This window comes from Micrasema longulum, unplaced genomic scaffold (assembly GCF_059751315.1).
Source record: "Micrasema longulum isolate JH-2025_06_02 unplaced genomic scaffold, ASM5975131v1 h1tg000824l, whole genome shotgun sequence".
Taxonomy (NCBI): Eukaryota; Metazoa; Arthropoda; class Insecta; order Trichoptera; family Brachycentridae; genus Micrasema; species Micrasema longulum.
The window spans coordinates 848,191-920,279 of NW_028278016.1; the positions used below are offsets into that span (position 1 = coordinate 848,191).

Here is a 72,089-nt window from a genome sequence, read left to right on the forward strand (position 1 = left end):
AATAAATTCGACTTAATGTTTTGTCCATGTTTTCATATCTGTACTTAAGATAACCATCCATTCATATGCCAACACCTTAGATAAGAATAAAAACCCCCTGCTCTAAGTTTCACTGATTAATCTGTTTATTTTTTGTTTAGATTCGATGACATTGTGAACAATATTCTGTGTTTATTATATTAGTTTTATATCACCCGTCGATGGGAGGAGTGATCTCCCGAAACTATAGTTGTGTTCTTGTAAAAGAATAAAATTGTGTAACACTGATAACAAAGTTTTATTTTCATAATAATTTATAATTTTAAGTCGAGATTTATTCATATCATATAATGATGATTTGAATCCATGGCTTTTCTGTTTGTAACATCGTCCATTTAAAGAATTTATATTGTTTTAATATTACTATAAAAGAAGAGTTTAAAATATTTAAAGAAAAAAAAAGCATTGACAAACATAAGGGACATCAAGATAAGATCTGGACTTTATATTTAGTGCTCGTTTAAATCGCTGTAAACTTTAACCAAAAAACTCCAGATCTTGTGTTAAGTTTTTAAAAAAAATAAATATGTTTGCTGTTTACATTTTTTTGTTTTTTTTTACAATTTACATAAAAGTTAAAACGGAGTTTTAAAAATATTAAAGATAATTACAAAATAAAATACATATTACCAGTAAAAATAGTAAACAAAAAAATCCCACAAAGACATGGCCTGTTCGTGGGTATACAAAAAATGTTTATGAATGTTTAAATAGGCAGTTATAATATTTTTGTGTTACATAAGAAAGAGAAAAGAAAATATTATGTAAAAGATTGTAAGGTATTTTTTGTTTTAGTAATGAAAATTAAAAAAGGAAATGAATAATATTTTTAAAAAACATATTTTTTTTCCTATTCTTAAAGGGCAACAAATTATATCATAGAAAAAAATAGTTATTTCATTTAGTTTGAATCCAGGATAGTGCGTGTTTTTTTTAAAAGAAGGAAAATTTTGAATGTTTGGGATCAATGAAATATAATCAGTAAAAAAGGAAATACAGTTTTTTGGGCCTATAAAATATGCATGTCTCTGTGCTAGCCTCGTTTTACAATGTGGTATTTCTAACACACGATTCCTTCTTTGACTTGATCTATTTGAATTACTTGTAAATAAATTTTGGTTATAAAATTTAAACATTAAAAACAATATATTTGTCGTTTACCTAAAAGTTTAGCCTCTTGGAACAATTGGAAAGAGGGAAAAGTGCGTTAAAAGTTATTATGTTACCCCGCTTTATTATGAAACATAATGAAAAATGGAAAATTGGCATTCTGTTACAGATAAACGAGTGATAATGAATAATTTAGAAATAAAAAATATACAAATTCAGACAAAATTAAAATTCATATTTTTTCTTATTTATTATTATTATAAAATCAACAGTTCTACATACATATTTTTAGTAAACAAACAGATATAGTGTATAAACTCAGAACTAATAACAGATTTCCACATAGTATACAAAGTTAGTAAAGAAAATATTTTACATATCAAATAAATACATTTATAAAAAATATTTTTATTTGATCTTAAAATAGTTAAAAAATTAAAGTATATGAATGTCTTAATATTAACTTGTATCTAATAATCATTAACCTGTCTATTAATTACCAAAATGTGCAAACTATATATTAGGGCGGATCGATTTTGTATGGATAAATAAAACTGAATTTATCAAAATGGCCATATGCGGAAAATATGTTCCATAGTATGGAGAATAAGGAAATAATTAAATTAAATAAAAAAATATGAGTAAGGTTTGCCGCGAGGGAGTTGAACTTTTTTGAAAAAGACATGTTTTGGTGAGATGTATTTAGATGCCAAATGACTGTTTTTCTTCAATTTAAATATGTACCTTCTAATCTTTTGCAGATTATTTTCTTTTCTCTTTTTTATATTACACAAAAATGTTATACCTGTCAATTTATTGTAGGAGCAAAAAATTCATAATTATTTCTTGTATACCCAGGAACAGGCCATGTCTTTGTGGGATTTTTTCGTTTACTATTTTCACCATTAATATATATTTAATTGCTTTTTAATTATTATTTATTTTTTGAATACTTTGTTTTACCTCTTATATATATTTAAAAAAAAATATAGCAATAAAAAAATGTATAAAAAAAGGGTTGGCAAAACTGCTCCAAACTAAGAATATATTGATCAGCTTTACTTGATCGACCACACTAACACTGTTCCGTGTTATTATCTACTATCGTAATTGGGCTTTTTTCCTGTAGTGGTGAAAATGATTAAATGAATATAATTTTTGCCGATTTTTTTTGTTAAGTTTTTTTGTAACGTAATGTTTTCCGCCTCGTGATTGAAACATAGTTGTGGTCAGCACGTTTGTCTACAATGCAAGAGGTCTCGAGTTCGATTAAAGTCATAGTTTATATGAAATATTGATTAAAAAGGTGTTCTTACACTAAAATCTTTCATAGTATCTGGGCTTGTATCTGAAGCAGTAGAATGATCATGACCTTCATGTTATAAAAAATATCAGAATACACTCCGTTTTGTGTACCAATGATAGTGATGATGATTTTTCATTTATTTTGATAAATTGTAATTTAATCAAACACATTCTGATTTGACATTTGTAAAGTCGGCACTCTGAATCAGACATTTATTTCCAGCTATCGCTCATTAGATTTATTTATTGCTTAGTTTTTATTTTAAATAGCTTAAAAATGAATAAAAGCATTAAAGAAAGGGAATTAAAAAAAACGAAACACTTACAAGATAAAAATATGTTGCAATCAGTGAAACTTGTATACAAAAACACTAGTTTCAAGTTTTTAATACAGAAATTTCATAAATTTTCAAGTAATTTTAATTGTGAATTGGACAAATGAATATTTTCCAAATTATACTACATAAATAAGGGAATTAATCGTTGCTTGATGTGCATTTAAATGCATGTGCGTATTCGAAACTTTCCTTTTTTATTTATTCATGCAAATACGTATATATTACAAAAAAATAATAATAACGTATCCCAAACTCCATGAGACCAAGAGCCCTGTGTTGAGTTGGGATACGACAAAACTAAACATGCAATAAGTTTCTGATCATCTATAGCCTAAATATCAACTATTGCGGTTTTCAAATAAGGCCACAATTCCTTTATTTTTTGGTGAATTGTAGTTGAAATTAAGCAAATTTACAAAAAAATACTTCGTGTCTATAACCACAAAATGATAGATAATAGATCCGAGTGAATTTGCACAAAGCACGACAACTATTATCACTAGCGAAATAAGTATAAAAGTCAAATATTTTTTCTGAATAAGTAGTATCAAATCGGTGTTCTTGTATCATTTTTAATAATTAATTACTAATCTAAAAGAAATGGATTCCGATACGGAATGCTCTTACTCTAACAAAGGGATATTACAACTAATGTTTGAACGGCCGACAGAGCCAATGATCACACCGAGAGGTGATGATGCAAGGGCGATATTCGACGTTCCTGATTTGTACTTGGAGGATCGGATCCGAGGGATTCGCGAAGACATTGCGAAGAGATTCGACAATAAAAACAGAGAAAAAATTCCGATTAAGAACATCAGTCTTCCTGATATTTCTATTCCCCAAAAGTTGGGTTTGAAGGCTCCATTCAGTTTGTTTAATGCTAAGCATATTGAAATGGCCGAGAAACTAATCAAAATATTTATGGACCAAAAAGATGTTTCTGATTTGATATGTGTGGCAGCCTACTGTCACGACAGAGTCAATCCTTACTTGTTCAACTATGCGCTATCTGTTGCCATTCTCCATAGAAAGGATACCCGAGATGTGACAATTCCTAATTTTCTTCAAGTCTTCCCTGGAAAATTTGTTGATAATTCAATATTTGGTGCTGCGCGTGCGGAGGCAGCAGTTATTCCTGTTCCTGTTCGTGAACCGATTGTTCTTCCCAGAGAATATACTGCTAATTCCAAAGAACCTGAACAGAAAGTCGCTTACTTCCGAGAAGACATTGGTATAAATCTTCATCATTGGCATTGGCATTTGGTGTATCCGGGAGGTGCGGAAAATCGTACCCTTGTTGCCAAAGATAGACGAGGAGAACTGTTCTATTACATGCACCAACAAATAATCGCAAGATACAATGCCGAACGTTTTGCTAACGATCTTCCCCGTGTCGTCAGTTTTGATAACTTGAGAGTGGCTATTAAGGAAGGATACTTTCCTAAATTGAATGTTTTGGTATCTAGTCAGAATTGGCCGGGTAGACAAATGAATACAGCTCCGAGTGATGTTAACCGTGAACTTGTTGTTACAATTTCAAGCCTAGAGACGTGGGCAAAGAATATAAAAGATGCTATTGTAAAGGGCTCTGTTGTAAATGCAGCTGGAACTGCAATACCGTTGATCGAAACAACTGGTATTGATATTCTCGGTGATATAGTGGAGGCGTCAATGTTATCACCGAACCAAACTCTTTATGGAACTCTTCACAATTTGGGACACATGGTGATTGCAAGTTGCCATGATCCTGATGGTAGATACTTAGAACCATTTGGAGTGATGTCGGATACATCAACCGCTATGAGAGATCCAATTTTCTATCGTTGGCATAATTACATCAATGATATATTTGTGTCTCACAAAGACAAACAGCCAAAATATACTGTGCCGCAATTGGAGTTTACTAATGTCAGTGTAACAAGTGTACAAGTCACAATACCTAACAAGGCTGCTAATACTCTTATTACTCACTTGCAACAAAGTGACGTTGATCTTTCTCGTGGGTTGGACTTTACTCCTCGCAGTGCTGTGTTAGTTCGATTTACTCACCTGCAACACGAGGCATTTAATATTGTTGCCGTGGTTAGAAATGCTTCGACAACCCAATTGGTTGGATACGCGAGAGTTTTTATCGCTCCTAAATTTAAGGAGGGTGGAGTAACTATGCCTTTTAACGAACAAAGAAAATTCATGATCGAAATCGACAAGTTTAGAGTGACACTTGTACCAGGAAACAATACCATTAGGAAAAGCTCAAATGATTCTTCTGTAACAATTCCATTCGAGAGGACTTTCCGCAGTGTAGATGCAAACCGTCCAGCCGACGACGACCCGGCAGTTTACGGATTTAACTTCTGCGGCTGCGGTTGGCCCCAACACATGTTGATACCTAAGGGAACCGCTGCTGGGATGAAGTTCGACCTGTTCTTTATGGTTTCGAACTACGAAAATGACAAAATTGTGCAGGACGTTACTGGAATATGTAATGACGCTGACAGTTACTGCGGTATTCAGGATAAGAAGTATCCCGATAAAAAGTCTATGGGCTATCCATTCGACCGCGTTGGAAGAGATGGAGTTGATACTCTCGCAAAGTTCCTTACTCCGAACATGAAGACCCAAGAGATCACCATCAAGTTCGAGGATCGCGTGGTTATTAGGGCTGCTGATCCTGTTCCAACTGTTGTTCCCGCTGCACCTTCTACAACTGCTCCCTAATTCTGGATAATATGAATATTGATTTTTGCCTCGTTTTATATACATGATTGGATTTGAATAATGTACTAATTATAATTCTTAATAAATAACTTCTGCTTTATAATAATTATGTTCGTTTAAATTTTTATTTTCATTTTGATGGATTGCAAAAATAGTAAAACTTCTAAAAAATGAAATCAAAAAGAGACAGCCCGTCTCGTTATATTGTAGTTGAATTATATGTCTATCAAAATTTAAGTTGCGGGTTCGATTCCTGGCAGGGTCAATCTAAAATATTCGTTTTATATACTGTTTAAGACTACAATACTTCACAGTCCCTGGACTGGCCTAAGATCGGGCATCTCAGTTTCAGTGCTGCAGCGCAGCGTTTATTTAATAATTTAAAATACATATAACTATCTGTTACCTTCTTAATCTAAAGAATTTTCGGTGGAACACATTTTTTTATGACAGGTTTGTTTTACTTTTATTGTATTTATATTATACACATTTATTCTTTAACTGGCACTATAAAGTATCCAGAAAAAATCCCTTCCGAAAGAAAATAGGGCTTGTCTGAAGGTTAGTCTAAAAGTCAATAAGATATTGTTTTTAATTGAATATTACAACCAGAATTATCTCCTTTTTTCAAAAAAAGAGAATACAATCCTATGAAAAAATGTTTCAACTATAGTATTTCAATTTTTTTTTTGAAAGTTTTACCGAAGGCAAAATTTTAAGTAGAAATAAAGGAAAATGTCACAAAAATGTATGTAATTTAAAATGCTTGTATTGTTTTTCAGAAACAAAAAAATTAAAATTTGGTCGTAGCCACTTTTATGTCAAATGTATTATCTTCAAACTATTACGACAAATTTTTGTTCAATCCTTAGTCTTTATTGAAATCCCAAATACGAGTATCTAAGTTGAGTCTAAATTTAAAATGGCGTAATCTGCCGGTCTAAAAATAATTATATTTTAGTTAAATAAAACTTTATAGTATATTTTTTAACAGAAACACCTTTGAAAAATATTGTTTTTATCTGATTTTTGTTTTTTTATTTGTTTATTATTGCGCGATTAAAAAAAAACATTCGTTTTAAAATGGCAAAATCATATGATTTCCTAATTTTGCGTTCGTTTTACCCGACTACAGTCTTAGAGAACAACCTTGGAATATCACAATATATATGACACATTTGGAATATCCTAAATAAAAGAAAATAAAAATACAAAAAATAAAAAAATAAAATAATAATAATGTTCGCTCTCCGAAGTAATTTGTTATTCGGGGAACAATCAGGGAGCCCTTAGTTTTTAATCTTGTGTTGTGAGTGTGGAAACTCTTTTTTTATTTTCCGGATCAACAAAGTGATCTATAGTCAATTTGCAGTCACAAAGTTGTTTTACCGGCAGGACATTCATATTACACGCGATCGAGATGCGCTGCATTTGGTGTTTTAATTCGCATTAATTACATCCCTAGTTTAAGCCGCCCTTTAAATATTTTTTAATATATTATTTTTGCACCACAACACGCTAGAACACCTTGGCTTAAGAAAAAACACACGATTTTTTTGTGTTCTCACCGGGAATCGAATCCGGAACCTTCCGTGCGTGAGTCAAGCGTCTTGACCGGAGGCCACCTTATTATCGTTGGGTAGATGGCGTCTCTTTCTTGTGTTAAATGACACGTATACATAATAACTTTGATAAATTAGTGATAATCAACTTATTAGAAACAAACCCATGATGCTGATATAAGTCCTAGAGGTTTGAAACGGTTAAAAATTCATTTGTATATCGGGGATTCAAATATTTTTCCAAAATAAGAGATTTTACTTATTAGTCGATAGTTTTTACTTACGATTAGTCACCTGATATAATAGAAACTTCCCAATAGCTCAATTGTCCCCAATATGAACTACTTTCTAAAGAAAAATGAAATTTTTAATTAAAATAGTTACATATTTCGAAATGTACAGATAGGAAAACTATTACAATAATTTTGCACACTCTTGTAAATCAATAATGAAACCGTTTTTAAAAAAATTTATGCAAATATTTTTTTATACTAGTGCGTTGGTTTTTTCATCATCATCATCATTCCCTTTTCGCACTTCATGGTGCATAGGGCACTGCATTGGTACACCAATCGCAGCGTATACTGATCATTCTTGTCAAATGAATGTAAGATGGCCAGTCTTACGTTTCAGGAACCAGTCCAGGGACTTCGAAAAATTCCAGTGTGAAAAAAACTTACCCACCACATACCGCACATCGCATCTAAGGACATAAGTCTCCTTGGCGATGTCCACATACGCGAAAAAGTTGCTCGTTGCCGAACGAGAAAAGCTTCCCAAAGGAGTTCTCTGTAATCTGGTAGCCTTAGAGTCTTTGTGCTGAAAGAAAGTAATCCAGAAGTACATAATATGCACTTCATTGGATTGAAAAAAGAGGAAAGTAAACTTTTCGCTAACTAGGATTAAATTGATTGAACATGATTAATTCGACGAAATGATTTTAAATCTTTTTGAAAGCCTTGAAATTCTTTTTGGAAGCTACCAGATCTGTATATTTGACAGTATCTATAATAACAAGGCCACGGATAGTAGCGAGAATCTCCATTTGGTAATTATAGAGAGAAGGAAAGAGACAAAACTACATGATGTGTTTAGAAGACTGATTAGGATATCCGTGGCAGCACGGAGGAGAATAAAAAATATAGAAAAAATATCATTTGTCATTAAATTTACCATGACCTCATAAAAACAGCAAAGTCGTGATCGGGGATAATTCAAGAAGAATTTAAGCACTGACGAATTGGAGAAAAACATGAAAGGTAACCCTCACTGAAGGGGAAGATTCCCACCGCGATTGCCAAGCATCAGAATGAGCATTCAAATTTGTTTTTTTTATTCGATTTAATTATATCGAGTGTTAAAACACTATTTTAATAAATATTTCATATCAACCATGTCAGGAATCGAATCCGAGACCTCTGCATGGTATGCAAATGCGCTGAGCATCACACCACGAGGCCGGCCGTTGGTTTTTTTAGGTTATAACTATCTAAAACAAGTACTATTCTGAAACTGGCGCAACTTAAGAAGTACTAGCTCCAAAAAGTGTTACAATTTTCTTGTGGTTGCCTATTTTTAACCGCAAAATAGATGATTACTATTAATGTTGTTTTAAATATAAAAATAGACAATTTTGCACGAAGCACTACATGTCTATTTTGGAGTATAAATTAATGGTTCATTAGAAAAATCAAACATACGTCTCTCAGTTGAGTTTTTTTACATCCAACACAAGCGCAAAGTTAAGATGTCTTATTCAACAAAGGCGATTTTGCAGCTTTTGTTCGAGCGGCCAACAGAGCCGATCATTACGCCGAGAGGCAATGATGCGAAGGCTATATTCGAGGTTCCTGACTCATACTTGCAAGATCGGATCCGAATGATCCGCGACGACATTAAGAAAAGATTCGACAATTCAACTAGAAAACCTATTCCGATTAAAAACATCAGTCTTCCTGACATTTCTATTCCACTAAAGTTGGGTTTAAAATCTGCATTCAGTCTCTTCCGCAAAGATCATATTAAGTTTGCTGAAAAGCTTATTGAAATATTTATGGAACCAAAAAATGTTTCAGATTTAATATCTGTTGCAGCCTACTGTCATGACCGGATCAACCCTTACCTGTTTAACTATGCACTGTCTGTTGCTTTACTGCACAGAACAGACACACGTGACGTATTGATTCCTAACTTTCTTCAGTGTTTCCCGGGGAAATTTGTTGAAAATACTACGTTTACTGCCGCACGCCAAGAAGTATCGGTTATCCCCATTGCAGTCCGAGAACCGATCATTCTTGATAAGGAATTTTCTGCCAGTTCCAAGGAACCTGAACAGAAGATAGCGTATTTTCGTGAAGATATTGGTATCAACCTTCACCATTGGCATTGGCATTTGGTTTATCCCGCAGGAGCTAACAATCGTAGTCTCGTTGCCAAGGATAGACGAGGAGAACTATTTTATTACATGCATCAACAAATAGTTACGCGATATAATGTTGAACGTTTTGCAAATGATTTACCCCGCGTAGTAAGTTTTAGCAATTTGCGAGTGGCTATGAAGGAAGGATATTTTCCTAAATTAAGTGTTTTAATTTCAAGTCAGTCATGGCCTGGCAGACAAGCCAACACTCTGCCTAGCAATGTTAACCGTGGCTCTGATCTCGTCGCTAAAATTGACGATCTCGAATTATGGGCAAAGAATATCAAAGAAGCTATTGCAAAAGGAGTTATCGTTAATTCTTCTGGAACCGAGATTCCTTTATCAGAAACTACTGGTATTGATATTCTCGGTGATATAATAGAAGCGTCAATGCTAACACCAAACTCCACTCTTTATGGAGATCTGCATAACCTAGGGCATGTTGTGATTTCTAGTTGTCATGATCCTGATGGTAGGTTTTTGGAACCTTTATCAGTGATGGGAGATACTGCAACTGCTATGCGAGATCCGATATTTTATCGCTGGCACAATTATATTAATGAAATATTTGTGTCTCACAAAAACAAACAACCGAAATATTCCGTTCCCCAATTGGAGTTCACAAATGTTAGTGTGACAAGTGTACAAGTAACAATACCTAACAGGCCCGCTAATACTCTTGTTACTCACTGGCAACAAAGTGATGTAGATCTGTCACGTGGACTAGATTTCTCTCCTCGAAGTGCAGTATTGGTACGATTTACTCATTTGCAACAAGAGGCGTTTAACATAATTGCCGTTGTCAAAAACGCTTCAAAGGCACAATTGGTCGGTTACGCCCGTGTGTTTATAGCTCCTAAGTTTAAAGAGGGAGGAGTAGCGATGAATTTCAATGAACAAAGATTATTCATGATTGAAATTGATAAATTCAGGATAACTCTCAAACCAGGAGATAATAATATAAGACGAAACTGCAATGATTCTTCGGTAACAATTCCATTCGAGAGGACTTTCCGCAGTGTAGATGCAAACCGTCCAGCTGACACTGATCCGGCAATTTACGGATTTAACTTCTGCGGTTGCGGTTGGCCTCAACACATGTTGATACCAAGAGGAACTACTGCTGGGATGAAGTTCGACCTGTTTCTTATGGTTTCAAACTACGAAAATGACAAAATTGTGCAGGACATTTCTGGAATATGTAACGACGCTGATAGTTACTGCGGCATTCAGGATAAGAAGTACCCCGATAAGAAATCTATGGGCTATCCATTCGACCGCGTGGGAAGGGATGGAGTTGATACTCTCGCGAACTTCCTTACTCCGAACATGAAGACCCAAGAGATCATCATCAAGCACGAGGATCGCGTAGTTATCAGAAAGGCCGAGCCTGCTGTTTCGGTTGTTCCTGTTGTAAAACCTACTACATCAACTCCTTAATGACTCATTATGAAACGTGAATACTCTACGGTATAGAATTTAGATTGGATTTCAGAGCGAATCAAACGTTATTTTGTGAACGACGTGCAACGTTAGAGATGAATTAACTGTTTTTTTCCACATATATTCATGGAAAAATGTTTTTTTTGTTATAGTAATAAAATAGTCATTTTTTTTTAATTTCAAGGATTTCTTTTATTTCTTAAGACCAATTAGAAAAGTTTCAATTCCTTGTACCACGAGTTTCGAGACTCTGTAATTCTCCATATTGGTAAAAAAATATCTCTTGTTTCGTATGTATGACATTGTTAGTTAAATTTGATAAAATTTATATTTTATTTACCCCCTTTATTCATTTTTAAAAAAAAATTGCCCCATTACATTTTATTTGCTACTTTACTATGATAAGGCCATATATTTGCAGTATTTCTTCATTAGAATGTATATATTTTTTTAGTAAAATTCACATCACCTTATTTTAAAGAATTTGTAAGTTTTTTATTATTACATAAAAATATTATAGAAGAACAGTCATTTACATGTGGATTTATGGTTGTTTAATAGAAAAGAACATTAATTTTTATAAACATAATAATTCTTAATCTTCCCTTAATTTTGAAATTTTTTTTTACTGATTATATTTCATAGATCCGAAGCATTCAAAATTTGCCTTCTTTTAAAAAACAACACTATCCTGGATTCAAACCAAAGATATGAACGTTAAATGTTTTTTTATATTTTTTATTTCCTTTTTTAATTACTATAAAATAAAAAAGTATCTTTCGATCTTTCACAGAATATTTTCTTTTCTCTTTCTTATATAACACAAAAATATTACACTCGTCTATTTAATATAGGACCAAAAATTCATAATCTTTTTTGTATAGGTACCCACGAACCGGCCATGCCTTTGTGGGATTTTCTTGTTTACTATTTTTACTATCAATCACTGGCGGCTCCTGACCGAAAACATTGGCAATGCATTTTTTTACATGTTGTCAACTTGTATATTATTAATCTCAATAATATTATAATAATATGATAGGTCTAACGTGATAAACGAGCAGTAGTATGACAGCCCGCGCATCGGAACTAGAAACGCTAAATGCGCCCAACATAATACGCACGTTATAGTTAACTAAATTTGTACTAATACCATGTCATTACGCATGTTCAAAGTGACATTTCAAACGAACTTCAAATCTGCGCATGCGTCGGCAATGCCCGGAATATGTATATTATCTTCTCTCTCTAACGCACAATTCATCGGTATGAAGCATTGTCTGTCTCGCTCGAATGACGATTTTAGGAGATATAATATAGTTCTTTCAAATTCAGAGTAAAAACAAAATATGCACTGGGACGATTGCGCATGCGTAGACAAAATGAAAAAATCGTCCGCTAGAGTCGATTTCGCTAGATCTTTTGGCGCTAGTATTGAATATTATGGTGTTTACGTGTATAATATTGCAACGAATCCCTGTTTCTTTCTACCTACTTATAACATATTTTTACTTTCAACAAAAAAACTAATTTATTTACACAAATTTTTACTTGGAAGTGCACTGCACTTATGCACATACTAAGAAACCGCCTCTGCATCAATATGTATTTCATTCGTAATTATTTCATTGAAATGTTATTATCCTTTGTTTTTTGAATACTTTGTTTGACTTTTTATGTTTATTTATATTGTTATATTATATTTGTTTATTTAATTTAATAAATAAATAAAATAAAATATTTTAAAATTTATTTTTATCTATGTACAAATGTAAACTTCGTGAAACTTTTTAACTGAATTTATAGCCAGATAATCAATATAAATATTGTATTCTTGAGCTTATGTTTTTCTTCCAATATTCATGAATTTAATTTTAATTTATTCACTTCTTCTTAATTATAATTTAAATGTGAAAAAGAGGATTATCTGCTAAAAGCTGAATTCTGCAATGTTTTAGAGATGTCATTTATCTACAAATGATAAACAATATAGATCCCAGCACTGAGCCTTGGGGTACTCCTAAATTATGTTCTATTGGATCCGAAATAATATTACTAACTCGTTATTTGAAATATGTTATTTAAGTAGCTTTTAAACCAAAGTAACGAATTTCATCTTATTCCAGTGAATTAAAATTTATCTAATATTCTTGTTCCATCGAAATGATTTTTTCATTGTCTAAAATGTTTTTTTAAAATCTAAAAAATCCACAAAAAAAATATTCATTTTTGTCATTTTTTTATTTCCAGTCATCTATTACGGTATTAAGAGCTGTTTCACATGAATTATCGTTTTTGAATCCAGATTGTTCTTCTATAATTATTTTAATTTTGTCAAGACATACAACAAGTTTATTGTTTGTAATAAATCTCACTAGTTGTTGATATTTTGGACTCGTTTTGAGAGGTTAGAATTCTTTTCCTTTTTTATTATTCCTGATTTTTGGTATTTAACAATTTTGGTTAATAATAAACTATTAATAATAACTAATTATAACTATTGTGGCTTTCTATAACCGCGGAACTCTTCTGTTTTTAAAGATTGATTATTTGCACTAAGTATTTACCAAACCTGGCATAGCATCTTTTAGTATTTTAATGGTAATTCCATTAAAGCTGAGTTTCGATTGTATATTTTTAAGAAAAACTTTAAGATTATTATTAGTATTTTTTTTCAGTAAAAATTCTTTATTGTTTTCTCTGGTATGTGTCATTTCTTCATTTATTTTCTCTATACTGTTGTAAGTTTCGTTAATAGTCGACACAAAATATTCATTAAAGGAGTTGGCTTGAGTAGAACTTATGTTGGTTCCCGGAAATTGTAAGCGTCGTTTATACTCGTATTTAAAGGTTATTTTTTATCATTGTTTTAAGTGTCTTCCACATTCTTGTTGGATTTCACCTTTCTTCTTATATTTTGTGAAGAAAATATTGTCTTTTTGTATGTTTAAGTTTTGCTGAATATTTTCTTCTCATAATTTAAAATTGTTACAACTTTTCCTTATAATTTTGAAACATTGCAAAGTGTATCTTTTTTAACAATGTTTGAGTATGTCCAAATGCTTGCAGACTGGCTGGATTTTCTCCCTAGGGAGTTGTTCATATTAAAATTTATTTCAGCAGAGAGGGAAAACGTTTTTGGGAAGGGAATATGGAAGTCTTGGCATTATAAGCCCTGTGAATGTCTAGACTTCCATATTCCCTTCTCAAAAACGTTTTCCCTCTCTGTTGAAATAAATTTTAACATGTATCTTTTTTGTTTCGCAGGTCTCTTACTTCTCTGGAATACCATTTTTTTTTATTTAAAAAAGTTACACATTTATCTGAAATTGTTTTATTAATGGCATTTCTAGTTTCAAAAAAAATCTTTTCTCTTCGTATTGTTAATTGTTAATTGCATTATTTGTTCAAATTGTTTTGTTTAAAGATATTGTATAAATTATTAGCTATCGCATTATTCCATCTTTCTTATTGTTCTTTTTGTTTTTCTGTTTTTTTCTTCTCGATTGTGGTAGTACCGTGTGGTAGTACCTTATGTGTGTCTAATAATTTTACACCCAATTCATAATCATTTGATACAACCAAGTCGATTAGAGTACTTGTCGTTTTTGTTATTCTCGTCCCTTCTTTGAAAAGTTGCGTCATCTCATTTAAATGTATAATATTCACTTTTTTTTTTAATTACAATATTTCAATATATTTTTTTATTATTTGTTTATTTTTCCATACATATATTATTTAGATAGAAATATAACAACAAAAATACACTTTAAACAAACAAATCTTAAAATAAGCCATAACATAAATTGGAAAAAAATGCCTACAAAAAATTCAGCGTCTAAGCGTGGGCCAATCCTTTTTTAATAATTAAAAAGTTTATATTATATAAATACGGTATGATATGAAAACGAAAAGAAAAGAAAAATAAAAGAAAATTAACATATGCTGAATTTACGAAAACATGATTTTTATGCAGTATGCATTTATTCTTAATTTTAATTCTTTTTTTTAAAGAATGTGCTTGTCTGTTCCTTCCGTGCTTATCCAAGACCTCAAACCTACTTAAACTGTACTTGTTATTTAATGTTTTGTAGTTCCTCAGTTAGAAGATTAAAAGATTTTTGACCAACATGTGAGGAGCGTGCCTCTATGCGAACTTAGTTCTGCATCCTGGAACTGACAGTAAACTATCGGATCTATTACTAATACGATTTAAATTATTACTAAACAATTCCATATTTAAGTAAACATATTTCAGGCAGTGAAATAAATTTGATGTTCTAAAACTAAGGAGTCCACTCTCATCGTATAATTTATTACTTGGAAATTGTCTATGTTTTTTGTAAATTAAATTAATTATATTTTTCTGTGCAATTTCTATTGAACGACTATGCGCGTCTAAGACTCCTCCCTACCCTATTTTACCATATGTTATTGATGATTGAATTAAAGCGTAATATGCATTTTTTTTTATTTGGTTAAAATATTTTTCAGTCTTTGGAATACATAAGATAAATATCTGAGTTTATCTGTTAGTTTAGCTATATGTTTTTTCCTATTTTTACCTATAATCTATGTATTTACCCAAATATTTATAGCTTATAATATCAATTAATCGTTTTTTGATGTTGTGTTGCAACATTTTCCAAAATATTTAATAAATTTACTCCGTCTAGCATTTGGAGAGCGATAAAGAATAGTGTATATTGCTAAAAAACATTTTTATTTTAATGGACAGTATCCATACACTTATTTGCGAGGTATCTTTAGTAGATGTATATTTTTAAAAATATTATTTTGATCAACATGATGACTCCTAATGTGTGCTTTTTGAATTGCAACGAACTGTAGTGTCTCCAATTTAATTTTCTTCTCAATCTTCAATGTCTTTAGTGGCACGTATTTGGCTAAGAATTACTAGACTAGCTTTTTGTGCTTTGAACATTAAGGTATAAAATGTCTTCTTTTCCTTGTTTACTTATAAACAAATATTTTTTCTGTTTTCTATTTATAATTTTTACAAGGCAGTGAGGATCAATGTTTGTATATTTTTTATAACATTAAGACGGTTGTTGAATTTGACTTGTTCTTTAGTGATCTTGTAAGTACTAACTTTCTGAGCATCTGTACATTTAAGACATACAGGTTTTTCTGCACTAGAATCTTTCTCTTTGCGATTAAAACCATAACAATTGAAGCACTTCTTGACGGTTAATGCTTCAAAACCATAGAATCTCTCCCATATTTTATAGATTTATACATTTTTATGACTTAAGTTTATATTTTTAATCTGTTTTCAAATAATCATTATGTTTTTCCGAATTTTTCTTGAGGATTCATTAATTTGTTTTTTGTGAATGTCCGTCCATGTACGTATTTTGTTTAGTTATTTTATTCCTCGATTTTATTTTTTTGTGTAGCCTCAACTTTTTTTATACAATATCGTTTCCCAGGATCTTCTGTTCCATAGTTTATATACATTTATTTTCAATTTGATTTTGATCTTGTTTTTCGATTCCGGATATATTTTCCTGCTTTAGATGTTGTCACCCCTGTTATTCCAGTCAATACAGGATCAGTTTTTCACATGTTTGTGATTCCATAAGTTCAAATGTTCAAATATGCAAATGTTTAAATGTTTAAATGTTCTCCATTATTAGTATTGAAATTTGGTGTATCAACTCAATTGATTTATTTTAAAATATTATTCTTTCCTTTGATTTCTGCAATTCGCATTCCAACATGATTGATCCCTTCCATTATTTCCGTACTCTTTATAATCATTCTGTTTGTTTGGTCTATAGTGATTTTCTATAAATTTTCCAGAATACTTTCCTGTAGAAATCGCCTCAATTGATAAATAATTATGCTCCTGTTTGATATTTACTTGCACAGTTTAAATGTTGAACAAATTGCCTATTCACAGGCGTACGTTCAAACCTCATGTTTGTTGGTAAAACAAGTACCTTTTGCAGATTAATTTCATAACACTGTTCAGGATGTCAATATGAAAAAATATTTTTTTGTAAGTTGTAATAAATTATTTGCTGTTCAGATATTTTTGAAAAAATATTTTTACTTACAGTTAGTTGGTAAATAAATAGTAAATATTTATCTTTCAATAATTCATTGAAACATAAATAGTAAATATTTATCTTTCAGTAATTCATTGAAACCTTATTATTTCATAATCATCATCATTCCCTTTCCGCACCTTATGGTGCATAGGGCACTGCATTAGTAAATCAATCGCAGCGTATCTCTATGAAAGTAAGATGATCAGTCTTACGCTTAGGTGCCAGTCCAGGGACTATAAAATATTCTAGTGTAAAAACGCTTTTTTGAATTTATTTTTTATTTTTTTTATTATAGAAGGTAAAAACATGTACAGAATAATATAAAAGGAAAAATAATGAAACCCACTAAACCGCGAAACCGGCTTGTCAGCAGGTTTCTTATTTTTCCTTTACAAAGAGAAACGTTAGAGAAATTATATAAATTTAAAAAGTAATATAAACATTATTAAGAACTAAAATCATATCTAATTTTCACACAAAATTTATTTATAAAAATTAAAATAAATGACATTAAATGATAATCAATATAATGCTCTGTTACACATTAACCATTTAATTATTTTTTTCTTAAAATCTTTGTCAACATTTTCTTTTAAAATCATCTTAGGAATCTTATTAAAATTATTTAATTTATTATAAAATTATTATATAATTGTTAATTATTTTAGTAATTGTATAAATAAGTGTTCTTTGGCCATACTTGTTTACAAACCTCGGTACTGACAAGCTTTCGCGTTGTGCTAGCCTTGTATTATGTGAATGTAAATGTTACTATCAAATCGGTATCTAGTAACAAATGACTTTTCAATCGTTTATCAAATGAAAGTTATGGCGATATAAAACTGTTTGAGCCATAGAATAGCATTTACGGACGGGCACCCTTGCTTTTTAAAAAGTTCGGATACCTCTTCTTTATCAAGTCTAGGTGATGTGTTAATGAATATTTCATGTACACTATGTCGGAAATCAAACCCGACACCTATTGCGTAGAAGGCAAATGCGCTGACCACTACACCACGAGGCCGACAAACCTTATTTTAACATAAGGTATACTTTTTATTTGAATTGTGCACTTATTTCTCAGAACTTTGGTTTTACTTCGGAGTAGATTTTAAATAAACTATTTTTATTTATATCACTACAGAGATGGGTAGAATTTTTGTTTCAAGATTATGGATATTCGAGGGTTTACAGGGCTTATGACTTGTCATAGGTTGGGTTCAAGTGGCCACTTTTATGTAGGTACTACAACATTCCCCATTCCGCTTATTAGCGAATATCCATATCGGTGACATTTCGCTAGCGCGTTTGGAGCGCCATCTATGTATTTGATATTGAGGTTAAGTATTAAAGCAAATTACTTTATTTATAATAAATAAACTACTTTTTACAGTTGTATTATATGTTTGTCGGCCTTGTGGTATAATGGTCAGCGCGTTTGCCTACCATGCGAAAGGTCTTGGGTTCGATTTCCGACCTGGTTGATATGAAATATTTATTTAAACGGTGTTTTCACATATTGGAATATCGTGTCGCTGACAGTACAATTTTTTTTCAATTCAAGTATTTGTTATAACCATTTACTGACTTTTCCATGATTACCGGTTTCGCAACTTACCCGTCGCATCGTCAAGTCGCCAATTAAACTCAATATAACACTTACGCCTCTCCTCCCTATTTTATCAACTATTTCTCCCACAACGAAATTTTGTGATTTTTTACCACGTTTTAGTGCTGGATGCTATCTTTTACTGAAAAAAAAATCATGCTGCTCAGCTTAGCCTAAAAGTCGTAACAGAAAATAAATTGTCAGTAGGATCGCAGTGAGTCACATCTTGCTGGAGGGTGTGATTCTACAAAATGCTGTGAACGCCCAGTTGCATTCCACCGGCAACACCATTGACTAGTCCAACTCGTTAGCGTCCACGTCGCGAACCCTGGGCAATGGGATCACACTCATTTTTCAATTCAATTCAATTAATTTATTTCAAATATATCATATACATTTCAAATATATATTCAATACGTTCATATTATAAAAAGAGAAAAAAACATAAAGGAGACTCATGTCAAAGTAGTAGGAAAATCCTGCTCCAGAAAACCCCTTCAGGTACATGGAACAGATCAATATTCAGAACGATCTTGTTCAGCATAGCGGTAGCCCTTCCAACAGGCATGATCATGGGCAGGTTGGTCCTGTTTATCGGAATATGAAACAATATATGCTGACGCTGTCGCAGGTCAGGAACATACAAACCAATGCTCATCATAATCTCAGAATTATCGATCATACCGCGCAACTATCGATAAAAATGTGTAGTCAAATACACATTCCTTCTAGTCTCTAGTAGTTGTTGTCTCTACTGTTGTAGCCATGCATATCCTGGAGAAACTCAGTGCAGTAGAGCCAAGGATAATGCCCTCACTCTCTCATGTAGAGATATCTCAGAAACTTCTTTTGAATTTTCTCTATCGTAAGAGGGCACTTCAGTTCATCAACAGTGTGATCACAGCCGATAACGAGAGGATGAAAGGCAAGTTTCTGGCGTCTCCAAACCAAAACTATCCATTGAAGAGAAGATAACCTGTAAAAATCCACCAGAGAAGGCAACGGGAAACCACTCTGGTCATCTTTTCAGGAATCACTATGGCGAGTACATCCAACAAGCTGTTGTTCTCGTTGCGGAGTAGTGCAGGACCGAGATGCGACCGCCAACGTCGGGCGGACCTGACAACCCACCGCAAGAATAAAGCTGAAAAAAATGTTTCTGTTTTCTGAAAAGAGGTCACAAGACCTCTAAAACTGATCCGGGAGGGGTTTTCAATGTTGAATTTTGTGAAGTAAAAAAGTGAAAATCCTCATAGACGAGACTCATCTGGCTGAATTAATTCTTTCACTTTAATTTTAATTTTTAATTTCACCTAAACAAGTGGAATTATTTTTGTCTGTTTATTGCGTCAAACCCTTTTTTTAAGTCCATAAATGTTGTATTAGTTTTTAACTTATTCGTTTTCACGATTTTTAAGATTTTTTTATCATAAATGAATTTTTAATTATTTTTTACTTTTGCGCAGTATAGTATACTTATCTTCACTGTTTTTCTCTTACGATAAACATATTATCATAATTTCGATGAGTAGATACTATCAATATCCTTAGTTTATTCATAAAAAACAAATAATTTTGCAAGCGATTTTTGTAAAACCGCAATTTTCGCCAAAAGAGAAATGATAAAGATATGAAGACATGTTTTCTTCTAAAAACATGGTGTTTATTTTAAAATCTCGATAATTGTTATAAACTTTATTTTGTATTGAAGAAACATATTATAGGCATTAAAACTGTTATTTATACTCAATAAACAACGATAAATGACGATTCTTGAACTAACCAAAGTTAAACACACTTACACATACACCCTTAAATATACAAACACATTCACACTCCTCCCTTCCAATATATGTAATAATATCCTCAATTACGAACTGTGATGTCTTTGAAATAGCTTTGTTAACGTACAATGAAGTTTTTATTTTTATAAAGTATTATTTTACAAGCTGTGTGATGTCCCTCACCATGGCTTACAAACATATAACCCTTTGAGCGATTTATGCATAATGACATTTTAAAATCAATTTTTTAGATATATTAACACATTACAAGAGCGACGAAAAAGGAAATATGGAAGTCTATGCATTTACAATGCTTATGACCTGTCATTAGCTGGTTTGAATACTCACTGTGTAACATTCACCATTTTCCCTATGTTTGAACATTCATATTTCTTTGATTATCCCATCTGTTGATTTTAGAATAGTTTAAGAGCTGAAACCTTTATTGTTGTGAAGGGATTCATTTTGAACCAATTAATGACGGGTCAAAGGCCCTGTAAATGCCTAGACTTCCATATTCCCTTCTGTAAAATATTTTTTCCATCCCTGGTGTAATTTATTCATCTTCAAGACTTCCCAAGGGGTGAAATCCAGTCTTTTGTCTAGAAACATTTTTGATCCTCGTAACTTTTTTACTCTCTGTCCTTATTATATATTTTTTTTAATTTGTTTTGTTTACTATGTACATATAATTATTTTTTTATTACATCTTTGATTTTGTATTTTACTATGTTCTTTTTCTCTTTTTACTCGGTATTCAGTTATGTTTTTTTAAATACGCTTTTTGCTATACACATATATTTATTTTTTGCTATGACTTTAAATATGTTTCTTACTACCTATGTATTCTATTTTTACTACGAATTTTACTAGATTTTTAAATATTACTCTACTATCTTTTTCTCTACTATGGTTTTACTACATTTTTTACTTCCTTTTTAATTACGGTTTGACTACATTTTTCAAATGTTTTTAATGCATTTTTTACTATTTTTTAAATCCATTTTGTACTATGTTTTTCACATCGTCTATATATTACTGACTGTATTTTATTTATTTTTTTGTATATTTTAGAACGGGGTAAATAACTATAGTTAGATAGTCAAAGCAACTTTGTATAAATTGTAATTTTGTGTATGTAATGTTATATAAAAATATATGAAAAACTCAAAATATTGCTGGTTTTGTGATATATTTAAATACTTGTTCTCTTTTTTACACTAGTTCACATAAATTGATAATGTAGGACTTTATGTCTACCTGATTTTTCTCACATTACTATGCGAATACAAAGATCTTCTCCTTAAAGTACTTTTAAAACAATAACCAAATTCAACATATATTTGCTGTCTTCATTATTTGTTAATAAGGTCACCAATAATAAATGTTTCAAGTTTAATAGTGAAGTATGACTTTCAGAAGACCCGGTTCTATGGGACCCTTTGCTCTTTTTTATATGAGATGTTCAAACATGGTCGGCGCCATAATATATGGAGTGATGATATTTTAAATTTGAGACAAAACATAAAGTTTATGAGATGAAATCTTAACCCTTTCTTGCGTGGTGTATTTTATTTGATATATACCACAAAATAACCATCCTAATAACCATCAAAAATACCTAAAACAAATAATACAAACAATTTTGTGATATTGCAAATTAGAAATACTGCCAAAATAGTACAAAGGATGCATAAAGGTTCAGGTTTCTCCATCTGTAGTTCACAAAGATAAAATGAGTCATAGGATGGTACATGAATCAACAAGGTAACGCTGTAAATTGCCCAACTTCAGATGGCACTGTGCTGTACAATTACGTATTATAAAATATATTTTATTTTTTTTCGCTTTCCTCTTTTTTTTAAAAATTCTTTTTCATTCCTTTTTTAGAATTTAAAATATCGTTATTAATAAAAAATACTATAAAAAATAATCAAGCGATTAAGGATTAATTATATGTAATTAAGTAGCTTGGTGCTTAGTGCTTGATGAACATTTTAAAAATCATTATACAGGGAAGGATCGAAGGAAGACGCAGTGCAGGTAGAAGGCGCATCTCATGGCTAAAGAACTTGCGAGACTGGTTCCATTGCAGCACTCGGTCCTTGTTCAGGGCAGCTGCCAACAAAGCAAGAATTGCTACGATGACATCCAACCTCCATCGGGGAAAGAAACGATAAGAAGAAGAAGATGCTTTCGTCATGTATTTTAATTGAATATTTCTGTAATAGACATTAAATAAATTGAAATAATTAATTTGCATTTCATATTTTTTTGTAAAACAAACCGCACAACGCTTTGTATGCGGTAAGGATTGTGTAATTTACGAAATCAATTTGTTATCAATTTATTCAAAGTCAAATGAAAAATAGTTAAATTGCGCGTGGCACTACAAAGGCAATATCATTATAAATAGGTGGTTTTTAGTTTAATCTTTACATTTTATTTTGGAGTTGAATATTACAATAATGTCATCCAACGCTAAACCCGCCAAGCCAGCTGCTAAAGCTGTTCCTGCCAAAAGCGGAACGGCTGCTGCTACTGCTGGTGCTGCGGCGGCTGCCGGTGCTGGGGGAGGAAAAGCAGCTGCGGTCGCCGGTGCAGGAGGAGTGGCAGCGAGTGCAGTTGCTGGGACTAAGGGAGCTGCGGCAGTTGCTGGGGCTAAGGGAGCTGCGGGAGTTGCTGGGGCTAAGGGAGCTGCGGGAGTTGCTGGGGCTAAAGGGGCTGCGGCGGGGGCTGTAGCGGGAGCTGCGGCAGGGGCTGCAGCGGGCGCCAAAGGGGCTGGTACAGCAGGAGCCAAGACAGGTGCTCCAGCCGGAGGAGTCAAGACAGGCGTTCCAGCTGCAGGAGCTAAACCAGGTACTCCAGCGAGTGGTGGAACAACTACGACAGCATCGGCGTATTCTCAAGAAGAAATTCTCCGTTTTTTATTTGATCGCCCAACTGAGCCGATTATATTACCTAGAGGTAACGATGCTATGGCAGTATTCGATGTTCCAACAACATTTTTGAAAGAACGTTATCAGCCTATAAGTGAAGACGTAAAGAAAAGATTTGATACATCGGACAGAAAAGTTATTTCTGTCAATAATATTACTCTTCCAGACCTGACTATTCCGCTAAAGTTGGGTATAAAAGACAACTTCACCCTATTTCTACCCAAACACGTAGAAATGGCTGAAAAACTCATTGGTATTTTTATGGACCAAAGAACCGTGGATGATTTAATATCAGTGGCAGCATATGCTCACGAAAGGGTTAACCCATACCTGTTTAACTATGCACTGTCCGTTGCACTTCTTCATCGAACCGATACTAAAAATGTATTGCTACCAAATTTCCTTCAGTCCTTCCCAGGAAAATTTATCGATAGTAATGCATTTTCTGCAATACGTCAAGAAACGGCTGTGGTTCCCAAAGCGATAAGAGAACCAATTGAACTCCCACAAGAATTTACTGCAAACGCGAGGGAACCTGAACAAAAGGTTGCATACTTCCGTGAGGATATTGGAATCAATACTCATCACTGGCATTGGCATCTTGTTTACCCAACAGGAGCTGAAAACCGTGCTATTGTAGACAAAGATAGACGTGGTGAACTTTTCTATTACATGCATCACCAAGTGTTGGCAAGATATAATGCAGAACGATTCAGTAATAATTTGCCTCGCGTTAAAAGTTTTGACAACCTGAGACTAACGGTTAAAGAAGGGTATTTTCCAAAACTTGAAGTTGCCGTTGCAAGCAGAGCATGGCCACCTCGCTTTGTGAATGCTACGTTGTCTGATATTGATCGACCATTTGATGAATTTACTCTTAAAATCGAAGAACTTGAGCTTTGGGCAAAGAATATAAAGGAGGCTATTGAAAAAGGTGTAGCAAAAACAACAGATGGCAAAGATGTTGTTCTTACGGAACAAACTGGTATCGACGTTCTTGGAAATATGGTTGAAGCATCTATGTTAACACCAGGAAGTTATGGTAGTTTGCACAACTTGGGGCATATGATTTTTGCGTTTTGTCATGATCCCGATGGTCGGTTCCAGGAATCATTTGCAGTTATGGGAGATACTGCAACAGCCATGAGAGATCCAGTTTTTTATCGTTGGCATAATTACATAAACGATATATTCTTATCCCATAAAAATAAACAACCCAAATATACCGTGGCTCAACTCGAGTTCAAAAACGTGTGTGTAACTAGTGTACAGGTAACTATTGACAAAAAACCCGCTAATCAACTCATTACGCATTGGCAAAAAAGTGATGTAGATCTTTCTCGTGGAATGGACTATACTCCACGAAGTCCGGTTCTAGTAAGATTTACACATCTTCAAAATGAAGACTTTTGTTTTGTTATTAATGCCAAAAATTCTGGCACTCAACAATTACTGGGAACAGCTCGCATTTTCATGGCTCCCAGGTGCAAAGAAGATGGCGTTGTAATGCAATTCGATGAACAGAGGCTATTTATGATTGAAATGGACAGATTTAGAGTCACACTTAAACCTGGAGATAACGTAATCAAGCACAGTTCATTGGATTCTTCTGTGACTATTCCATTTGAGAGAACCTTCCGTGATCTTGATACTAATCGCCCGGCAGAGAACAGTCCAAATTTATATGCTTTCAACTTTTGTGGTTGCGGCTGGCCTCAGCACATGTTCGTTCCCAAAGGAACAACAAACGGAATGGTATTTGATTTGTTTGCTATGATTTCTAATTATGAGGATGACAAAGTTGAGCAAGATATTTCCGGATTGTGTAATGACGCTGATAGTTTCTGCGGTATTCAAGACAAAAAATATCCAGATAAAAGGACGATGGGATATCCATTCGACCGCGTTGGCCGAGATGGTTGTACGACTCTCGCTCAGTTCCTCACACCCAACATGAAGGTCCAAGAAATTACCGTTAAGTTTGAGGATCGCATTGTTATCAAAACTCAAGAACCAGCTAAAACAATATCTGTAGTTCCTGCCAATAAACCATAAAACCCTCCGTGTATTCTCGACCCCTACGAAAATGATTCGGCATTTACCAAATAATATTTTTGTCAGGTGTACTAAATGACAAAATACATTTTTATCTTATATTAAATCTTGTTTTATTTACATTATACACACATATTTTATTTATTTACATAAAAATAAAGTTTGCCTGTTTATTCAGTACTTTGATCCTTTTTTTTGTCAATTTCTCTCCCTAAATAATAATATTCAAAGTACATTTGTTTTATCAAAAATGAAAAATAGTTATATTTTATATGCATTAAAAAATTGACTTATGCTTTAGTATTTATATTTAACATCTTTATTAATCGAGTGCCCAAATATTTCATAAATAAAATACATAAATAAGAAAAAAAGACTTCCATGCATATAAATATCATAATATCGAAATAGTTTGGTGTTTAAATGAATTAAAACATATGATATGTTGCCTGAATATATCAAAAATAAAAAAAGTTTTAATGAAATATTAATAGGTTCCACGTTTACTTAATGAACTTTGATATTAAAAAAAGTTTTAGCTGTAGAGATAGTGTAAATTTATATCATTTGTTTGTATACTATGTCATATAAACTAACTAAAGAAATAACGTCCGCCTCGTGGTGCAACGGTCAGCGCGTTTGCCTACGACGCAAGAGGTCTCGGGTTCGATTCCCGACATGGTTGAAATTAAATTTTAATTTTAAAAGGTGTTTTTACACTAGAATATTTCATTGTAAGACTGATCATTTTACCTTCGGTAGAAAAAAATGGGCATATTTGAGAGATAAATACTTTTGTTTTCTGAACCACTTTTTACAGTCACAAACGACTAGTTTCGGCAACTGATAAAATATATAAAAGATGAACATGTAAAGATGAACAATATATGGTTAGAATACTATATGGCAATATAATATATGGTTAATAAAACAAAATTATTTAATTTATCTCTTAAAAATAAAACAATGATCCACAAAGTTAGTGCTTTAAATAAAAAAATGTAAAAATAAAAAAAATAAATCAAAGAAAAAAATTTTTTTTCACTGCTGTTGATGTACCAATGCAGCACCCTATGCACCATAAGGTATGGAAAGAGAACGATTATGAGAGAAATACACGCACTTAATATTATAAATGTGTATGTGTGTTTTTTGTGTTTCCTTCACGTCACAACGAAGCGACCGATCGTCTTAGTTGGATAGCTGAGATGTGAAATAAACTACTTTTCATCCCAAAAAGAATTACACTCCCCCGAGAATTTTTTTGTGAAAAAAAATATTCTTCTTCCGATGTGCAAAAGAGGAACCGATTTAGGTGTTTTGCATAGAAATAGTCAGAATGTTGATAAACGTCAGAAGCATTCTATTTTTCATTCCGAAAAAATATGACTTGAAAAATTCCTAGCGGAAAAAAGAATTAGTATTAAAGCATTAAAACAATGCTACGTCACCAAAGACTAACGAACCGTCGTTATTCTTACTTTTTTCAAAGACCAGCAATCAATACATGATAATTTTTATCACGAAAAAATGTGTCATTCTAAAATTCTCATTGTTAAACGATAAAACTAATTTATCTCTAATACCGCGAGGCGGGTGAAAGTTAGCATAATATATTGAATAAAATGTTAAAAAATTAGTTCGTTTAAGTGGTTTTTCTACAAATTCACGCCCTGTATACCTACTCAAAATATTGTTGATTTAACTTTCTGGTAGAAAAAGCAGTATAAAAGTTGAGTATTGAGCTAGATAGATCTTACCTTTAATAAAGGTTCAGCTCTTTTTTTTTAAAGTCAACAAATGGAAGAGTTGAGGAGATGTGGATGTTTAAATAACACAACTATGGCTTACGGCCGTTTTACATTGCGCATAAATGGTACAAGATCTTGTGCAAGTTCTTGCTCAGTTTTTTGAACAATAATTGAACCTAGTTATACAGAAAGCAGCCAGCCATAGAAAAGTGAGACTGAGATAATAGCCATTTTGTGAAATGAGTGAATTATAAAATCTACACAATAGTTTGAATGTTTTTGACTTAAACAAACGATAAACAATGAACACATATTTTTTTTATATTACAAACAAGAACCTTTTTGTGTATTTGACCAGTTTAAAAGATTTTTAAAGTACCATAAGATTTTTCTAGTTTTGTGCGTGTTTTCTGCAAATTGAGAAATGTCGTTTTTGTGATCGACACCCTTTTTTGGAGGTGATTAATACAGTTTTTTATATGAAAGCGGTCTGGCTGTTTTTAGCAGAACATAATATCAACCTTACTGCACACGATAACATCTATATCTTATTTTTCAGAAATTGTGGACTGGCTGCTTTCTGCATAACTACGTTCCATTATTGTGCCAAATCTTGGGCCATTTTATTAGCTGTTTTACATTGGGCAGTTTCCTGCGCGTAAGCTTGCGCAGTACGCAGTGTTCGACGCCATTCCAGTCTACGGGTTGTTTGACATTTGACAGTTCGCGATCTATTAAGTGACGACGCCGTTACTGACAACTAACAGCGTATTATTATTTTTGCGATCAACAACCGACATAAAGCTTCTAGATCAACATGGATTGTAAGCATTTGCTCCTAGCAGCTTTTGCAGTATCAGCAGTCATTATTATTCATGTTCCGTGCTTGATAAAGATTCAACAAAAATAAGAAGGTAGAACAAATAAAATCGGAGGATAAATAAATTGACGCAATCAACAATACATAAAAAAACAATATATAGATATGAGATATCTACATAGTTATTTTGTTTTTTCAAAAAAAATATTGTTGATTATATAACGACCATTCTTAGTTATTACTCAAATTAAATCAATAAAATTACACCAGCAATGCAAAATAATTTAAAACGCATTGAATATTGAAGTTGACAGATGACAGTTAACAATATAAAAGTGGAATGTGAGCGCAAATATTGGTTAAAAAAAGGACGTGTTCTATGTTTTTGGAATTAGACCACATATTTCATCCAATTTGTGTGTTTACGACACAATATTTATTGAACCAAATTCTGCACAAGATCTTGTACTGACCAATAAATAACGGGCTTTAGTATTTTTTTTTTTAAATTGTTCATTTATTGGATGTCAGCTTAGGTTGTGTCCGATTTTTCAAATTTCAAAATGAGTACCAAAACGAACGGGTGACGAAAATGATCAGTTTCGTCTTCTTGACATCCCATTTTGAAGGGTTGTAAAAAAAAAAAATTCAGATGACGTATGGAAAAAAACGGATACAACTCGTGTTATCACCTATTTTGACTAAACGTGAATTTAAAATTGAAATACAAGCTCATATCAGTTCTTTTCTTCATTCTTTCTGTCCTTTCGTGGTTATGCCATGCCATATTTATATACTATAAACTTTTAAATCATTAAAAAAGGTATGGCCTACGCTCAGACGCTTAAGGCTTTGTGGGCATTTTTTCCAAATTATGTTTTAGCTTAATTTTAAGATGTAATTAATATGTAAATATATGTATGGAAAAATAAACACATAATAAAAAAAAACTAATTCAAATATGTAATCAAAATTACTTCTTTAAACGATTGTTATGTTAATAAAATAAACAAAATAACTTTGTTCTTAACCACTATCTTTTTTTAAAAATAAATACTTGATTTATTGGGTCCACGTGTAGTATTTAGTAAACATGATAAAAATAAAATTGATATTGATATTAAAAAGGTATCACAAGTTAAAGATCTTGGAAACCTCTTTGATGATAGTCTTAATTTAATTCCGCATATCAATGAAATTACTAATAAAGCAATAAAATTTTGAGGTTTTATATTACGGTACTGCAAAAGATTTTAGTACAATAAATTCATTCGAAATGCTGTTTGTTGCATTAATTTGTAGTTATTTTGAAAATAATTCTACAATTTGGTCTCCATTTAATATGTCTCACTTATATGAATTAGAAAAAGTTCAACGTAAATTCTTAGGATTTATAAATTTTATTCGATCAATTCCGCTTGAGCAAATCGATGTTAAGTTCTAAAACATAAAATGAACATTTTTTAAATACAGATTTTTTTTGCAAATGTTACACTCTGCTTTCCTAACAGGGGCACACTATATTTAGGATTACGATTTTCAATAATGTATTGAATGTTGGTTAATATAATTTAAGTATTAAAATAAAATCCAGTAAAAATAAATAAGAAGATGGAAATTATAAGAAATTTCAGAAAAAACGAATGCTATTTGTAAACATTCAAAAATTTTTTTTTATACAAAAAAATAACAACCTACCATTTTTTAGTATGTGCATTTTTGTCGAATAAAACCCTGGGAGGTCGATGAAAAAAAATTATGCTCCTTACTTTTTTTTAACGGATTAAATGAAATGTTTTCATATCTATAAGCATGCGCAGCGTAAAGCTTATTTTTATGCAAAAAAAAACCGCACGTAAATCGTTAGAACCGTTTAGGAGGAGTTTAGCGACATCACCTTTACAATTCTGATAAAATGTCCATAGCGGTAGTATGGCATATAAAAATAAGCCTATTTTATATTTAATAAATAATTCCTAACAAATGGCTCCAGCGGCTAATAGTTTCAGTAAAAATATTTTCTAATGTAGCATAAACATTTGATTTAAAAAAACATAATTGCAAAAAAAAATTGGTACACCTATGGATTCGAACCCCCGCCTACGTCATTAGAAAGCAACGGTCTATCCGCGCAGCTATTTCACGTTTTACGCCAGGAGTCGAAAAAGTAATAAATAAACTAAATAATTCATTAGCGCATCTTCGGTGGAGTGATCTACTATTCGATCGACTGATCGACTATTATAACTTGTCTTGAAATAAAACACTATTTCTTAATAAATGTTAATAATTTAAAAGTATTCCTTACCGAGTACGATAGTTCACAAAACAAAACATAAATTACGTTTTAAGAATCATTGTTTTATCGACTTTTATATCACATTATTATTCACAAAACGACATAAGTTATATATATTATAATTCTTCATATATATTTATTCTTAACACTATACACTAGTAACGTTTTTATCATAACTCTCACTAAATTTTAAAAGTTTAAATGGATACTGAAGAATAACCTACAATATTCAACTGTCATCGTATGCACAAAAACGAATTACAATTAAAAAACAATAAGCGAATCTTTGATTTTTAAAACCCACTAAGGATTTATACTATATTATGGATTAAAATATCAATTCGTTTCGATTAAAATATCAAAATATTTATTTATTTTAAAGCAAATTTACTTTCAAACCGCCGAAACATAAGTATGCTAAATTACTTACGACATACAAATATATTCATTATCTCTTTCTTACACATAACGAGTGCGTATATTGTCACCTCCCTTAGACTGTCGTAAGTCAAATTGATGTATTTTAAAGAATACTAGCCTTTATGAAAGAGTATTGAAAGACTAAATTGCATTAATGAAAGCCGCAAGATTTTACTGTAATCGCAAGTGTAATTTTTCGAACGAGATTCTAAAGTTTTAGGTTAAAGACGTATTTGAATTAGTGATTTTAAAGTGAGCAGTGTAATCTCGTGTAATCCAGTAGTTATAATTCTGGCCAATAGAGGCGCAACTGGTCGCTGTGTGGAATAAAGGAATATATAAATTTACTAACCCAAGAAAAGTAATATATTTTTTTGGTGATGTGTTTTTTCCTAATAATACTACAGTATTATAAAACATTACTTACGATGTCAAAAAAATATGGTAAGATGCATGTAATCGATTATAAGGAGCATTTGCCACTGCTTTACAGAAGAATTACATGTACCAACTAGCGCACCCGACAGACGTTGTCCTGCCCGAACGTTGCCTTGCCTGCTATTATCTTGAAAAAAGACTTTTTATTGATTAGTAGGTACCTAGGTACTTGTTAATGATTGAATGTCAAAAATAAAAATTATTAACATTCAAATGTTGAATTTAAGTAGGTACCTAAGAACTTGTTTATGATTGAATTCCAAAACATGAAATAATTCATTTTCAAATATGGAATTCTTTTTGCAAATTTCAAACTCAGCTTTTCTCACCAACAGGGGTGCACTGTATTCATGAATGCGGTAGCTTAAATACATATTCAATGTCAGTCAATATTATTTCAATATTACCAAAAATCCAGTAAAAATAAATAAATGGGAAGAAATTATAAGGAATGTAAGGAAAGAATCTGATTGGGATCAATAAAAATCAAATTTTGTTTGTAAACAGTCAAAAACAAACCTTTTTAAACACAAAAAAACAACACCCTTCAATTTTTTTGTACATGCATTCTCCTTGAATGCAACCCTGGTAGGTCGACGAAAAATGATTTATGATTCTAACTTTTTTTTACTGATTCGATTGAAAATTTGAATATCTACGAACATGCGCAACGCAAATATCTACATTTCGCTGAACACCCCACGTAAATCGGTCAAGCCGTTTAGAAGGAGTTCAGTGACATCACACGTACAGTAAAATTAGATATATCAAGATACTACTAAAAGTGCAAGTGTCATCACGTCACATCACATCGACTTTGGCAAGCAAAACACGTAGTAGAGTAAAAAGCACGTACTGTTTATAGCGGTCTACTGTGAGTTTTATTCAGTATGTTGCTTCCTTCCGCATACGCGTCACATTTGTTTTACTTCAAATACGGAAAAATACACTTGTGGACGAGAAAAGTGTAACTAGAGAAATCATTAGGCCATTAGTACTGGTAACATAATATTAAAAACGTTTTTTAACAGTAAAATATCTATTTGAACAAATATTGATTAAGTTGAAATAATTGATTACCGGTTAAAGGTTAAACCGTTGCTTTTTCTGCCTTTTCCAGGGAGATTTGTGCAGTGTAATAGCATACATGTAGGCATTTTAGTAATTTCGAGGAGACAAAAGTAACCAAGGAATTATCGCAACAATCTAAAGTCCTATCAAACATATTATGCTAATTGGCCGCAGGTTATGGGACCATACTTCGAACGCTTATGCTTACTCTAGTTAAATTATTGTAATGGTATCTATGCAGGTCTATCAATGAAAAAATGACTCGCCAACTGTCTGTATTAAATGCTGCAGCGAGACTTCTTTTCGGAATCTCTAAGTTCAGTCCTCTACTTCGGGAATTACACTAGCTACGTTTTTCACAGAGGGTGAAACATAAGCTCTGTTGGCTTATGTATAAATCACTGCACAACTCTGCTCCGGAATATCTAAGGGAACTATGCATTCCAGATGAACTAGCTGACAGGCGTCTTACGCTTAGATCAGCTACGTCTACGGCGAGAGAAAAAGTTATTATACTAAGGGCCTATTTCACCACCTCTGAGTAAAGTATTGAATAACTAATCATCACATAACATTAATCTGATGATTAAAGTCCCGATTACCGGGTAGCGCTTTCACGACAAATGAGTATCCTCCGATTTGCTAAACAGAAACTTCGTACGGCAACGTCGCACTTAAACGGTCTAGGTTCACGTCTGTCAACAAATGCTGTTCTCTGTTATTGTTTATTTACCTTTCAGATGAAAACTTTTAGTTTTATCATTATTTTAGGGGGGTTATTTATATTATTAGTATTTAGACATAGATATTAATTTAAAGATTGTGTTTTAAAATAAAAAGATTTTATGATCTACCTATAATTTTCATTAGAAATTTTGAAATGAATTATTTCACTTTTTGAAGAATTTTGTTTTGAAAAGTTGTATTCGTTCATTACTTTACAAACCGCACGCGTTTTTAAATTGTAATATAATGTGTCAATTTTAGTAAGAATGGGTGCGAAGTATTGATAAATCTAGTTTCGCGCAATGTGACAAGTGACAATGTTTTGTGGAAAGAAAAAACTTAAGCGTGGAAGTCCATAGAAGCGGAGTTCAACGCGAGCTCCGATTCCAACCACTTTCGGTTTTATAAGACAATTTATAAAAATAAACACTTTCCAAATCGACAAATACCATGGTTTGAAATCGAAAAACAATCAAAATTGAACATCTCTTTAATATCAAGAATGAGAATAGGGCATTGTCTCGTTGCCTCGCACTTATCGAGAATAGGTGTCTTTACTTCGGCAATGTGTCTTTGTGAAAATGGCGATGAGACATTAGATCATCTGTTCTTCGACTGTTCCCTCTACGACAGAAGCGAATTCCTTCAAAATATTTGTGAAAAATATAATACATTTCCTCTTAACGTAAAATTTTTACTCTCCCAGAATGATTTGGATATTTATTTACTTCTGACTAAATTCTTAAGGACAAATAATAAAAATATTTGAATTTGTTTAAAATTATTTGCCAAATTTAAATAATGTCTTATTGAATGTCCCCCTTTACTTTTGGTCCAAAATTTCATGTTATACTTACGTTTAATTTAGACGGTAATAATATTTTATTGTCACATAACTCTTTCATACTGATTTTAACAACCTCACATAATATTATATTTTTTCGTGAGTATGGTTTTTTTGTCATTCACTGAAGCGTATATTCTTGAAATGTCTTATTCTTGTTTCTAAGACCCAAAATCTCTCGCAAACGAGTGGAGGCGTATAAAAAAAAAAAAATCGACAAATCGAAACACAAACCATCTTCGCTGGCTGTCAAATTGTTTTGCCGCCATTTTGTTATTTCTCTGGGTTATGATTAGCAGTTAATCATAGGAAAGAGCTCTGAGTAGTTTACTCAGGCGGATATAGGTGGTGAAATAGATTTTTGGTTTTACTAGACGAGTAGTTTTAATCAAGACCTTACTCAGAGGTGGTGAAATAGGCCCTAAATTCAGTGAACCCGCATTTGCAGTCACAGGCTCTATGGCATGGAATGCTCTCCCAGCAGAGAGGTGCGAGGCTGTGAGAGGCTGAGATCAAGCGAAAATAGGTAGATTCAGAAAAATAAATCGGTAGATTTGAGGGCGAGGAGTATGGTGATGTGGTGATGGTGGGGTGGTGAGGAGGGAGAGGGGGGGGAGCAAAAATAAATTTGACAGTTGTTGTTCAAAATTAAAGCGCCGTTTCGTCTAAAGTCGTTGTTTTAAATAGTCGAAAACGCATGATAAATTAACAATTAAAAACCAAAAGGACTGCAATATGGGAATCACCAAAATATATTGATTCCGGCTCGCAAAACTAGCCCATAATACAGATAAATCTTATTTTATTAATTGGAGGTTATGTTTATATTTTAATATCTATTTCAACAATACTGTATTTTGTGTAACCATACAAACTATTCCAGGGTTTAAGGCATTAATATTTAGATTTAAGTGTATGTTGCCAAATAAATTAATGAAATCACACTAAGTTATCTATGAATGTATTTTTTTATGCACAAAGGTACATCGGTTGAATGTATTTTCATAATTCAATGATGTATTTTAATACCCGTTCTGTGGAAATTCAAGTATTGCGTATTGCAAGCCTGTCAATGACTCGGTATAAATAGTTTTTTTTATTCAGGTAGAAGCGTCTTGCAGCATAGAGGCCCTGAAATTGATGGGTCTTCTCTATCTCTCTATGTCCTGGTCATTTAACAATCATCAGTCAAACTTTTTTGTCAAACAAAATTGCCAAACAAAATTGCCAAACAAAGAAATAATTGATATTTTAATGTTCTGTAAATGTAAAAACTGTTAACTGCTGAAGTACTGAAAACATTGCTTAAAACAATTATTCAATTAAATTTAAAAAGATAATTTACTGAAGACAAAGAAATAAATGAATTTTTCAATAATGTCATGAAATTCTATGGTCATGATTTATCATACCACGATATTATATATTTTTAAATTATCGGGAATCACCATTCACCAATACTTACCAATTAATTTCATTAATATATACTTACATATGTGCAATAGATAAGGAGTTTTTTTAACAATCAACAGATGGCGACCTAAGTGAGCAAAGAAACAATAAATTATTGTAACATGCATTCGTTTTATTTGTATTGAAATTTTTCTCCATGAAAAAAAACGAAGAAATATATAGAAATCGGTAAAATTTAAATAGAATTCAGTAGATCTGTAGATTGCTCCTAAAATCGGTAAATCTACCGAAAAATCGGTAATAATGGCAACGCTGGAGTGAAGTGATGTTTCGGAAAAAACTAAAAAACCACTTCTTCTCTAAATCATTTGAATAAATCCGTAGCATGTGACAACAAAATAAATTGTTTGAATTAAATTACCAATTTAAAAGCTTCAATTAAATTTATTTATCTATAGAATCACTATGTAAAGCACCCTTGAGTTATTATATTACGAAAATGGCGCTTTGTAAGTTATCCATAATAATAATAACAATATGCCTCAATGCTAAATAGCCGGAGTTTTGGGGCCAGACCGCGTAACTTCACATAAACATTCCCCATTTTTTTAATCCTAAAGCATTTTTATTTTATAATTTAAAAAAAACTGTATTTGACCAACGAAGCTATACGCACCGGACGCAGACAAGTGAAGCAGCTGGGTAAAAGAGGGGTAGGGGTTTGTGGAAGGGATGCTAGTCCAAAAAATTAAGGATCAACTTTTATTTTCAAATTTTAAAAAAAAGCCATGTAAATACCTAGATTTTACATTATTCCTTTCTCAAAAATGTTTTCGCTTTCTGTTGAAATAAATTTCACTATTATATCATCATCGTTATTTTATCTTCACACGACGAGATTATAACGTAGTAAGAAAGCGGGAGCTACGAGAGAAGTTATCAATGGAATTTTAAGTGTGACCAAATCATTGTAAACCAAAATTGGATACAACCTTCGTTTATTTTTCTTTGCTTTATCAAAGATATTCAGATGAATAACGGATGTTTTAAAATGAGGAAAGTAATCATTGTTACACCATGAGGAAGTTCAGTGCTACGAGAAATTGAATATTAAAAAAATTCTCACGCGCGGTAAAAGTTGGGGAATTGAATTGTACGGCGTTTCTCGAAAATGGACGAAAAAATAAATAAAAGCGATATGGATAAAAACTAACTGCTTCAAACGACGCCAGTTGTTCTCCGAAATTAACCACTGATAGAGTGTTGCGATAGATTTCCGGTTACCTGAAAGCCATTTTGACAATCGGGACAACTCACCGAAGAGAAATTGTGACGTAACAGGCGGAGTAATTTCAACGTTTTAACAAAACTTTAAAAAATCATAGCACCGATAATACTACACAAAAAATATTTTTAAAAACTTGGATCAGTTTAATAGCGTACAAATTAAAAAACCACCGAACTTCCTCAAAATTATAACCACAAGGTTAAAAACCGGGTTGAGGCCCCGTGGTAGCGTTGCAGATTTAGTCATCAAAAGTCCCCGGTTCAAACCTGGCGGTACCACAACATGATTCTATTTTTGTTTTTAAAACTCGTAATTCCAAGAACGATGATTTTATTACTTTTTAAAAAAAAACCCTTACTCAAATAAAAAAAACGCATTTTTACGACATCGCTGTGCAATGACATATACATAGAAGTTATGTTATCTATTTATTGTTTATTAATAATAATATATTTTAAATATCAAAATATATCCAGAACATTTCTTTTAAAATTGATGTTTAATATTCGGAAGCTTTCTATTTCTTGTATTGATTCAGTTGCTCATTGTGCAATAATTTTACTACAGAGTGACGAAGTTCAGTATTTTTTTTTATAGTTAATAAGCTTTCAAACTCAACAAAAAAAAGTATTTATGTATCGTATTATAAGTGATATGAATTTTTAGAATTTGTAATTTTTCCAATTTTACAAAGTTCTCGACAATGAGGTTTGCTGATTTGTGGGTTGGCTTCCCGGAAACCACAAATCTATCACACACGAGACGCAGTTGAAAGTAGTTTATGAAAAAAAAAAATTTTTAATTTAACAGCGTCTAATGAAATTTCAAATAGAGCAATGAAAGAGGAAGTTACTGCTGGCAAATATATTAATTCTAAGACGCTAGAATATTATTAAAGTGATAATAATCAATGAAAGAACACTAGACTCTGTCCGCGCTGACGACGGAGATATCCACCAGGAACATTAAAATTAATATCATCAAATGATATTATCAAAGTCGATATAATAAATCAGAGAACAGTAGGCTCTTGAAAAGTAAGAATAAAAATTTAATCAGAAATTGAAAAGGGTTTGCATATAGAAACAAAACACTGATTAATTAGTATTAATTACGTTGTCAAAAAAAAATGTTTGTAAATACCCACAAATTATAAGCCGCTAATACAATTATTATCATATTTATTAAATATTATAGAACATTTTGTAATCAATACATTATTTTTATTCGCCAGATCATTTCCAAGGTCGATTGATACATTGAGTCGTATGCTTAAGGTTTTGAAGCAGGAACCACAGATATTTCTTTTGTCGGTTCCAGAGTTTTAATAACGGTGCGATCCTCAAATTTCACAGTAATTTCTTGAACCTTCATGTTGGGGGTCAAGAACTGAGCGAGAGTCGAGCAACCGTCTCGGCCTAGGCGGTCGAATGGATATCCCATTGTCCTCTTATCTGGATACTTCTTGTCTTGAATACCGCAGAAGCTTTCTGCATCATTACAAGCCCCTGAAATGTCCTGTACAACCTTGTCATCCTCATAGTTGGAAATCATGACAAACAAATCAAATACCATTCCCTTTGTTGTTCCCTTGGGAACGAACATATGCTGAGGCCACCCGCAACCACAGAAATTAAAAGCATATAAACTCGGACTATCTTCTGCTGGGCGGTTAGTGTCATGATCGCGGAAAGTTCTCTCGTATGGAATAGTCACAGAAGAATCCAATGAACTGCGCTTTATAACATTAGCGCCAGGTTTGAGTGTGACCTTAAATCTATCCATTTCTATCATTAAATGTCTTTGTTCATTGAACTGCATTACAACGCCATTTTCTTTACATCTTGGAGCCATAAATATGCGAGCTGTTCCGAATAACTGTTTGTTTGAAGCATTATTAGCATTGATAACAAATGAAAATTCTTCGTTTTGAAGATGTGTGAACCTAACTAGAACCGGACTTCTTGGGGTAAAGTCCATTCCACGAGACAGATCGACATCACTCTTTTGCCAATGAGTAATAAGCTGGTTTATGGGCTTTTTATCAATAGTGACCTTTACACAGGTGACACTCACGTCTTTAAACTCCAACTGTGCCACAGTATATTTAGGTTGTTTGTTTTTGTGAGAAACAAATATGTCATTAATATAAGTATGCCAACGGTAGAAAACTGGATCTCTCATAGCTGTTGCAGTATCTCCCATAACTGCAAATGATTCTAGGAACCTACCATCGGGATCATGACATAAAGCGAAAAGCATGTGTCCTAAGTTATGCAAGCTACCATAGTTTCCTGGCGTTAACATAGAAGCTTCAACCATATTTCCGAGAATGTCGATACCAGTTTGTTCCGTAAGAAGAATATCTTTGCCATCTCTAGATTTGGCAACACCCTTTTCAATAACCTCCTTTATATTCTTTGCCCAAAGTTCAATTTCCTCGATTTTAAGAGTAAATTCATCTAACGGTCGATCAATATCGGACAATGGAGTATTCCTAAAACGAGGTGGCCATGCTCTGCTTGCAACGGCTACTTCCAGTTTTGGGAAATATCCTTCAGGTACTGACTGTCTCAAATTATCAAAACTCTTAACGCGAGGTAAATCGTTACTGAATCGCTCTGCGTTAAATCTTGCCAACACTTGTTGATGCATGTAATAGAAAAGTTCACCTCGTCTGTCTTTATCTACTATAGCGCGATTTTCAGCTCCTGTTGGATACACAAGATGCCAATGCCAGTGATGAGTATTGATTCCAATATCCTCACGGAAGTACGCGAGCTTTTGTTCAGGTTCCCTCGCGTTAGCAGTGAATTCTTGTGGGATTTCAATCGGTTCTCTTATCGCTTTGGGAACCACAGCCGTTTCTTGACGAATTGCAGAAAATGCATTACTATCTATAAATTTTCCTGGGAAGGACTGAAGGAAATTTGGTAGCAACACGTTCTTAGTGTCGGTTCTATGGAGAAGAGCAACCGATAAAGCATAATTGAATAGATATGGGTTGATTCTTTCATGGGCATAAACCGCTACTGATATCAAATCATCAACTGTTCTTTGATCCATGAAAATAGCAATTAACTTTTCAGCCATTTTTACATGCTCAGGTAAAAAAAGAGTAAAATTGTCCTTTATTCCTAATTTAAGTGGAATAGTTAAGTCCGGAACAGTTATGTTTTTTACAGGAATAATATTTCGATCTGATGTATCAAACCTTTTCTTAACATCCTCGCAGATCGGTTGATAACGTTCTTTAAGAAATACAATAGGAACATCAAATACTGCTTTCGCATCGCTGCCTTTCGGTAAGATAATTGGTTCAGATGGACGTTCAAATAAAAATCTCAGAATTTCTGGCTGAGAATACGCTGTAGTAGTCGTTGTAGGGGCTGTGCCAGGTGGAGTACCTGTTGGTTTTGCAGTATTTGCTGGGGTGCCTGCAGGTTTAGCAGCTACTGCTGGTGGTTTTGTACCTTCTGCTGGTTTTGTTCCCACTGCTGGTTTAGTAACTCCTGTTGCTGCTGGTTTTGTATAAGTCGCTGGTTTTGTAACTGCAGTTGCTTTAGCCGGTGCAGGGGTTTTAGTAGCAGTAGTTGTGGCTGGTTTCGTAACTGTAGTTGCTTTGGCTGGTGTAGGAGTTTTAGTAGCAGTAGTTGTGGCTGGTTTCACAACTGTTGTTGTTTTGGCTGGTACAGGAGTTTTAGTAGCAGTAGTTGTGGCTGGTTTCGTAACTGTAGTTGCTTTAGTTGGTGCAGGAGTTTTAGTAGTAGTACTTGCGGCTGCTTTTGTTCCACCTGCACTAGCACTTGCCGCTGCTCCTGTTCCATTTTTGGCTGGAGTTTTTCCACCTCCAGCAGCAGCTCCTGCAACAGCTTTGCTTCCACCAGTATTTGCTACTGCAGCAGTTTTTGCTGGTGCCACATTCTTGCCTCCTCCAGTGGCAGCTCCTGCTGCTGCTTTGCTTTCCCCTGCATTTGCAGTCGCGGTCCCTCCAGCACTAGCAGTGGTTGTTGCTCCACTACTACTAGCCGTTGCACCAGTTTTAGAGTTCGAAGACATTTGTACGGTACAATACTTTAATGTTGAATGTGATTAGTATTTTTTAAAAACTTGTTTTTATAATACAACACCTTTTGTAGTGCCATGTGCAATTTTAACAAATAAACAAAAAATGGTTCGAAAACAATATTATTTTGCGCAATTTCTTATCGCTATTTTGCAGATATTTATTTACAAAATTGATCAAATCAATACTTCATTAGTGGTCTGTTAAATTGCTTTGCTTTGGTTAACTTATTTTTATTATTTATCTTTTTTTTTTAATAAATCGTTATGTACTTTTACTAATGCAAATGGGATGAAAAATTCATTCATAATTCAGTATGAGAGTACATATAAACTTTTAAAAATATTTTTTTAGCATTAGGTCAAAATAATAAATCAAATAAGTTCGTATATTTTTATTACAGAAATACACTTATAAACCAAAAACGTCAATTTTTAAATACTCGGCAAAGAAAGTTTACAGACAAAAAATTACAAAAAATATCAGTTTGTTTTCATTGTATAATAAGCGTATTACGAGTATTATCCAGTATTTAATTTATTTTTTGAATTACTAATTAATAAAAAACACTTATTTTGAAACAACGCATATTTCTTAAAAATATTCACAAGTAAATATTACAAAAAATATTTATTTTGAAACTTAAAGGAAAATAAACTAGTTTATAACTAAAATAAATCCGGTTATATATTTTTTTAGTAATAAAAGTTGATGCTTGTCAGTTTATTCACAAAGTTGATTAAACAAAGTTGTTGTTAAATGACGTCATCAATTAATTATAAAAGTGTGACACCCTAAGGTTTTATAAGTGCTTTTTAAATTATTGTTACATATTCACGCTTTTATTTGGGTATTTTAACAAATGTGTACATAATAACTCGCCAATAAGGAGAATACATATTTGATAAAACACATGAAATTTTTAAAAGGCGGTGTATCAATTTATTATCTTCAAATTAAAATACTTTAACAATTCTATGCTAATTTTAATGGGGTACCATTAATTTATTAATATCTGTTTTCTTAATTATTACTTTTCCAAATTCTTCTAACTTTAAAATTCTTTTAATATAACTTATGGGGGAAAAAAATCACATCTGTTATCTTCATTGCAATGTATGTATATTATATATGTAAGTCCAAATATTTTTTACTAATACGTTAAGATGGTTTTTTATATATTTGTACATTTGTGTAAAAAGCATGTCTGTCTTTATATTTATATATTATGTAAAACATGTAAAAGCCTTCAATGCGTTTAAATAAATAAATAATGATTTAATTCATTCTATTACTTGTTTGTCCAGAAACAAGATCCATTATTTACAATATTTTGGTAAGGTTAGGTTGAGTCCAAATATTTTCAGAAAAATCTGGGTTCTAATCATACGTAATAGAATAAAAATAGATTTCCCTCTTTGACCATTTATTGAATTGATAATCTCGAAAAATATTTGAGTATGTCCAAATGCTTGCAGACTGGCTGAATTTCCTCCATAGGGAGTTATTCATATTTAACTTTATTTCAACAGAGATGGAAAACATTTTTGAGAAGGGAATATGGAAGTCTTGGCATTTACAGGGCTTATGACCTGTTATTGGCTAGTATTTTTATTATTTATTTTTTTGTTTTTTTTTTTGTTTTGGTATATAAACAAAGTATTAAAAAAAATAAAGCATAATTACACAGCAATTAAATACATATAAATAGTAAAAATAGTAAACAAAAAATCCAACAAAGGCATGGCCTGTTTGTGGGTATACAAGAAAATGGTAATTACTTTTTGCTCCTATAATAAATAATGGACAGTTATAATTTTTTTGTTTAACATAAGAAAGAGAAAAGAAAATATTCTGTGAAAGAATAATGGGTATATTTTTTTTTTTTTTTTTTAGAGTCTTTATTCAATAAAATATACATATTATTACATTATAATACATTATAAAGAAAACAAAGTATTAAGATATATTTTGTCCCGATAAACTATTCAATAATAGTTTGTCATCGGGTGCTCAGACATTAGTTTTAATTAATAATCAAATAAGAAGAGTACAGACAAAATACTGTATACGTATAAAATAATAAACATAAAAATAGTTTAAAGATTTTTTTTTTTTTTTTTTAAGTAAGAAAATAGAGTAAAATAATACAATTAAAATTAAAGAATAGTAATTTACTTAAATATATTTTAAATATAAGAAAGAAAAAAAAAAAAATAATAATAATAATAGACACATATATAAATAGTGTGTGCTCATAAATGTAATCAAAACAAGATAAGAAAATAAGTTAAACAAGGTAAAGTAAATCTAGAATTTCAATTCATATCTACAGAAAAAAAATATAAAAAAATAGTAAGAAAATTAAAAGTACATATTAAAATTAAGATCTAACATTTTACATTTGTAAATGAAATAAGAAAGTAAGAAAGTAATAAAAGAAAAGAAAAGGTTAACCCAAGAAAATAACAAAAATGTAATTAATGAGGGATAAATTTTTTTTTTTTTTCAAAAAATGTATATAAGTAAAAAAATAATAATAAGTAAAGAATATTAAAAAATTTAAAAAATGTATTACATAAATACTACATAAATAATAAATCAATATAGGAACGTTTTATCTACTAACCACTTACGTAATAGAAACTTAATTTTATTTTTACTATGACATGTTTTCATGTCAAGTGGCAACAAATTAAATACTTTTGGAACAATATAATCCAACGTACGTTGTCCATATTTATTTTTAAATTTTGGTACTACTAGGCCATCAACAGATGTAAATCTTGTTAGATAGCTGTGTTCTAATTTATTTTTATATATCGAGCTGAACATCTGTTGGATAATAATTTTGCTCCATAAAATACCCTTAACTGGTAAAACATTTAATTTATCATACATAAATGGGGTATTATTCCTCTGATTGTATACATAATTGGGTGCAATCAATTTGACAAGTGCATTTTGAACATTTTGTACATATTTAATGTTTGTTGAACAAGAATGTCCCCAAGCAGTGATCGCGTATCTTATTATAGATTCTCCCAGAGACAAATATACTAATCTTAGTGTGGAGAGAGGAACTAAAAACTTTAATTTGTGTAGTTGACTAACTACAGATCTTAACCGTTTGCATGTTTTCATAACATGAATATTCCACTTAAAAAAGTTATCAATAGTTACACCTAAATAAACATATTCATTCACAATTTTTAATCTATCGCATAAGCAAGCTCTATCAAAGGTAGAGTTATGAAGGCATTCAAAATTATGAGTTTTTACAATAGGTAACATATTTGTTTTGGCGTGTGGCGATCTAACATGCATTAATTGACTTTTTTTGGCATTTATTAAAAGACCCGCATCATGACACCAAATTTGTAAAATATTAAAGTCATCCTGCAACATTTCAGTACATTTATTAATATCACTATGCGAAACAACTAGAGCAGTATCGTCTGCATAAACAAAGTGTTTAACATGTGAAAAAATATTTTTAATGAATGATACATATATTATATACAATATGGGTCCTAATATGGAACCCTGGGGGACACCTGCTTTGATATTTCTATTACTGCTTTGTGCACTATCGATACTTACGGACATTGTTCTATTAGTTAGGTAGTTTTTGAAGAGGTTAAGTAATGGTCCTCTTATTCCGATTATATTTAAACATTTTAATAGTTTACAATGATCTATAGTATCAAAAGCCTTAGAAAAATCAATAAACAATATTAATACATGTTTTCTATTATTTAGTTCATTATTAACATAATTAGCAAAACTTTGGAGAAGAGTTTCAGTACTCTTCTTTTTTTGAAAACCGTGTTGGTTAATATCAATTATTCCAAAAAGTTCGAGATATTTTGTTGATTTTAATAATACATATTTTTCAAAGATCTTTTCAAGAGCAGGTAGAATACTAATAGGTCTATAATTTCCTAATAATAAATGATCACCTCCTTTGTATATTGGTCTAATTATACTGCATTTTAATTTCAATGGAATTTCGCCCTGAGATATAATTTTATTTATTAAATGCGTTACAATCGGTCCTAGAATATCAATATGTTTTTTAATATCAACCATTCTGATTAGATCAGCTCCTGGTGCTTTCGAGTTTTTCATTAGCCTTATGATATTAACGATTTCAAATAGTTTAGCTTGAGGTAAGTATAGACTGTGGGGGAGCTCTTCAGATATTGATTTATCAATTTTCTTGTCACAGATGTGTAACATTTGAGACACATTTTCAGAGAAATACTCGGCAAAATCATTCGAGACCTTTTCAACGTTATCATCATTGTTAACAAAGTACCTTTTAATAACTTCATCACAGTTTGTTTTAGATTTTCTGCCCAATATTCTGTTACATTCGTCCCATGTCTTTTTAACATCATTGAAACAATTTTGAAATTTCATATTGTAATGTGCGATCTTAAATTTGTTAATTTTTTTATTTAGATTGTTTCGTAACCTTTTATATTCCTTTTCGTAATATTTATTGCCAGGAGAGCTTTTCCATTTCTTAAATAATACGTCTCTAAATTTTATATCATTCAATATTTCACCATTCATCCAATCTTTAACAGCGCGAGGTCTGGTTTTATTCTTATATGAAACTAAAACTAAACTATCCTTTTATATATTCGCAAAATTCTCACTAATTTTATTGTATAATGCGTTGACATCATTTTCCCCTAGGAGGGCATGCCAGTCATATTTTGTAATGTGTCTATCTACACACTTCTGTGACAGTATGTACGTTGGTTTACTTTTGGCAGCATTTAGATAGTTATTATTTGCGGCAAATTGAAAACTAATCGCTGTCGTATAATGATCAGCTATCATGTATTCGCATACACAGGCACGTATGTTTGCGGAGAACGCCTCTCGCCGCATACCACCTTCCTTTTTTGGAATATATCTCAAGTATATGTGGTCTATACATGAGATAGTAATTCCATTTCTAACTATCGCTTCCCTTGTGACGTCGGAAATACATTTTACTAAAAAGTTATCAGTCATTATGTTTTCATATGAGATAGTCATCGGATCAAATTCATTCAAAAGATTTAAATTAATATCTCCTAAGAACAATAAGTTTTCATTTATATTTATACTATCTTTGAGGAATAGTGAGATTTCATTTAAGAACCCCTGTTTGTTTAGATTTGGGGGTCTATATATTGCCAGGATATGTACATTGCTTTTATTAGGTAAAGTCAAAGTCCCAAATACATTTTCGAAAAAAGTGGTTTGTAATGTTTTTTTATTAAAATTTAACCTCTTACTAATATATAGCATTATTCCGCCACCCTGCTTATTAGTTCTGCAAAAATTTAAAGAATTATACTCTGATATATTATAAAAACAGGTTTCATGTTCCTTGATCGAAGTTTCACATAGCATTAGAACATCAATAAACTGTAAGCAGTTCTTGAAATATGCATAGAATATATCCCAATATTTACATATTGAGCGAATATTTAACTGGACACAAGTAATTTTATTATTTAAACGCTTATTACAATTAATTAATTCAATGAAATCCTCTAGTTTGCTAACTCTTATATATTCGACGTCGCTCTCGTAATCTATAAATTCAAGACTCATGGCATGATATTCCCTTTCAATATAATACAATCTATCAAAATATAAATATGTTCACAGTGTTTAAGAAGCTTTTTTAGCCTAAATAAAATATAGAAATATACTTGTGACAGTTGTAGTGAATAAAAAAACATAATATTGTATACAAAAGCAGGTAACATAATATGGTTCAAAAACAACCGATGAGGTAAATATAATAGTGATGTATGGCTATTATATGTTAAAAAAATTGTCATATCAACAAATTTATAAATGAAATAATATATACAAGTTTTAGCCGTGTCATAATATTCAATGCAATAAATATAATTTAGTAAATATTTCCTTAGTTTTAATATTTCAATGGAATAACCATTTACTATTCTTAAAAATGTAAAACAATAAATAAAAGAGAGTATATATGTTACAAGTAGTATACCTATACAATTAGAAAACACAACACCGTACATTATAAGCACGTATATGAAAACTTTTAAAACTAGTACTTGTTGAAGAGATTTATTTTTATTATAAAATATAAGTCTCATTAAATTGTATATAAATATCTGTTGATTTAGTTGCATATCTACCAAATTCATATAAAAATATTTACGCGTACGAGTATGTTCACTAAAGTAAAAATAAAAAATGAGGCGTGAAACCAGTTCACGGATTAAAATGTAAACAATACTAGATAATATATTGTCACGAATGTAGTAAAATTTAAGTATTTTTTCATCACACATCATTGCACCAATAACATTCGTATTTAAATATTTACATATCAAATACATTATATACAAATAAGGAAACAAAATAAAATATACACTTAATAATCTATAGAATGGTTTGTAGCGTTCTAGTAAAATATTTACATTATTACATTTAGTTATTAAATGCATTTTGAGCTTACTGCGTATATGTGCATACAAGCAATCACACATAAAAAACGATATATGACTCATTTTAATATTCAATATTTTGTTCGGCAAGGTGCAACATTTTAGCATAATATTTACAGTGTATCTTATCGTTGGCCCTGTGATCCGTCGGAAATGTCAGCTTAAACCTAGTATTGTTATGAATACAATTTTTACACTTGGGAGCATGTTCTTTATTTTCACAATGTTGATGCGTATGTGGCCCTCCGCAGTATGTACAGCTCACCTTTTCCTTGTCCGCGAGTAAGCACCGTCCCGCGCTGTGTCCCCAACGTAAACAATGATAACACTGCATCAAGATGTTAGCGTCTTCAACTGCGACTTTTTGATACCCAATATTCACTTTATTAGTCCTTATCATCGCTCTTCTTATTTTCGGGTCTACTTCCACAATATAATTAGATGTATCGTTAAAATTATTTTTTGTAATTTTTTTAATGCGAAATAAGTCCTCAACTGGTTTTTCTTGACTTATAATATTTATTTCGGAATTTTGCGCTATTATGTCTACCAGGAACTCTTCTTTATCATATTCATGATGGATTCCCTTTAGGATGACAGTTGGTTTTCTCTTTTTCAGTTCGTCGACATTAACGTCTTTGAATTCACTTTCTAAGCATGTTTTTAACCTATTTGCATCCTCTTTTTTATCGCATTTTATAAGTATTCTATTTCTAGAAACCTTTTTTACTTCGTCTACACTTATTCCCAAATTCCTTATTTTTATCTTCTTATATATTTTTTTCAGAAGTGCATCAGCTGATTCGTCGGATTGAGGAGTCAACATTATATTATATAGATTTTTTTTTGTCGAGATGTCTTTTTGACCTTTGAAAGGTTTTATTCTATCGTCAGTAAATTTAAATGTTTTTAAATCCTGGATTTCGTTGGAGAGTGTTTTTATGGATTCAATAACATTTGAAAGCACATCCGTTTTTTCTGGCGTTGATTGTACCAGCGAAATAAGATGATCCATAATGTTATTAACAGCAACAATAAGAGCGCCCCGTTGATCTTTACTAAGTATGTTGTTTGCTAAGAGATCTTTAATTTTTTTTTGCTGATTTTTGGCATCCTTTAGACGATCATTGTTAGAGAGAGAGTTATAGAAATTAAAAAAGGAAATAAAAAATATAAAAAAACATTAAAAGATTCCTTATTATTAAAGGGCAACAAAATATATCATAGAAAAAAATAATTTATATCTTTAGTTTGAATCCAGGATAGTGCGTATTTTTTAAAAGAAGGAAAATTTTGAATGTTTGGGATCAATGAAATATTATTAGTAAAAAAAGAAATGTTATATATAAGTTAAGTGGCCATTTTACACACTTTGTAACATTCATTATCGTGCCCATGTTTGAGCATCTACATTTCCTCAACTCTTCCATCTGTTGAATTTTGTGGAGTAAAAGAGGTGATAAATGTTTTCCTTCTCTGTTGAAATAAAGTTTTAAAAAAAAAAACATGTTAAAAAAAAAGATAAACTTGATTCCTAAGGGGTAGATCTCAACCTTATCTCAGAACATTTGGACATACTCAAAATATTCCTGATTTAACTAAGTGGAATAAAAAGTAAAAAAAATGAAAGGTGTTTTCAAGTAAATAACAAATATTATTAATGTTCATAGCATTAACTTTTAGGTCAAACATATTAATTAATGTTGGTAAAAACCTGCCTTTTATGCTGATAAACATATTAAAAAAATACTAATACATTGTAAAGAAAAAATATATTCGAACAACTCAGGGATGAACCAATTTTAATGCAATACGTGTCCATCAAGGTTTATTGTGAAAACATCATTAGCTTTAATATTTGCATATAAAAAATATATTTTTTTTTTTTTGATCTTTTGATTTTTGATTGATAGAGTTTACCGATCATCTCATAAATTCAAATCACGATTTTAATTAGGATACCGGAGTTAAAATTTTGTAGTCAAATACTAAAAAAGGACTTAAAGTAAACAACATTGAGGTGTTTCACATTAAAATATGTTGCGTTTTTTTGTAACTATATTATTATGTTGTATTAAAACTTATACTCATAAAATGTAATTGAAACGCATTTTATATATTTATTTCTTCTGACATATTAAAACCAGTGTATGAATTCCGTAATGTGTTTTGTTTTTTGTAAGAAAATAAAATTAAATTTGTATTGAGTTGAATTTTGTATTTTTAGTTTTATTTAAAACTGCATGTTATTTATTTAATATTGTGTTTATTATAATAATAATTAATTCAGTTTAATTAAAATGCAAAGTACAAATTATATTGGAGAAAATATGTTTACACACTAGTTGATAAAAAATAAAGATAGCACATTTGGTTAAAATTTAATATAAACTTTTTTTAAATCAACAGCCTGTAGATTTAAAATGCTTTTGTGTGAGTTTTACGAACGCGCTAGCTTAAGTTAAACAACCTTTATCCTATGTGTGAAAAAAGGTTCCATTTCCATAATTGTAAATAACTCACTATTAGAAAATGTAAATCAAGTTGGAGTAGAGCGAGGTTCGAACCTCAATGTATGGTACACAACAACTACTATCAAGCCATTTCCCGGTAGGGGCAGGCAGAGAGAATGGACCGCCACACACTTCTATCCTGACATACATTTATATCTTCTTCCACATTCATACATATTGTCATTCCCTTAGGTTCATTTTATAGTTCGATATTGTAAAACAGTTTGATCAATTCAACCTTATTCAGTGGTTTAGGTAATGCAAAAGGTTGCAATAATGTTCTGCACAAAAATCAACATTTTTGGTTTCAAACATTAGTATTTATTTGACGTTTAATCATGAGTGTTACCATATACGAAGCAAAGTTTAGTCGCATGCGAGAAAATCGAGATTTTTTTTTTAATACGACGTCATTTTGCTCCATAAAAAGCCACACAAATGGTTAAACGTCGAATGATGTTAATGCAAGAAAACAATTTTGGACAATTCAAAAAAAGTATTTTGGGTAGTGCTGTTTTGGTCACAATAATGTTTTAAATGTAAATCATCGGGTTTGATTTACCCTGTTTATATTTATTTTATGTTTAATCATCAGTGTAGCTAGATATGAAGCAAAGTTGAAACGAATGCAAAAAATGAAAATCCCCAAACTAATCACCCCTTTTAAGGTAGATTCACAAATATCTACTCTGCTCAGTGTTTATTTTTTGTAAATTTATTGACATAATTTTAAGGAGCTTGAATTCCGCTCGTTCATGCGCTATGTAGCTGCAAGGCGATTGGTAATATTGCTTCTATATGTAAATTTTATCAACCATAGAATACATACATTTTGTAAACAAGGTCTAGAATTTTCCCACCATACGCTCAGTAGCTGCAAGACTTGTTCTAATATAAGGCTTATTTTTAAAAATGAGTTTTTAAAATATTTTATTTTCATTTAATATTATTCAAACACTTAACTTCGTTATAAAATTAAAACATTATATAAATGGGAGATAGAAAAATTACCGTCCACGCGCTTTGTAACTGCAAGACATGTTGCAATCTAGCTTCTATGTGTTATAATTTAAATATATCATAATTGGAAAGGAAGAACTAGAATTCCAATCGTCCATCGATCTGAAGCTGCAAGACGTGCTGGGATATTTATTTACTGTACAGCGCCCTTGAGGTGATTTTCACAAAAATGGCCATATATATATATTTATAAAGAAAATATTTAGAATACCACCCCAGGAACCCTTGAGCTACAGATCGATATTATAATAATTGTAGACGAAGAACCAAAACTTGTTAAAAATTGTAGTCAACATGGACATAATACGAGAATATCAGACAAATACCATATACAACTTTCTAAAACAAGACAAGGACAATCAAGACTAATGAACCAGGGACTGAAATTATACAATAAACTACCAGACAAAACTAAACAAAAGACTCAGACAAAATTTTCAAAAGACGTAAAAAATATTATTTTGAACAACAGAGTATGATTGAAAAATGTATATATTATTCTATGTAAAATGAACGTAATAATCCGTAAGGGTTTATAAATAAATTTTCAAATAAATTTAAAAGAAAAAAAATTGAAAGTATAACAGCTAGAGTATTTGCCTCTAAAACATAATAGTTTTACTGATGTAAAAGATGTTGATCTTCAAAGTGATCATGTTCAGCTGCTTGGTTGCTCTTCCTATCGATATGACCAGAAGAAGATTGGTTCTGGAAGCCGGTATGTAAAACAGTTTGTAAAACATTTAAGTTTGTAAGTGAAAATTCTTGATGGAAGTTCATTGTAATTTATTATATAAATAAAACACGAGTGATACTTTAATCCACAAATTTGGAATATCCAGTGACCGGTTTCATCGCTTTCGCGACATCTTCGAGACTGGTATCTTTATTAGAGAGTTAAATGTATTTATACAAAACAGAGGTAAGGATAGATAATTCAAAGTTATATGTAAGTAAATTAAATAAAGTTATTTTTATCTTAAGGATCATAATCAAAAAAAAATCTTTGGGTTAACTAATGAGTTGATATAATGCTATTTTAATGAGTTTAAGTATTTTATTTTATTTTTAGTGTCCCATCCTTCGTGAGTGTGGTTTTGTAAATAATGTTTTCTGAAAAACAAAGGGTAAAAAGTCATTAGTAAAATTATATTACAATGAGTAAAGTAATGGATTACTAAAATACTTAAACTCATTAAAATAGCATTATATCAACTCATTAGTTAACCCAAAGAAAATTTTTTGATAATAATCCTTAAGATAAAAATAACTTTATTTAATTAACTTACATATAACTTTGAATTATCTATCCTTACCTCTGTTTTGTATAAATACATTTAACTCTTTAATAAAGAAACCTTTCTCGAAGATGTCGCGAAAGCGATGAAACCGGTCACTGGATATTCCAAATTTGTGGATTAAAGTATCACTCGTGTTTTATTTATATGATAAAACAGTATGTGCTGACGATGTCGGAGATATCCATTTAGAAAATAAAATTGATACCATTTAATGATATCATCAAAGTAAAGTAGGCTCTTAAAAAATAAGAATAAAAATTATCTCAGAAATCAAAAAGGGTTTGTCCAAAATAAAATGCTTGTAAATACCCACAAAGAGACAGGAAGCTGAGGAATATGTTTCATATAAGAATTTCATATAAGAATATAATTTTAGCTACTTGATTATCTTTTTTCGTTTTATTGATGTTGGTATGTTTTAATTTTTTAATTTGGTTATATTTCTTTTAAATTTTTACTCAATTGATGTGAAATAATGTACAATTATGTATGAATAAATAATACACTGACACTCCGAAACGTGCCTGTGGGCCAGAGGAGTGGCTATATCCATAAATAAAAATAAAAATATATCGAATGTACCTACCTATTGTATGAACATTTTTGTTAACTATGTATTTGTATTTTATATTGGATTAAATAAATAAATAAAGAAAATAAAAAATAAATAATTAGCCGGTAATACAATGATTATCATATTTATTGAATATTATAGAACATTTTGTAATCAATACATTATTTTTATTTGCCAGATCATTTCCAAGGTCGATAGATACATTGAGTCGTATGTTTAAGGTTTTGAAGCAGGAACCACAGATATTTCCTTTGTCGGTTCCAGAGTTTTAATAACGGTGCGATCCTCAAATTTCACAGTAATTTCTTGAACCTTCATGTTGGGGGTCAAGAACTGAGCGAGAGTCGAGCAACCGTCTCGGCCTAGGCGGTCGAATGGATATCCCATTGTCCTCTTATCTGGATACTTCTTGTCTTGAATACCGCAGAAGCTTTCTGCATCATTACAAGCCCCTGAAATGTCCTGTACAACCTTGTCATCCTCATAGTTGGAAATCATGACAAACAAATCAAATACCATTCCCTTTGTTGTTCCCTTGGGAACGAACATATGCTGAGGCCACCCGCAACCACAGAAATTAAAAGCATATAAACTCGGACTATCTTCTGCTGGGCGGTTAGTGTCATGATCGCGGAAAGTTCTCTCGTATGGAATAGTCACAGAAGAATCCAATGAACTGCGCTTTATAACATTAGCGCCAGGTTTGAGTGTGACCTTAAATCTATCCATTTCTATCATTAAATGTCTTTGTTCATTGAACTGCATTACAACGCCATTTTCTTTACATCTTGGAGCCATAAATATGCGAGCTGTTCCGAATAACTGTTTGTTTGAAGCATTATTGGCATTGATAACAAATGAAAATTCTTCGTTTTGAAGATGTGTGAACCTAACCAGAACCGGACTTCTTGGGGTAAAGTCCATTCCACGAGACAGATCAACATCACTCTTTTGCCAATGAGTAATAAGCTGGTTTATAGGCTTTTTATCAATAGTGACCTTTACACAGGTGACACTCACGTCTTTAAACTCCAACTGTGCCACAGTATATTGAGGTTGTTTGTTTTTGTGAGAAACAAATATGTCATTAATATAAGTATGCCAACGGTAGAAAACTGGATCTCTCATAGCTGTTGCAGTATCTCCCATAACTGCAAATGATTCTAGGAACCTACCATCGGGATCATGACATAAAGCGAAAAGCATGTGTCCTAAGTTATGCAAGCTACCATAGTTTCCTGGCGTTAACATAGAAGCTTCAACCATATTTCCGAGAATGTCGATACCAGTTTGTTCCGTAAGAATAATATCTTTGCCATCTCTAGATTTGGCAACACCCTTTTCAATAACCTCCTTTATATTCTTTGCCCAAAGTTCAATTTCCTCGATTTTAAGAGTAAATTCATCTAATGGTCGATCAATATCGGACAATGGAGTATTCCTAAAACGAGGTGGCCATGCTCTGCTTGCAACGGCTACTTCCAGTTTTGGGAAATATCCTTCAGGTACTGACTGTCTCAAATTATCAAAACTCTTAACGCGAGGTAAATCGTTACTGAATCGCTCTGCGTTAAATCTTGCCAACACTTGTTGATGCATGTAATAGAAAAGTTCACCTCGTCTGTCTTTATCTACTATAGCGCGATTTTCAGCTCCTGTTGGATACACAAGATGCCAATGCCAGTGATGAGTATTGATTCCAATATCCTCACGGAAGTACGCGAGCTTTTGTTCAGGTTCCCTCGCGTTAGCAGTGAATTCTTGTGGGATTTCAATCGGTTCTCTTATCGCTTTGGGAACCACAGCCGTTTCTTGACGAATTGCAGAAAATGCATTACTATCTATAAATTTTCCTGGGAAGGACTGAAGGAAATTTGGTAGCAACACGTTCTTAGTGTCGGTTCTATGGAGAAGAGCAACCGATAAAGCATAATTGAATAGATATGGGTTGATTCTTTCATGGGCATAAACCGCTACTGATATCAAATCATCAACTGTTCTTTGATCCATGAAAATAGCAATTAACTTTTCAGCCATTTTTACATGCTCGGGTAAAAAAAGAGTAAAGTTGTCCTTAATTCCTAATTTAAGTGGAATAGTTAAGTCCGGAACAGTTATGTTTTTTACAGGAATAATATTTCGATCTGATGTATCAAACCTTTTCTTAACATCCTCGCAGATCGGTTGATAACGTTCTTTAAGAAATACAATAGGAACATCAAATACTGCTTTCGCATCGCTGCCTTTCGGTAAGATAATTGGTTCAGATGGACGTTCAAATAAAAATCGCAGAATTTCCGGCTGAGAATACGCTGTAGTAGTCGTTGTAGGGGCTGTGCCAGGTGGAGTACCTGTTGGTTTTGCAGTACTTGCTGGGGTGCCTGCAGGTTTATCAGCTGCTGCTGGTGGTTTTGTACCTTCTGCTGGTTTCGTACCCACTGCTGGTTTAGTAACTCCTGTTGCCGCTGGTTTTGTATAAGTTGCTGGTTTTTTAACTGCAGTTGCTTTGGCCGGAGCAGGAGTTTTAGTATCAGTAGTTGTAGCTGGTTTTGAAACTGTAGTTCCTTTGGCTGGTGCGGGAGTTTTAGTAGCACTAGCACTGGTGCTTGCCGCTGCTCCAGTTCCAGTTTTGGCTGGAGTTTTTCCACCTCCAGTAGCAGCTCCTGCAACAGCTTTGTTTCCGCCAGTATTTGCTACTGCAGTAGTTTTGGCTGGTGCTGCAGTCTTACCTCCTCCAGCGGCAGTGCCTGCTACTGCTTTGCCTCCCCCTGCATTTGCAGTCGCCGCAGTTTCTCCAGCACTAGCAGTGGTCGTTGCTCCACCATTACCAGCCGTTGCACCAGTTTTAGCGTTTGAAGACATTTGTACGGTACAACACTTTAAAGTTGAATGTTATTTGTATTCAAAAATGATGTTTTTATAATACAACACCTTTTGTAGTGCCATGTGCAATTTTAACAAATAAACAAAAAATGATTCGAAAACAATATTATTTTGCGCAATTTCTTATCAATGTTTAGCTAACATTTATTTACGAAATAGTTGATAAAATCAATGATTTATTAGTGGTCTATGAATTGGCCTTTCCTTGGTTATCTTATTATTAGTATTTTTATTTTATCTTGGTTAACAAAGAGATTTTTTGAGTGAAACATTTTGTACTTTTACCTATACAAACAAAATGAAAAATTAAATTGAAAACACTTCAATAATTCAATTGGCGAGTACAACTTTTATAAATCAATATTTATTATTATTTTTCAAATAATACATCAATTAAATTAATTTAATTCAATTTTAGATAAGTACTCAAACAAAAACATGAACTATTTCATACTAATATATTAGTCTATAGACAAAAAATTACAAAAATTATCAGTTTTGTTTTTATCGTACAATAAGCATTATTTTATCTTAAATCATAATTCAATTATTGTTTTATTAATTTTATATAAATACTCGTTTGGAAATAACACCCGTTTCTAATTAATCTACTTATATTTAAAAGATTCATGAATAAATACTAAAGAAATTGTTTTTTTTTTAAAAACATAACATGAAAAACAATGTTTTGAGTTCTTTTAAACATTTATGGACAGGATAGGTTTCCTCCCTAAGGGGTTATTTAAATATAAATTTGTTGCAGTAGAAAAAGAGAAAAAAATGAAGGGGAATATGTAAGTCTAAGCATTGACAGGGCTACTACCTGTCATTGGCTGGTTTAAGTGGCCACGTTACACGCTGTGTAACATTCTCAATTCTACCCGAATTTAATTATTTATATTTCGACAGCTCTTCCAGTTTTTGACTTTTGTGATATAAAAGAGCTGAAACATTCTCCAATCTGCCTATAAGCGTTGATATTTCCACTTTCTTTCATTTGTTGACTTTTTAAAAGTAAAATAGCCGAGACCTTTATTGTGTGGGTGAGATTCATCCGGCTGAATCATATCACCTACTAGGCAACAATTATGATTTTTTTATAAATCTTCTAATACCAGTTTAACCAACAATGTTTTTAGTATGTCCAAATGTTTGTATACAAGCTGGGTTTCTTTCCCAGGGCCCCGATTACAATTGGAAGTTAACATTTATCTTCAAAGTAAAATATAGTTTTATGTATGAAAAGCAGAAAAAGCAGACAAATTTTTCTTCTAAACATGTTCAATTATATGTTACTGACAAAGATTTTTTATATTTTTATACTAATATACTCATTTCTGTATATAAATATCGGTTTTTCTTTAATGACAGTTAAAGATAACTCTGTTAACTTCCCCTTGTAATCGGGGCCCAGGGGTTATGTAGATAAAGGTTTTAGCTTGTTTTTCATTAGATAGGTACTAATATATTAACTAATTATATACACATTTTTTAAATTTAGTTCTTGTGATGATGAATTACCGTTTCAAAATTACCGTTATGATTTTTTTTTATTCAAGTTACAATCGATTTACCAATGCAGTTCCTTATTAATTTTATTTTAAAGAAGCATACGGTCAGAAATGCACCATTATGTGCGGATACGGCAACGATGATGATGATAATTAAATATTCTTAAACGAATACCACTTAACGAAAAATAACGGTCATTTGAACGAGTTATATAATACATAATTAATGCATTTGAATATTCTCGTTAGATACCGGAAACCCGAGAGTTAGACTTGTGTAAGTTTAAGTCATTACTTATTGACCCGAGGGGTGGGAATGACCTAGGGTTGAATAGTAATCTCTTAACCTCCACTTTGAAATATTAAAGACCACCTTAAATCCCTTTTTATTTCAGGCGTAAGCACTGTTTTGCCGGAAATGAAAGAAGTTTCATCCCCACACGTTTTTCTAAATGGAAACATTTTCGCAAATGGCAAGTCGACACTTGTCATTAAGAACTTCCATCAAATCTTTTCCCAACATTTATTGGGAAATTCGTACGGTAAATAAGTGACACAGAGAACTGAAACACCCCCGTAGTTTTTTATTTACCTTATCTTGATTACTTTTAAAAGTACCCCAAAAAAAATAAGTATTAGTATTTTTTGTGACGTGAATGTTCATTTTATTGAAGACTCAAATCAAAATAACATGCTTTAAAAGCAATATTTTCTGAATTCGCGAACAATTTGATAGAAAAAATCTGAATCTCAATAATTGGATACTACTAATTTTTTTGTGTTGAAAATAAAATTTTAAATTTGACAAATTGGAAATCTTAATGATCAAAAAAGCCATTTATAATAAGAAAAATAAAATAAATAACCAAATCTATTACATATTTACAATATTTCATTAAGTCCACTCTAGTCTAATTTTAATTAATCTTTACTATTCCCGTTTTTTAAGAGTAACATGACAAAAAGACTAGAATTATCATCATGTAGATATATTCAATAATATTTTATTAAATAAGTTTTATAATCAGTGTTAAAGTCGTTTTATGTTTATTCCATAATATTTTGAGTAACTAGAAATATTTTATTTTTTCAAATTGGTTATAAAGAAAATATGTACACAAGTATTTCGGTGTGTCAATCATTTTTTTCAAGGACACAAACATAACAAAAGCATAAGGTTTTTTTTTCAAATCATACAAAAACAACGGTAGAATTGTAAATGTTACATAGTATAAAATGTTATCACTTAAACCGGCTAACAATTTTCATATTTCCTTAACATTTTCTCGATCTCATTATTTTGAAGTTAACAAAATAGGGATGAAGAATATTTCAGATTTTTTCGTTTCATTTTTTTTCAATATATACACAATAGTATGAAATTAAAGTCCTACTGAATTTTAAGCATTTGACTCGTCAGCGGGTTCTTATATATTGCTTTGATTGTTTCATACTTAACCTACATTAATATTAATTTAATTTGAAAAACATTACATTTCATACCTTATATATTTTGTAATATGTATATATTATTAAAAATTAAAACTATCATTAATAACAAAAACTTTTTTTCAAATCATTTTAACAACATATACAACACCGTAAAAAAAATTAATTGTAAGATATTTTTGTTTTTTTATTATTTATTATTTAATTTGGTTCTCACTCTTATTTGGCATATTGTTTATTACTTCTATTTCTGACGATAGTAGAGAGTGAGTTTCTAGAAATCTTATTTCTATGATTATGTAAGGCTGAGACAAGCATTATCGACAAAATCAAGAAAGGAGCTATGCGCTGGTTTGGACATGTAGAACGAATGGACAGCGAGAGAACGGCTAAGAATATTTACAATGCGAATGTTGATGGATGCAGAAATAGAGGAAGACCGAGAAAGACATGGCATGACCAAATCCAACAAATACTTAAAGATGGACATGTCAAAAGTCGGAATAATCAGCGCGCGTGCATGAGAAGATGCATGAATGTAGAGGAAGCGAGATCTGTATGCAAAGATGGGTTTGTTTGTTTGTTTTTTGTTTCTATGATCATTTAAATTTTTTCAACAAGGGTTTTTGTACTTTCATTGTGCGTTTTGTAATATAAATAATATAGATGTACATAAATTAAATATAAACATAAATACGTAGTGTTTAAAATTGTCTGAACATTTTGTTAATTATCTCTGTTTATTAAGTTAGTCTTCTTTGTTTATTATCAAACGTAAAAATATTTTTAAAAAAAAACTATATTGTTAAGTGTCCTCGGTACGGGTAACCCCAGTGAGGTTATTACACATTATTTTTATTATAATTTATAGTTTGTAAGAGAAAAAAATATGAATAAATAAATAAATTATGTTTAAATATAGATATATTTTTTTCTATTGATTTCAATAATACTATTATTTTTTTTATATTTGACTATGAATTAATCTAAATTTGTACAATTTATTATTTAATATTTATATCTGATTATCCTTTTTACATTGTTTTCTTTGTAATTGTATTATTTATTACTTATACCTTGTTTTTCTATATTCTTATTCTATTGCTCAAGTGTCATTTTCAATTAATATACTTAACTTTACCACGTATTTTTATTGTTTATTATTATGGTTTGACACGAACATAGCCTAAAAAGCCTAAATAAGTTCATTTATATTTAAACAAGTGTAATTTTGAATAAATAAATATATTAAATGAAACAAAAAAATCGTTAAAAATACATGGCACACCAACATATAAAAGTACAAATAATGAAAAACGTTTGAAGTAGGTACATAAAAAAAACCAACTCAAGTATTTCAAAAATTAAAAAAAAACATAAAACCAAGTACGTTTTATGCTAATATTTTATTTTTTTATTTTGTCAGTATACACGGTACAAACGCCTTTTATTTGTTTTTATTTATTTGGGAAAACCAACAAAAAAAAGGAAGAATGTAAAAAAAAATAGTCCATACATCTAATTAAAATTTTTTATAAATATAAAGAGAGTTCCACAGTAAATATCAAAAATAATTAGTATATAAGACAAGAGAAAAAAATAGCGTGTAAGACGGTTAAGGGATGAAGAAATAGAGTGTAGGGCTTCAAAATATTAACATGATTATAACATGAACATAATTAAAGAAACATAAACATAAAAATATTAAATATAACAGTGCCATATTACAAAATTATAAAATAATTTAAAAAAGTTATAAATATTACACTGCTGTTTTTACATTGTACTATATTGAAATACTTTGCGATACATTTTACTTAACACACTTAGGTAAATCAGAATAAAGGTAAGAGAGTTAATTAGAATTTGCAAAAATAATAAATTCTTAATTTGTTGGTATTGTAAAAATTTCTTGATATTGAATGCCCTGGCATAATACAAACTGTTCCGTGCTCAGGGGCTCAAAACAGTTTTAAAAATAAAATTAAACAACAAATAAAATAATAAAAATAAAGGTTCCATCTTTTTAAAATAAGTAAGCAACATCTGGTCATTGATATTTATATATTTAATACGTATTTATTTGTACATTTATTTTTCTCTTTTTACAAATTAACAAAATAGATTGAGTTTTTCTACTGACATTTCTTGGTGGAGCTAAATTTTAATTATATTAATAAAAATACATAAATAATTTTATTCTACCAGTCTGACGATGTCAGTCACGACAAAACGTGGTCACTGGTAAAAATTATAAATAATTGCGGTATAAAACTGTACGCGTATTTTTATTATTATAATTAAATGACCATGAATATTAAAAAAAAACAGTCAGAATCCTAAACTATTTTTTTAATCATCATCATCATTCCCTTTCCAAGTCAAACGGTGCATAGGGTACTGCATTGGTACACCAATTATAGCGTATCTTAATCTATTTTGTTACATAAATGTAAGATGATCAGTCTTACGCTTTAGGTACCAGTCCAGGGTCTATGAAATATTCCAGTGTGAAAAAACCCTTGTAAATAAATATTCCATATCGAGCATTTTGGGAATTGAGCCTTAGGCCTCTTCCATGGTAGGTACCACGGGGCGAGGCCACATTTCTTTAATAGCAAGTTTAAACTTGACAATGTTTGAGTATGTCCAAATGCTTGCAGTCTGGCTAGATTTCCTCCCTAGGGAGTTATTCATGTTTAAATGTTTTCCCTTTGTCTTGAAATAAATTTAAAGTTGAGACTTGATTTGGCTAGTATTAAAAATGTCAATACAACTGATCTGGTTCCTTAGACTGCAATCTTGGAATAGGTTTTTTTTTTTTTGTTAAAAAGAAATATTTGCGTTCTTATGATTTACGCAAATATTTAATTTTGAGGGCCATTTTCAACGAGTTATAAATAACTCACTATTGGAAAATGGAATCGAGTTGGGGTAGAGTGGGATTCAAACCACAGACCTTTGGTCTGTGAGTCCGAGACACTAGCCACAGGACCACAACCCGATCATTAACACTCGGTGAATTAGAAGCATAATTAGAACATTTTGCAGCAATTTCTGTATGAAATGGTACATTATGTCTAGTAGTCCTAAATGGTATTCAGAATTGAATCATATTTAGAAAGTCAGGAGAGTCTAACATGCAATATTTATCTTAAAAAAAACATATCACTTAGGTTCCGCCTTCTGAATAAACTTTCCAAATCATGTGTATTCAATGAAAGGTCATAGTTTAAAAATTCAATAGGAATGGACAGCTTGTAATTGATAAAACGTAAACATTTCCTGTGAACACTCTCTTGTTTTAAAATGGGCTTCAGATACACTTTAAGCTTTATAAAATCACTTTAACTTTAAATTGAGCATTTGTCTTTAAAGATTTGGGCATCTTCGAAATATTGTTGACAAATAATATGGTATTGATAAAAATAATTCTTATTCCCCACGACCTTCGTGGTTTTATTATTTATCTGAAGTTATCTTCGTTTTCTATTTTTTTTGTGGTATAAAATCTATCATTTGATGTTATCATGCTTTTAACTTTTATTCTAATGACCTCAAGTTTACTAAAAACAGGTTTAGGTGTCCACGTAAGTGATCAAAACAATTTGTTTTGTGTAATAATAAGAATATTTATCTACAATATTGTCCCAGAAAAAAATGAAAACTATTTTTACTGTATTCCAGTTGCAAAACATAATGTTTGTCCGAGGAATGTGTGATTTAAAAAAACAAATTGTTAATTTATTTATTTTTAAAAAAATATACGTAATATTACAACAAAATAAGATTTTTATTCAGATTTTACATAAATTTATTTTAGCGTTTCCTATTACGTAAATCTAAAAACAATTATTGCGTACATAAAAGAAAGTGACGTCTTGCAATAGTGTTTTTAAAAATGTGATTGATAAATATTTTAAATCTAAAATATAAATATGTATTTCCTTTGTTAATTTCATTAAAGAAAAATATTCCTCCGTAAATTAAGATATTGCGTTTTTTTTGTTTTTAATTTTTAAATAAGGGAGTTCAGTTGTTTTTTAAGTTTAGTTTTTTGTTAGTAGACTAATTTTTGTATCCTTTTTGACATTGGGCTGATTTTTTTCATTTAGAGGTTTTTTAAACTTACGTTTTAAAATATCTTTTATCACTTCAATCATACATGCAAAGAGCCGCACCCAGTGGGCCATTCAGTCCTGCACTGTTAACTCACTTATCTCCACTTAAATTCCATATTCAGGATTTTTACCTGAGAGCAGTCATCGAGTCGAAAACACAAGTCCGGAATTCTGATTTCATTTTACATAGAACTATATTAATTATCTGCCTGAACACAGATAATCATATTTATATTTGTATAATGAAAATGTACTGTTTTCTTTTATTAGGAAAGCGCCAAAAAACTTTTATTTATAATTAGTTTAGAGCAAACTGTATTTTGTTAATTTTTGTACACAAATTTGAATAAATTAAATTTTTATTGGGACGAAAATAAGTTCTCGCTGTTTTTTTGTGAAAATTAATGCTTAATTAATTAAAAATAGTAGAGAGCACATCATTGAAAGTATTGTCCATTGCTGACGACTATTTTCTCCCATCTTTCTGGCAACATACGAATACCACCTCGAAAAAACGACTCATCATTGACAGATGCTATCCACGAATCGACCCATTTATTGACATCTTCAAAAGAATTAGTCCTGCTCAGCCAGGCCATGAGTCGTTGATCTGAAAAAGTGGCAATCGAAAGGAAAAATGTCTGGTGAGTTTTACTTTTTTAAAAATATTTATTTATTTTTACAAATACATACATATGACTTTTTTTAAATAATAACGTATCCCAAACTCTATGAGGCCATGAGCTCTATGCTGGGTTGGTATACAGCATAATGGAAAGTGGAAATATGCACATTAATAAACAATTTAAAAATATGTATTTAAATAAGAATCTGGACAACACGCTTAATAGCATATAAATCTATGCAATATCTCGCAGCACTCTCCTGCAATGGTCTCTTCCCTTAGACAAAATCCTAACTCGTTCACTTCTCCTGAAAATAGCTTTCGTTTTGGAGAACTTCATAAGTTCATCCAGGACATGGAGCATTCTTGGGGCCACAAAAGATAAATTCCTCTGAGCAAAAGTGGTAAGTGTTTTTTATATTAAATAATTTAAATTACGGGTAAAATAATCTGAAGAAGGATAAGGTGGGGTAGGATTACCTATTGCAACGTGTGGCCAAGCTTTGTCATGCAGCAAAATTATAATACTTTATCGTGTCTTTCCTCATATTGTGACCATTTTTCCTGCAATGCTTGGCTCAAATGCATTCATTGTAGTCGACAGCAATCTCCTTTGATAGTTTCGTTGGGTTTGAAGAGCTCATAATACACCACACCTAGCTGATCGTGGTGCAGAGCAGAGATGGTGATGTTTGGTGATATCCCAATAGAGCATGGTCACCAGAAGTCTCCACAAGAATTCTATGGCTTCAACTGCAGATTTTCTTTAAAGAAAGTAACGCAATAAAATTCCTCGCAAACACTCTTTTGTGAGCATTAAATTATTCTAATTTTTCTATAGTGTTCTTATCAAATCATGACATATTAAACATTTCCCAATCAATTCACATACACTTATTCTTTGCTCTTTTTTTGATACCCATTGTTTTCAGGTATTATTCGTTTGAAATACTTGTTTTTTATTGTCATTTTACCCAGCTCAAATAATTTTTAATGTCTTAAAGAAAATAATCAAACGAAACGAAATTGAAAAATGATTATTTAAATGGTGTTAAATATTTTATGCAATGCAAAACTATTATAAATGCGACTAAATATATTTATGCAATAGAGGTTTGCTATGCTAAAAAATAGTTTAAATATATTTATTGGATGTTAACTTTAATATATTTAGTTTTAAGAGATACAAGTTTTTAACAAATTATCATATCTTTTTTTTTTTAATTTCATAACGAGATTTGTTAATGTATTTATGAAAATAAATAATGATAATGAAATGATTTCAAAATCAAGCCGTATTAAATTGGCTCTCATTTTTAAGATACCTGAAACTGTTTTATTTATTCTTAGGATCCGAAATTCTATTTTTTTTTTCTTTCTAATATTCTTTTTATTCTTGGATCTTTCCCGTGTCCTTCCAAACTCATTCTTTGATTAGATATTACTTTTATTATCATGAGTAACTATGTATACATAACGAATTATTTTCATGAATAAATGTGTAGCTGAAAGTTTAACCGTCCGCTAAAAATCAGCAGTTTACAAAAATAAATATGCATTAATATTTTTAATATTTCGAATATTACTTATTTTGAAAATGCCTTTTTTTTGTTGGCAAGATGATATTGTTTTTAGCAATGAAGCCGCCAAAGTGCATGTATATACTTGAAATTTTAATAAATAAATCAATCGATTGAGTAGCATGTAAAATTAATCGTTTGGAAGATGTTTAAAAAATACTAATGTTTATTTCATATGGTTTACATTTATATAAATTCGATTGTGTACATTTTTTTGTTGCTTCCCTCCAATAAAATACAAGTCTTTGTACTTTGTATTTTAGAATAAATAAAAACATAGACTTTGGAATCGAAACTATAAATACAAAACTAGCAACATAGCAAAAAAATTAAACCAACATGAACTTGAGATTTCAAAATATACAATTTAACTGATCTATAAAAAAATACAAAAGAATGTTTAATAGAATAGAATAAGAATATGATATATATTAAAAAATTTCAACAGACATGAAGAACATTATTTTTTTGGGTTCTTATGATTTATCCAAATATTTCAATTTTGGGGCGATTTCCGTTCGAGTTGTAAATAACGCACAATTAGAAAATGGGAATCAAGTTGAGGTAGAGTTGGGTTTGAACCTCGGACTTCTGTTCCGCGAGTCCGCAACACTAGCCATGGGACCATAACCCGATTCCGATATTTTAGATAGATAGAAGGGAATATAGAAGTCTAGACATCTTATGGACTGTCATCGGGTGGTTTCAGTGGCCACTTTACATATTGTGTAACATTCACCATTCTGCCTATATTTGAACATCTATATTCCTTCGACTTTTCCATTTGTTGACTTTTGTGAAGTAAAAGAGCTGAAACCTTGATTGTTACGGGTGAGATTAATTTGATTGAATTATTTCACCTAAGTAATGGAATATGCAACGCCTAAAAATATTTTTTGATTATTATACTTCTTTCTTTGTGTATTTTGTGTTTGTTGTTATATGTTAATATTAACAGCTCCCTAGGGGGGTTGAATCCAGTCCATGTTGACAAAAAAATGAAAAAACTAAAAATAATGTTGGAGAATTTTATATTTTCAAGTAAGAGCTTGACAAGAATTATTTCAAAAACAAGTCGTTTCTAAAAACAATGGTAATAGAAAAATTCGGAAGAATGTGTTTTTCTACATAAGAAACGTTTAAGTGGTAGATATATGTATATTTTGTTGGATCAAGGTTTTAAAAAGAACATTGTTCATCTTAATTTACGTAAAATGTTCATGTTTCACGGAATATTATGTAATTATCATGGGTGTCATTTATCAACCCTTCGATCGATTGGCAACCCTAACATGAGTTAAGTTCGCCACTTTATAGCCAGGCTAGCTTCATCCATTTTATTCATCCCATCCTCTATACCAACTTTTGTGTATATTTATACGATAAATTTATTTTATCTGGACACGTAATCCACTACAAAAAGCATACAGTTTAAAAAAAATAAATTCATAGTACATACCTGTAATAATACACTCGACGGCTACATTTGAATAAAAATCCTGAATAATAAATAGAGTAGATATTTTAACATTCTCCTTGTAGCGTAGTGTTTAGCGCTTTAGCTTATCGTTCATGAGGTCCCAAGTTCGATCCGGATAATGTCGAAATAAAACAAAATAAAATCAAATCTGTACCCGAGAGTCAAAACCTCTTTAACGCCATTTTCGGATAAAATGGCTTAAATACAGTTCTGTCATCACCGGCATGTTATCCTTAATGTTACGAATTCTCTAGCTCGTATATAAATATAATACCGTAGTAATACGATTACGAAAAAAAGTTGATGATATAATGTCTTAAATGAGGAAATATTTGAGTGCTAAAACATTTTAACCCTTTCAGTACCAGAGTTTTTAAAAAAAGCATTTAAATAAACATCATCATCATTCCCTTTCCGCACCTAATGGCGCACAGGGCACTGGTTTGGTACACCAATTACAGCATATCTCAATCAATTTTGACACATGAATGTAAGGTGAAATCACGGGAGTCATTTTTATTGTCCGACAGCTGAATCAATTAAATTGTGCAATCTTAAAACATTGATGAACTTTGAGTATCAAGTATCAATTTAATAATTTTTTTTTTTTTTTTTTTTTTTTTATTTTTCAAAAATATTTACAAAAAATTCTTAAATTAAAGTCCTGCTGAGTTGCATACATACAACTCGTCAGCAGGTTCTTATAAATTACATTAATTATTTACACTTAGCCTACATTAACAATAATTTTACTTGAAAAACAATTACAGATTACATTTTGAAAAATTAAAAACTATCACTAATACAAAAAACTTTTTTCTAATAACCATAATTTGAGCAAACGTCGAACTCCTGTATTTAACTCAGTATTTTTAATATTGTTTGGTAACATATTAAATATTTTAGGTATACTGTATTGCAGTGTCCTTTTGCCATATTTATTGCAGTATCTAGGAACAGCTAGCCCTTCCATACTAGTAAACCTGGTGTTGTAATCATGTACCAACTTGAGTTTATACTCGGAGTGCGACGCATGCTGACAAATTAATTTGTACCAAAGTAGAGCCCTAACAGATAATTTATTTACAGATTTATACATTAATGATATTGAAATATTGTGTCTCTGGCGGTATACATCTTTATGTAGTAGCAATTTGATCATAGAATTTTGCAAGGTTTGAATAAAATTAATATTAGTTTCACTTGATAACCCCCAGGAAGTTATGGCGTATCGTATAATTGATTCAGAGAGAGATAAATAAATAATTCGTAAAGTATTAACAGGGACATAATATTTTAATATGTACATTCTATTACTTATTGCTCTTAATCGCTTACACAATTTTCGAATATGTACATCCCATTTAAAATTACAATCTATAGTTAAACCTAAATAAACATACTGCTCAATATTTTCAATATTTTCACACATGCACGGTTGCGTAATATCACTATGGATACACGTATAGTTATGTGATAAAATTGACGGTGTTGTGTGAGTTTTATAGTTCGGTGATCTTATGTGCATAAGTTTGGTTTTCTTTGAATTAATTATTAAACCTGCATCATGGGACCATTTTTGCAGGTTTAAAAAGTCTTCTTGCAATAATTTCTCTGCAGTTTTGAGGTCCTTATGAGACACAACTAAAGCAGTATCATCGGCGTATACATAGTGTTTGACATTATTAAATAGTTTATACATGACTGTCACATATATTATATACAAGGTAGGGCCCAATATTGATCCTTGTGGCACCCCCGAAGAAACATGTTCTATTTTACTATTTTCATCTAATACTTTGACACATATTTTTCTATTAGTTAAATAATTTTTGAAAAGTTTTAAAAGGTTTCCTCTGATTCCAATGTCATTTAATGTGTCTATTAATTTTGAATGGTTAATTGTATCAAATGCCTTTGAATTGTCGATAAATAGAACAAGGGTGTGATATTTTTTATTTAGTTCATTATTTATTCCATTTGAAAAGTCTTGTAATAATAATTCCGTACTCTTTTTCTTTTGGAAACCATATTGATATTGATTAATTATAGAAAATTTTGATAAATAATTAATTAATTTTTGAGCTATGTATTTTTCTAATATTTTTTCAAAAACAGGTAAAATACTTATTGGTCGATAGTTACTAATGTCTGAATGTTTACCACTTTTATATATGGGTCTGACTATACTATATTTAAGTAATTCTGGTATTTCCGCTTGGAGTATAATGCAATTAATAAAATGTGTTAATACTGGTCCTAATAAATCAATATGTTTTTTTACATCATACATTCTAATATTATCAAATCCAGCAGATTTACTATTTTTAAATTTTTTAACTATATTAACGACATCTTTTATTTTTGCTCTAGGCAAAAACATGCTCTGCGGTTGTTTGTCAATTGACGCATCAATTGTTTTTTTATTACAATGATGTAGCATGTTATTTATACTTTTTGTAAAATGATCAACAAAATCGTCACTAATATTTTTAGGAGTAGTATCATTCTTTATTAAATATTTATTTATGGTTTCATCGCAACTGCTTTTACTCCTTTTCCCTAACAACTTATTTATTTCGTCCCAAGTTTTCTTAGTATCATTGAAGCAATGTTTGAATTTATTTCCATAAAAAGCAATTTTATTTATCTTAATTAATTTAGTAACATTATTTCTTAACAATTTATACTCTTTTTCATATGATTTATTTGTAGGAGTACTTTTCCATCTTTTATAAAACATGTCTCTATTTCGTATTTTTTCTAATAAATCATTTGTGACCCATTCTTTAATAGCATAGGGTCTAGCTTTTGGTTTAAAATGTATGTTTTTTTTACTTTTTTTATAAATTTCATTGAAGCAGACATATAAGTTATCATAAAGTATAAGACAATTTGATTCTTCTATAAGAGAGTTCCAGTTATATTTCCTTATTTCATAATCAATATGTTTTTGAGATAATATAGACAAACGATTAAAATTATTTTGTTGAGGCATGGATTTATTTTTATCAAATATAATTTGAATTGCTGTTATAAAGTGATCAGCAATCATCGTGTCGGTGACACAAGCAGCTATATTATTTTCACTTATCAATCTAACATAAATATGATCAATACAAGACTTAGTAATTTTGCCACTAACAATCGCTTCCCTAGTTACATCATTTATACACTTTATAAAATAGTTATTTGCAAGTAAGTTTTCATATGATATTATCACAGGATCTTGAGTATTGAGCACATTTAAATTTATATCTCCCATAAGAATTGCTTCCACATGTTGAAAATTACTTTTAAGAATATGATCTATTTCATTGAGAAAATAAGTTTTATTCATATTTGGAGGTCGATATGCAGCGAGTAGGTTAATTTTGGTTTTATTTTTTAATGTTAGTGTTCCAAAAATATTCTCAAAATTTACAGAACATATTAATTCAGGTTGAAAAACAATATTTTTATCTATGAAAAGCAAAATGCCTCCTCCAGATCTTTTATTTCTACAAAAACTATACGAGTTATATCCCGGAATATTAAATAAGTTGACTAACTCACTTTTTAGAGACGTTTCGCACAGCATTATTACATCAATTTTATCCAAACAATTTTTAAAATATATCATGAATGAGTCCCAATATTTAGTAACAGATCGAATATTAATTTGGACACATGTCAAGTGTGTGACTGTGTCATCTTGTTTCATAATCCAGTCTTCTATTTTATTTGTTCTTGTATAATTGATTTCAATATCTTCAATTGCAAAGTAAATTGACACGAAAACAAGTGTAAGATATAACCTACCTTTAAAGGTAAGATAAGTTCTTATTTCACAAACGTTAGAAGTGGATTTTTCATTTATAAAAGAATGAATGGAATTTTATTATATCCTTTAGAGTTTGATGCAATCAACCATAAAATACAAAGTTGACAAAATAATGTAAGTATTGCTGTAAATAAGTGTTAAATATCTACATCTATACATTTTCATCGTCATTCTTTTTCCGCACCTAATGGTGCATAGGGCATTGTATTGGTACTTCAATCGCAGCGTATCTTGATCATTTTTGTTGTTTAAAGGTAAGATGATCAGTCTTACGCTTTAGGTACCAGTCCTGGGACTGTGAAATAAACTAGTGTGAAAACACCCTTTTAAATGAATATTTCATATCAACCAAGTCGGGAATCGAACTCGAGACCTCTTGCATGGTAGGCAAACCAGCTGATCATTACACCACGGGGCCGACATTTATAAATCCTTTTATTTTTTCACATATTTTCACAAATATTTTTTTTAGGCTTTTTATTAAAACATTTACTTCAGGAATGACATTTGGGCTCAGGGGTTATAAAATAAAGGTACAGAGTACAAAAGACATATATGACTATGTTCAATTTTTTTACAATAAAAAAATGTAACCCATCACGCCGTTTCTCCGGAGGGGTAGGCAGAGAGGATAGATTGCCATATCACTTTGTTTTTGCATACAAACCTCGCTTTCTTTACATTCATACATCTTCTCATGCATGCACGCCGATTATTCCTACTTATGATATGTTTATCTTTAAGTATTTGTTGGATTTGATCGTGCTGACTTTTTTGGTCTTCTTCGTTTGATACATCCATCAATATTCACATCGTAGACCCTTTTAAGCGTTCTTTTGTTGTCCATTTGCTCTACATGTCCAAACCAACCCCTTTTCTTATTTTGTCAATAATGCTTGTCTTAATATATTGAGTCATAAAAAATCTTAACGCAGCACTTATCTGGCTTGAAGGACAAATACAATATTAACGCATCAAACTAATTACTTTCTTTAAATATGCCATTACAATTACTTAATCAATTAAATTGTCCGCCTCGTGGCCTAATACTTGGTGCGTTTGTCTACCATCCAAGAGATCTCGGGTTTGATTCCCGGCATGGTTGGAATGAAATACGTATTTCAATTTTAGTGCTGCAGAGCAGCGTTTATTTAATAATTTAAAATACACATAACAATTTGTTACCCACTAAGTCCAAAAACTTTTCTGGAGGACACATTTTTTTATGACAGGTTTATTTTATATTGTTTTATTTATATTTTACAAATTTGTTTGTTAACAGGCGCTAAAAGTATTTAACAGATATTTATTCAGTTCTTTTTTTTTATTTGAAGATCTTACTTGTTAATGATGGTTTGTGGGAGATCATTGAACAATTTTGGAATAACGCAGTTAAATGTTCGCTCTCCGAGTAATTTGTTACTCGTAGCACAATCAGGGAGCCCTTAGTTTTTAATCCAGTGTTGTGAGTGTGGGATTTTTTTTATATATTCCGGATCAACAATCGATTTGTAGTCACAAAGTTGTTTTACTGGCAGGACATTACAGAATTTAAAATATTCACCTTTGCCCATATGTTTATTTGAAAATGTGTTTAACGTTAGAATATTTAAATGTCCATGGATTGGCAAATGAAGCGGAAGATGGATCATTTAACCTTCATGTAACAACCAAAGTAGGGAAGAAAATGCCGAACACTCCTCTAGTGGAACGGAAGGCCTGTTGACTACTGCCAACAGGCCGGCTTCTCCTGAAGAGTTTTGAGTGGTTTCCTCTCCACATAAGCAAATGCTGAGAAGTTCCTGATTGGCCCACATTAGTATATCCCTCCTGATCCCAACAGTTTAGATAAATTTAAAGAAATTAATTTGCAGAAAAATCCACTTTTGAAATATAAACCTTGTATATTATAAGCAAGGTAAATAATAAAGCAACTCCTATATTAAAAAAAAAAAAAAAAAAAAAAAACCTTCATGTAACAAATATGATCGAGGTATGCTGCGGTGGATGTACCAATGCAGTGCCCTATGCACTTTTAGGTGCAGTCAGCAGTGATTAAGTGTTTTAACTCTTAAGCGTAACACTATCGTAATCACCAAACAATTTTTGAAGTAAGTTGAAAAATAAACACAAATCACAATTATCATTGGTGAATTCAAATAATCATTTTAAATA

At 31.2% G+C, this 72,089-nt stretch overlaps 5 pseudogenes across 3 annotated transcripts; 3 read left to right on the forward strand and 2 right to left on the reverse strand.

Moving 5' to 3' along the window:
- Positions 1 to 3,674: 3,674 nt before the first annotated feature.
- On the forward strand, positions 3,675 to 5,614 carry LOC148278811 (phenoloxidase 2 pseudogene; annotated as a pseudogene).
- Positions 5,615 to 8,822: 3,208 nt separating this feature from the next.
- LOC148278812 (phenoloxidase 2 pseudogene) lies at positions 8,823 to 10,934 on the forward strand (annotated as a pseudogene).
- Positions 10,935 to 22,844: 11,910 nt separating this feature from the next.
- Positions 22,845 to 25,507, forward strand: LOC148278813 (phenoloxidase 2 pseudogene; annotated as a pseudogene). The gene has a single exon (XR_015823070.1). The product of XR_015823070.1 is annotated as a phenoloxidase 2 pseudogene (transcript).
- A 12,128-nt stretch (positions 25,508 to 37,635) lies between these two features.
- On the reverse strand, positions 37,636 to 40,555 carry LOC148278814 (phenoloxidase 2 pseudogene; annotated as a pseudogene). The gene has a single exon (XR_015823071.1). The product of XR_015823071.1 is annotated as a phenoloxidase 2 pseudogene (transcript).
- Positions 40,556 to 52,550: 11,995 nt separating this feature from the next.
- LOC148278815 (phenoloxidase 2 pseudogene) lies at positions 52,551 to 55,329 on the reverse strand (annotated as a pseudogene). The gene has a single exon (XR_015823073.1). The product of XR_015823073.1 is annotated as a phenoloxidase 2 pseudogene (transcript).
- Between the last annotated feature and the right edge of the window lie 16,760 nt (positions 55,330 to 72,089).